This window comes from Watersipora subatra, chromosome 5 (genome assembly GCF_963576615.1).
Source record: "Watersipora subatra chromosome 5, tzWatSuba1.1, whole genome shotgun sequence".
Taxonomy (NCBI): Eukaryota; Metazoa; Bryozoa; class Gymnolaemata; order Cheilostomatida; family Watersiporidae; genus Watersipora; species Watersipora subatra.
Genome location: NC_088712.1, coordinates 31,542,935 through 31,615,023, shown reverse-complemented (window position 1 = coordinate 31,615,023; position 72,089 = coordinate 31,542,935). Strand labels below are relative to the sequence as shown.

Here is a 72,089-nt window from a genome sequence, read left to right as displayed (position 1 = left end):
AATGGTAACAGAACCATCACATGTAGCACTGCACTAAACATGGTAACACTAAGTAAGAAAACAACTAAATATCACTTAATAAATCTCTATGGCCAGAGTGAAATATATTAACAAGCAAACAGTGAGTATCCTACTGCTTATGTGACGGTATCTAACCACTCACCATGATCTCTACTGAATAGAAGAAAGCACTTCTTGAGAAGCGTGGTGTGAGATATCGAACTCATTCAGATCACGTCACAAAAGTGCCTGGAAGAGTAACTGAACCATCACATGTTGCACTGCGCTAAACATGGTAACACTATGTAAGAAAACAACTAAATATCACATTATAAATCTCTATGGCCATAGTGAAACATATTAACAAGCAAGCAGTGACTATCCGACTGAATATGTGAATGTATCTAACCACTCACCAAGACCTCTACTAAATAGAAGAGAGCACTCCTTGATAAGCCTGGTCTGAGGCATCAAAACCCATTCAGATCACGTCACAAATGTACCTGGAATGGTAACAGAACCATCACATGTAGCACTGCACTAAACATGGTAACACTATGTAAGAAAACAACTAAATATCACCTTGTAAACACATATAACCAGAGTGAAACAGATTAACAAGCAAACGGTGAGTATCCTACTGCTTATGTGACGGTATCTAACCACTCACCATGATCTCTACTGAATAAAAGAAAGCACTTCTGAGAAGTGTGGTGTGAGATATAAAAACCCATTCAGATCACGTCACAAGAGTACCTGGAAAGGTAACTGAACCATTACATGTAGCACTGCACTGAACTTGGTAACACTATGTAAGAAAACAACTACATATCACTTTATAAATTCCTATGGCCAGAGTGAAACATATTAACAAGCAAACGGTGATTTTCCTGGAAATTGTGTAAAGGTACGTAACCACCGACTATGATCTCTACTAAATGAAAGAGGGCACTGTTTGATAAGTCTGGCCTGAGGATTCAAAACCCATTCAGATCGCATCACAAAAGTACCTGGAAAGGTAACTGAACCATCACATGTAGCGGTGCACTAAACATGGTAACACTATGTAAGAAAACAACTAAATATCACTTTGTAAATACATATAACCAGAGTGAAACAGATTAACAAGCAAACAGTGATTATCCTACTGCCTATGTGAAGGTATCTAACCACTCACCATGATCTCTGCTAAATAGAAGAGAGCACTCCTTGATAAGCCTGGTCGGAGGCATCAAAACCCATTCAGATCACGTCACAAAAGTACCTGGAAAGGTAACTGAACCATCACATGTAGCACTGCACTAAACTTGGTAACACTATGTAAGAAAACAACTAAATATCACTTCATAATTACATACAGCCAGAGTAAAACATAATAACAAGCAAACCGTCATTATCCAGCTAATGGAGTGAAGGTATCTATCAACTGACCATGGTCTCTACTGAATGGAAGAGGGCACTTGATAATCCAGTGTGAGGCATCAAAACCCACTCATATCATGTTTCGAAAAAACCTGGAAAGGTAACTGAACCATCACATGTAGCGTTGCACTAAACATGGTAACACTATGTAAGAAAACAACTAAATGTCACTTTATAAGTCCCTATGGACAAAGTGAAACAAATTAACAAGCAAACAGTGATTATCCTACTGCTTATGTGAAGGTATCTAACCACTCACCATGATCTCTACTAAATAGAAGATAGCACTCCTTGAGAAGCCTGGCGTGAGATATCAAATCCCATTCAGATCACGGCACAAAAGTACTTGGACAAGTAACTAAACCATCACATGTTGCACTGCACTAAACATGGTAACACTATGTAAGAAAACAACTAAATATCACTTCATAATTACATGCAACCAGAGTAAAACATATTAACACGGAAACAGTGATTATTTTACTGCTTATGTAAATGTATCTAACCACTCACCATGATCTCTACTAAATAGAAGAAAGCACTTCTTGAGAAGCGCGGTGTGACATATCAAAACCCAATCAGATCGCGCCACAAATGTACCTGGAAAAGTAACTGAACCATCACATGTAGCACTGCACCAAACATGGTAACACTATGTAAGAATACAACTAAATATCACTTTGTAAATCCCTATGGCAAGAGTAAAACAGATTAACAAGCAAACAGTGATTATCCTACTGCCTATGTGAAAGTATTTAACCACTCACCAAGACCTCTACTAAATAGAAGAGAGCACTCCTTGATAAGCCTGGTCTGAAGCATCAAAACCCATTCAGATCGCGTCACAAATGTACCTGGAAAAGTAACTGAACCATCACATGTAGCACTGCACTAAACATGGTAACACTATGTAAGAATACAACTAAATATCACTTTATAAATCCCTAAGGCAAGAATAAAACAGATTAACAAGCAAACAGTGTTATCCTACTGCCTATGTGAAGGTATCTAACCACTCACCATGATCTCTACTAAATAGAAGAGAGCACTCCTTGATAAGCCTGGTCTGAGGCATCAAAACCCTTTCAGATCACGTCACAAAAGTACCTGGAAAGGTAACTAAACCATCACATGTAGCACTGCACTAAATTTGGTAACACTATGTAAAAAACAACTAAATATCACTTAATAATTACATACAATCAGAGTAAAACATATTAACAAGCAAACCGTGATTATCCTGAAAATGGAGTGAAGGTATCTAACAACTCACCATGATCTCTACTGAATGGAAGAGGGCACTTGATAATCCAGTGTGAGGCATAAAGATCCACTCATATCACGTCACAAAAGTACCTGGAAAGGTAACTGAACCATCACATGTAGCGGTGCACTAAACATGGTAACACTATGTAAGAAAACAACTGAATATCACTTTATAAATCTCTATGGCCAGAGTGAAATACATTAACAAGCAAACAGTGACTATCCGACTGAATATGTGAATGTATCTAACCACTCACCAAGACCTCTACTAAATAGAAGAGAGTACTCCTTGATAAGCCTGGTCTGAGGCATCAAAACCCATTCAGATCACGTCACAAAAGTACCTGGAAAGGTAACTGAACCATCACATGTAGCACTGCACTAAACTTGGTAACACTGAGTAAGAAAACAACTAAATGTCACTTCGCAAATACATACAACCAGAGTAAAACATATTAACAAGCAAACCGTGATTATCCTGCTAATTGAGTGAAGGTATCTAACAACTCACCATGATCTCTACTGAATGGAAGAGGGCACTTGATAATCCAGTGTGAGGCATAAAGATCCACTCATATCACGTCACAAAAGTACCTGGAAAGGTAACTGAACCATCACATGTAGCGGTGCACTAAACATGGTAACACTATGTAAGAAAACAACTGAATATCACTTTATAAATCTCTATGGCCAGAGTGAAATACATTAACAAGCAAACAGTGACTATCCGACTGAATATGTGAATGTATCTAACCACTCACCAAGACCTCTACTAAATAGAAGAGAGTACTCCTTGATAAGCCTGGTCTGAGGCATCAAAACCCATTCAGATCACGTCACAAAAGTACCTGGAAAGGTAACTGAACCATCACATGTAGCACTGCACTAAACTTGGTAACACTGAGTAAGAAAACAACTAAATGTCACTTCGCAAATACATACAACCAGAGTAAAACATATTAACAAGCAAACCGTGATTATCCTGCTAATTGAGTGAAGGTATCTAACAACTCACCATGATCTCTACTGAATGGAAGAGGGCACTTGATAATCCAGTGTGAGGCATAAAGATCCACTCATATCACGTCACAAAAGTACCTGGAAAGGTAACTGAACCATCACATGTAGCGGTGCACTAAACATGGTAACACTATGTAAGAAAACAACTGAATATCACTTTATAAATCTCTATGGCCAGAGTGAAATACATTAACAAGCAAACAGTGACTATCCGACTGAATATGTGAATGTATCTAACCACTCACCAAGACCTCTACTAAATAGAAGAGAGTACTCCTTGATAAGCCTGGTGTGAGATATCAAAACCCATTCAGATCACGTCACAAATGTCCCTGGAAAAGAAACTAAACCATCACATGTAGCACTGCACTAAACATGGTAACACTAAGTAAGAAAACAACTAAATATAACTTTATAAATCTCTATGGCCAGAGTGAAATATATTAACAAGCAAACAGTGACTATCCGACTGAATATGTGAATGTATCTAACCACTCACCAAGACCTCTACTAAATAGAAGAGAGTACTCCTTGATAAGCCTGGTGTGAGATATCAAAACCCATTCAGATCACGTCACAAATGTCCCTGGAAAAGAAACTAAACCATCACATGTTGCACTGCACTAAACATGGTAACACTATGTAAGAAAACAACTAAATATAACTTTATAAATCTCTATGGCCAGAGTGAAATATATTGACAAGCAAACAGTGCCTATCCGACTGAATATGTGAATGTATCTAACCACTCACAAAAGTACTTGGAAAAGTAACTAAACCATCACATGTTGCACTGCACTAAACATGGTAACACTATGTAAGAAAACAACTAAATATCACTTCATAATTACATGCAACCAGAGTAAAACATATTAACACGGAAACAGTGATTATTTTACTGCTTATGTGAATGTATCTAACCACTCACCATGATCTCTACTAAATAGAAAAAAGCACTTCTTGAGACGCGTAGTGTGACATATCAAAACCCAATCAGATCGCGTCACAAAAGTACCTGGAAAAGTAACTGAACCATCACATGTAGCACTGCACTAAACATGGTAACACTATGTAAGAATACAACTAAATATCACTTTGTAAATCCCTATGGCAAGGGTAAAACAGATTAACAAGCAAACAGTGATTATCCTACTGCCTATGTGAAGGTATTTAACCACTCACCAAGACCTCTACTAAATAAAAGAGAGCACTCCTTGATAAGCCTGGTCTAAAGCATCAAAACCCATTCAGATCGCGTCACAAATGTACCTGGAAAAGTAACTGAACCATCACATGTAGCACTGCACTAAACATGGTAACACTATGTAAGAATACAACTAAATATCATTTTATAAATCCCTATGGCAAGAGTAAAACAGATTAACAAGCAAACAGTGTTATCCTACTGCCTATGTGAAGGTATCTAACCACTCACCATGATCTCTACTAAATAGAAGAGAGCACTCCTTGATAAGCCTGGTCTGAGGCATCAAAACCCATTCAGATCACGTCACAAATGTCCCTGGAATGGTAACAGAACCATCACATGTAGCACTGCACTAAACATGGTAACACTAAGTAAGAAAACAACTAAATATCACTTAATAAATCTCTATGGCCAGAGTGAAATATATTAACAAGCAAACAGTGAGTATCCTACTGCTTATGTGACGGTATCTAACCACTCACCATGATCTCTACTGAATAGAAGAAAGCACTTCTTGAGAAGCGTGGTGTGAGATATCGAACTCATTCAGATCACGTCACAAAAGTGCCTGGAAGAGTAACTGAACCATCACATGTTGCACTGCGCTAAACATGGTAACACTATGTAAGAAAACAACTAAATATCACATTATAAATCTCTATGGCCATAGTGAAACATATTAACAAGCAAACAGTGACTATCCGACTGAATATGTGAATGTATCTAACCACTCACCAAGACCTCTACTAAATAGAAGAGAGCACTCCTTGATAAGCCTGGTCTGAGGCATCAAAACCCATTCAGATCACGTCACAAATGTACCTGGAATGGTAACAGAACCATCACATGTAGCACTGCACTAAACATGGTAACACTATGTAAGAAAACAACTAAATATCACCTTGTAAACACATATAACCAGAGTGAAACAGATTAACAAGCAAACGGTGAGTATCCTACTGCTTATGTGACGGTATCTAACCACTAACCATGATCTCTACTGAATAAAAGAAAGCACTTCTGAGAAGTGTGGTGTGAGATATAAAAACCCATTCAGATCACGTCACAAGAGTACCTGGAAAGGTAACTGAACCATTACATGTAGCACTGCACTGAACTTGGTAACACTATGTAAGAAAACAACTACATATCACTTTATAAATTCCTATGGCCAGAGTGAAACATATTAACAAGCAAACGGTGATTTTCCTGGAAATTGTGTAAAGGTACGTAACCACCGACTATGATCTCTACTAAATGAAAGAGGGCACTGTTTGATAAGTCTGGCCTGAGGATTCAAAACCCATTCAGATCGCATCACAAAAGTACCTGGAAAGGTAACTGAACCATCACATGTAGCGGTGCACTAAACATGGTAACACTATGTAAGAAAACAACTAAATATCACTTTGTAAATACATATAACCAGAGTGAAACAGATTAACAAGCAAACAGTGATTATCCTACTGCCTATGTGAAGGTATCTAACCACTCACCATGATCTCTGCTAAATAGAAGAGAGCACTCCTTGATAAGCCTGGTCGGAGGCATCAAAACCCATTCAGATCACGTCACAAAAGTACCTGGAAAGGTAACTGAACCATCACATGTAGCACTGCACTAAACTTGGTAACACTATGTAAGAAAACAACTAAATATCACTTCATAATTACATACAGCCAGAGTAAAACATAATAACAAGCAAACCGTCATTATCCAGCTAATGGAGTGAAGGTATCTATCAACTCACCATGGTCTCTACTGAATGGAAGAGGGCACTTGATAATCCAGTGTGAGGCATCAAAACCCACTCATATCATGTTTCGAAAAAACCTGGAAAGGTAACTGAACCATCACATGTAGCGTTGCACTAAACATGGTAACACTATGTAAGAAAACAACTAAATGTCACTTTATAAGTCCCTATGGACAAAGTGAAACAAATTAACAAGCAAACAGTGATTATCCTACTGCTTATGTGAAGGTATCTAACCACTCACCATGATCTCTACTAAATAGAAGATAGCACTCCTTGAGAAGCCTGGCGTGAGATATCAAATCCCATTCAGATCACGGCACAAAAGTACTTGGACAAGTAACTAAACCATCACATGTTGCACTGCACTAAACATGGTAACACTATGTAAGAAAACAACTAAATATCACTTCATAATTACATGCAACCAGAGTAAAACATATTAACACGGAAACAGTGATTATTTTACTGCTTATGTAAATGTATCTAACCACTCACCATGATCTCTACTAAATAGAAGAAAGCACTTCTTGAGAAGCGCGGTGTGACATATCAAAACCCAATCAGATCGCGCCACAAATGTACCTGGAAAAGTAACTGAACCATCACATGTAGCACTGCACCAAACATGGTAACACTATGTAAGAATACAACTAAATATCACTTTGTAAATCCCTATGGCAAGAGTAAAACAGATTAACAAGCAAACAGTGATTATCCTACTGCCTATGTGAAAGTATTTAACCACTCACCAAGACCTCTACTAAATAGAAGAGAGCACTCCTTGATAAGCCTGGTCTGAAGCATCAAAACCCATTCAGATCGCGTCACAAATGTACCTGGAAAAGTAACTGAACCATCACATGTAGCACTGCACTAAACATGGTAACACTATGTAAGAATACAACTAAATATCACTTTATAAATCCCTAAGGCAAGAGTAAAACAGATTAACAAGCAAACAGTGTTATCCTACTGCCTATGTGAAGGTATCTAACCACTCACCATGATCTCTACTAAATAGAAGAGAGCACTCCTTGATAAGCCTGGTCTGAGGCATCAAAACCCTTTCAGATCACGTCACAAAAGTACCTGGAAAGGTAACTAAACCATCACATGTAGCACTGCACTAAATTTGGTAACACTATGTAAAAAACAACTAAATATCACTTAATAATTACATACAATCAGAGTAAAACATATTAACAAGCAAACCGTGATTATCCTGAAAATGGAGTGAAGGTATCTAACAACTCACCATGATCTCTACTGAATGGAAGAGGGCACTTGATAATCCAGTGTGAGGCATAAAGAACCACTCATATCACGTCACAAAAGTACCTGGAAAGGTAACTGAACCATCACATGTAGCGGTGCACTAAACATGGTAACACTATGTAAGAAAACAACTGAATATCACTTTATAAATCTCTATGGCCAGAGTGAAATACATTAACAAGCAAACAGTGACTATCCGACTGAATATGTGAATGTATCTAACCACTCACCAAGACCTCTACTAAATAGAAGAGAGTACTCCTTGATAAGCCTGGTCTGAGGCATCAAAACCCATTCAGATCACGTCACAAAAGTACCTGGAAAGGTAACTGAACCATCACATGTAGCACTGCACTAAACTTGGTAACACTGAGTAAGAAAACAACTAAATGTCACTTCGCAAATACATACAACCAGAGTAAAACATATTAACAAGCAAACCGTGATTATCCTGCTAATTGAGTGAAGGTATCTAACAACTCACAATGATCTCTACTGAATGGAAGAGGGCACTTGATAATCCAGTGTGAGGCATCAAAACCCACACATATCACGTCACAAAAAGAACCTGGAAAGGTAACTGGACCATCACATGTTGCACTGCACTAACCATGGTCACACTGAGTAAAAAAACAACTAAATATCACTTCATAAATCTTTATGGCCAGAGTGAAATATATTAACAAGCAAAAAATGACTATCCGACTGAATACGTGAATGTATCTAACCACTCACCAAGACCTCTACTAAATAGAAGAGAGCACTTCTTGATAAGCCTGGTCTGAGGCATCAAAACCCATTCAGATCACGTCACAAAAGTACCTGGAATGGTAACAGAACCATCACATGTAGCACTGCACTAAACATGGTAACACTATGTAAGAAAACAACTAAATATCACTTTATAAATCCCTATGGCCAGATTGAAACAAATTAACAAGCAAACAGTGATTATCCTACTCCTTATGTGAAGGTATCTAACCACGCACCATGATCTCTACTGAATAGAAGAAAGCACTTCTTGAGAAGCGTGGTGTGAAATATCAAAACCCATTCAGATAACGTCACAAAGGTACCTGGCAAAGTAACTGAACCATCACATGTAGCGGTGCACCAAACATGGTAACACTATATAAGAAAACAACTAAATATCACTTTATAAATACTTATAACCGGATTGAAACAAATTAACAAGAAAACAGTGATTATCCTACAGCCTATGTGAAGGTATCTAACCCCTCACCATGATTTCTACTAAATAGAAGAGAGCACTCCTTGGTAAGCCTGGTCTGAGGCATCCAAACCCATTCAGATCACATCACAAAAGTACCTGGAATGGTAACAGAACCATCACATGTAGCACTGCACTAAACATCGTAACACTGTAAGAAAACAACTAAATATCACTTCATAAATACCAATAACCAGAGTGAAACATAATAACAAGCAAACGGTGATTATCCTGCAAACTGTGTGAAGGTATGTAACCACCCACCATGATCTCTACTAAATGGAAGATAGCACTCATTGATAAGCCTGGTGTGAGGCATCAAAACGCATACAGATCACATCGCAAAAGTGTTTGGAAAGGTAACTGAACCATCACATGTAGCACTGCACTAAACTTGGTAGCACTATGTAAGAAAACAACTAAATATCACTTCATAAATACCTATAACCAGAGTGAAACATATTAACAAGCAATCAGTGACTATCCGACTAGATATGTGAATAAATCTAACCACTCACCAAGACCTCTTCTAAATAGAAGAGAGCACTCATTGATAAGCCTGGTCTGAAGCGTCAAAACCCATTCAGATCACTTCACAAAAATACCAGGAATGATAACAGAACCATCACGTGTAGCACTGCACTAAACTTGGTAGCACTATGTAAGGAAACAACTACACATCACTTTATGAATCCCTATGGCCAGAGGTAAACATATTAACAAGCAAACGGTGGTTTTCCTGCAAATTGTGTGAAGGTACGTAACCACCCACTATGATCTCTACTAAATGGAAGAGAGCACTGTTTGATAAGTCTGGCGTGAGGAATCAAAACCCATTCAGATCGCCTCACAAAAGTACCTAAAAAGGTAACTGAACCATCACATGTAGCACTGCACTAAACATGGTAACACTATGTAAGAAAACAACTAAATATCACTTTATAAATCCCTATGGCCAGATTGAAACAAATTAACAAGCAAACAGTGATTATCCTACTGCCTATGTGAAGGTATCTAACCCCTCACCATGATTTCTACTAAATAGAAGAGAGCACTCCTTGGTAAGCCTGGTCTGAGGCATCAAAACCCATTCAGATCCCGTCACAAAAGTACCTGGAATGGTAACAGAACCATCACATGTAGCACTGCGCTAAACAACGTAACACTATGTAAGAAAACTACTAAATATCACTTCATAAATACCAATAACCAGAGTGAAACATAATAACAAGCAAACGGTGATTATCCTGCAAACTGTGTGAATGTATGTAACCACCCACCATGATCTCTACTAAATGGAAGATAGCACTCATTGATAAGCCTGGTGTGAGGCATCAAAACCCATTCAGATCACATCGCAAAAGTGTTTGGAAAGGTAACTGAACCATCACATGTAGCACTGCACTAAACTTGGTAACACTATGTAAGAAAACAACTAAATATCACTTCATAAATACCTATAACCAGAGTGAAACATATTAACAAGCAAACAGTGACTATCCTACTAATTGTGTGAAGGTATATAACCACTCACCATGATCTCTACTATATGGAAGAGAGCACTTTTTGATGAACCTGATGTGAGGCATCAAACACATTCAAACACGTCACAAAACTACGTGGAAAGGTAACTGAACCATCACATGTAGCACTGCAATAAACATGGTAACACTATGTAAGAAAACAACTAAATATCACTTTATAAATCCATATAGCCTGAGTGAAACAAATTACCAAGCAAACAGTGATTATCCTACTCCTTATGTGAAGGTATCTAACCACTCACCATGACCTCTACTGAATATAAGAAAGCACTCATTTAGAAGTGTGGTGTGAGATGTCAAAACCCATTCAGAGCACGTCACAAATGTACCTGGAAAAGTAACTGAAATATCACATGTTGCGCTGCACTAAACATGGTAACACTATGTAAGATAACAACTAAATATCACTTTATAAATCTCTATGGCCAGAGTGAAATATATTAACAAGCAATCAGTGACTATCCGACTAGATATGTGAATAACTTTAACCACTCACCAAGACCTTTTCTAAATAGAAGAGAGCACTCATTGATAAGCCTGGTCTGAGGCATCAAAACCCATTCAGATCACTTCACAAAAGTACCAAGAATGATAACAGAACCATCACATGTAGCACTGCACTAAACTTGGTAGCGCTATGTAAGGAAACAACTACACATCACTTTATGAATCCCTATGGCCAGAGGTAAACCTATTAACAAGCAAACGGTGGTTTTCCTGCAAATTGTGTGAAGGTACGTAACCACCCACTATGATCTCTACTAAATGGAAGAGAGCACTGTTTGATAAGTCTGGCGTGAGGAATCAAAACCCATTCAGATCGCATCACAAAAGTACCTAGAAAGGTAACTGAACCATCAAATGTAGCGGTGCACTAAACATGGTAACACTATGTAAGAAAACAACTGAATATCACTTTGTAAATACAAATAACCAGAGTGAAACAGATTAACAAGCAAACAGTGATTATCCTACTGCCTATGTGAAGGTATCTAACAACTCACCATGATTTCTGCTAAATAGAAGAGAGCACCCTTTGATAAGCTTGGTCTGAGGCATCAAAACCCATTCAGATCCCGTCACAAAAGTACCTGGAAAGGTAACTGAACCATCACATGCAGCACTGCAATAAACTTGGTAACACTATATAAGAAAACAACTAAATATCACTTTATAAATCCCTATGGCCAGAGTGAAACAAATTAACAAACAAACAGTGATTATCCTACTCCTTATGTGAAGGTATCTAACCACTCACCATGACCTCTACTGAATAGAAGAAAGCACTCATTTGGGAGTAGGATGTGAGATATCAAAACCCATTCAGAGCACGTCACAAATGTACCTGGAAAAGTAACTGAACCATCACATGTAGCACTGCACTAAACATGGTAACACTATGTAAGAAAACAACTAAATATCACTTTATAAATCTCTATGGCCAGAGTGAAATATATTAACAAGCAATCAGTGACTATCCGACTAGATATGTGAATAAATTTAACCACTCACCAAAACCTCTTCTAAAAAGAAGAGAGCACTCATTGATAAGCCTGATCTGAGGCAAAAAAACCCATTCAGGTCACTTCACAAAAGTACCAGGAATGATAACAGAACCATCACATGTAGCACTGCATTAAACTTGGAAGCGCTATGTAAGGAAACAACTACACATCACTTTATGAATCCCTATGGCCAGAGGTAAACCTATTAACAAGCAAACGGTGGTTTTCCTGCAAATTGTGTGAAGGTACGTAACCACCCACTATGATCTCTACTAAATGGAAGAGAGCACTGTTTGATAAGTCTGGCGTGAGGAATCAAAACCCATTCAGATCGCATCACAAAAGTACCTAGAAAGGTAACTGAACCATCAAATGTAGCGGTGCACTAAACATGGTAACACTATGTAAGAAAACAACTGAATATCACTTTGTAAATACAAATAACCAGAGTGAAACAGATTAACAAGCAAACAGTGATTATCCTACTGCCTATGTGAAGGTTTCTAACAACTCACCATGATTTCTGCTAAATAGAAGAGAGCACTCTTTGATAAGCTTGGTCTGAGGCATCAAAACCCATTCAGATCCCGTCACAAAAGTACCTGGAAAGGTAACTGAACCATCACATGCAGCACTGCAATAAACTTGATAACACTATATAAGAAAACAACTAAATATCACTTTATAAATCCCTATGGCCAAAGTGAAACAAATTAACAAGCAAACAGTGATTATCCTACTCCTTATGTGACGGTATCTAACCACTCACCATGATCTCTACTGAATAGAAGAGAGCACTTTTTGAGAAGCATGGTGTGAGATATAAAAACCCATTCAGAGCACGTCACAAATGTACCTGGAAAAGTAACTGAAATATCACATGTTGCGCTGCACTAAACATGGTAACACTATGTAAGAAAACAACAAAATATCACTTTATAAATCTCTATGGCCAGAGTGAAATATATTAACAAGCAATCAATGACTATCCGACTAGATATGTGAATAAATTTAACCACTCACCAAAGCCTCTTCTAAATAGAAGAGAGCACTCATTGATAAGCCTGATCTGAGGCAACAAAACCCATTCAGGTCACTTCACAAAAGTACCAGGAATGATAACAGAACCATCACATGTAGCACTGCACTAAACTTGAAAGCGCTATGTAAGGAAACAACTACACATCACTTTATGAATCCCTATGGCCAGAGGTAAACCTATTAACAAGCAAACGGTGGTTTTCCTGCAAATTGTGTCAAGGTACGTAACCACCCACTATGATCTCTACTAAATGGAAGAGAGCACTGTTTGATAAGTCTGGCGTGAGGAATCAAAACCCATTCAGATCGCATCACAAAAGTACCTAGAAAGGTAACTGAACCATCAAATGTAGCGGTGCACTAAACATGGTAACACTATGTAAGAAAACAACTGAATATCACTTTGTAAATACAAATAACCAGAGTGAAACAGATTAACAAGCAAACAGTGATTATCCTACTGCCTATGTGAAGGTATCTAACAACTCACCATGATTTCTGCTAAATAGAAAAGAGCACTCTTTGATAAGCTTGGTCTGAGGCATCAAAACCCATTCAGATCCCGTCACAAAAGTACCTGGAAAGGTAACTGAACCATCACATGCAGCACTGTAATAAACTTGGTAACACTATATAAGAAAACAACTAAATATCACTTCATAATTACATACAACCAGAGTAAAATATATTAACAAGCAAACCGTGATTATCCTGCTAATGGAGTGAAGGTATCTAACAACTCACCATGATCTCTACTGAATGGAAGAGGGCACTTGATAATCCAGTGTGAAGCATCAAACCCACTCATATCACGTCACAAAAGTACCTGGAAAGGTAACTGAACCATCACATGTAGCGGTGCATTAAACATGGTAACACTATGTAAGAAAACAACTAAATATCACTTTATAAATCCGTATGGCCAGAGTGAAACAAATTAACAAGCAAACAGTGATTATCCTACTGCTTATGTGAAGGTATCTAACCACTCACCATGATATCTACTAAATAGAAGATAGCACTCCTTGAGAAGCCTGTTGTGAGATATCAAATCCCATTCAGATCACGTCACAATAGCACCTGGAAAAGTAACTAAACCATCACATGTTGCACTGCACTAAACATGGTAACACTATGTAAGAAAACAACTAAATATAACTTTATAAATCTCTATGGCAAGAGTAAAACAGATTAACAAGCAAACAGTGTTATCCTACTGAAAATGTGAATGTATCTAACCACTCACCAAGACCTCTACTAAATAGAAGAGAGCACTCCTTAATAAGCCTGGTCTGAGGCATAAAAACCCATTCAGATCACGTCACAAAAGTACCTGGAAAGGTAACTGAACCATCACATGTAGCACTGCACTAAACTTGGTAACGCTATGTAAGAAAACAACTACATATCACTTTGTGAATCCATATAACCAGAGTGAAACATATTAACAAGCAAACAGTGATTTTCCTGCAAAATGTGTGAAGGTACGTAACCACCCACTATGATCTCTACTAAATGGAAGAGAGCACTGTTTGATAAGTCTGGCGTGAGGATTAAAAACCCGTGCAGATCGCATCACAAAAGAACCTGGAAAGGTAACTGAACCACCACATGTAGCGGTGCACTAAACATGGTAACACTATGTAAGAAAACAACTAAATATCACTTTATAAATCCCTATGGCCAAAGTGAAACAAATTAACAAGCAAACAGTGATTATCCTACTCCTTATGTGACGGTATCTAACCACTCACCATGATCTCTACTGAATAGAAGAGGGCACTTCTTGAGAAGCATGGTGTGAGATATAAAAACCCATTCAGACCACGTCACAAATGTACCTGGAAAGGTAACTGAACCATCACATGTAGCAGTGCACCAAACATGGTAACACTATGTAAGAAAACAACTAAATATCACTTTGTAAATACATATAACCAGAGTAAAACAGATTAACAAGCAAACAGTGATTATCCTACTGCCTATGTGAAGGTATCTAACCACTCACCATGATCTCTACTAAATAGAACAGAGCACTCCTTGATAAGCCTGGTCTGAGGCATCAAAACCCATTCAGATCACGTCACAAAAGTACCTGGAAAGGCAACTGAACCAACACATGTAGCACTGCACTAAACTTGGTAACACTATGTAAGAAAACAACTAAATATCACTTAATAATTACATACAACCAGAGTAAAACATATTAACAAGCAAACCGTGATTATCCTGCTAATGGAGTGAAGGTATCTAACCACTCACCATGATCTGTACTGAATGGAAAAGGGCACTTGATAATCCAGTGTGAGGCATCAAAACCCACTCATATCATGTCACAAAAGAACCTGGAAAGGTAACTGAACCATCACATGTAGCGGTGCACTAAACATGGTAACACTATGTCAGAAAACAACTAAATATCACTTAATAATTACATACAACCAGAGTAAAACATATTAACAAGCAAACCGTGATTATCCTGCTAATGGAGTGAAGGTATCTAACAACTCACCATGATCTCTACTGAATGGAAGTGGGCACTTGATAATCCAGTGTGAGGCATCAAAACCCACTCATATCACGTCCCAAAAGTACCTGGAAAGGTAACTGACTCATCACATGTAGCGGTGCACTAAACATGGTAACACTAAATAGGAGAACAACTGAATATCACTTTATGAGTCTCTATGGCCAGAATGAAATATATTAACAAGCAAACAGTGACTATCCGACTGAGTATGTGAATGTATCTAACCACTCACCAAGACCTCTACTAAATAGAAGAGAGCACTCCTTGATAAGCCTGGCCTGAGGCATCAAAACTCATTCAGATCACGTCACAAAAGTACCTGGAATGGTAACAGAACCATCGCATGTAGCACTGCGCTAAACATGGTAACACTATGTAAGAAAACAACTAAATATCACTTTATAAATCCCTATGGCCGGAGTGAAACAAATTAACAGGCAAGCAGTGATGATCCTACTCCTTATGTGAAGGTATCTAACCACTCACCATGATCTCTACTGAATAGAAGAAAGCACTTTTTGAAAAACGTGGTGTGAGATATCAAAACCCATTCAGATCACGTCATAAATGTACCTGGAAAAGTAACTGAAATATCATATGTTGCGCTGCACTAAACATGGTAACACTATGTAAGAAAACAACTAAATATCACTTTATGAATCTCTATGGCCAGAGTGAAATATATTAACAAGCAAACAGTGACTATCCGACTGAATATGTGAATGTATCTAACCACTCACCAAGACTTCTACTGAATAGAAGAGAGCATTCCTTGATAAGCCTGGTCTGAGGCATCAAAACCCATTCAGATCACGTCACAAAAGTACCTGGAATAATAACAGAACCATCACATGTAGCACTGCACTAAACTTGGTAGCGCTATGTAAGAAAACAACTACATATCACTTTATAAATCCCTAAGGCCAGAGTGAAACAAATTAACAAGCAAACAGTGATTATCCTACTCCTTATGTGACGGTATCTAACCACTCACCATGATCTCTACTGAATAGAAGAAAGCACGTCTTGAGAAGCGTGGTGTGAGATATCGAACTCATTCAGATCACGTCAAAAAAGTGCCTGGAAGAGTAACTGAACCATCACATGTTGCACTGCACTAAACTTGGTAACACTATGTAAGAAGACAACTACATATCACTTTGTAAATCCCTATGGCCAGAGTGAAACAATTTAACAAGCAAACAGTGATTATCCTACTCCTTATGTGACGGTATCTAACCACTCACCATGATCTCTACTGAATAGAAGAAAGCACGTCTTGAGAAGCGTGGTGTGAGATATCGAACTCATTCAGATCACGTCAAAAAAGTGCCTGGACGAGTAACTGAACCATCACATGTTGCACTGCGCTAAACATGGTAACACTATGTAAGAAAACAACTAAATATCACTTTATAAATCCCTATGGCCAGATTGAAACAAATTAACAAGCAAACAGTGATTATCCTACTGCCTATGTGAAGGTATCTAACCCCTCACCATGATTTCTACTAAATAGAAGAGAGCACTCCTTGGTAAGCCTGGTCTGAGGCATCAAAACCCATTCAGATCCCGTCACAAAAGTACCTGGAATGGTAACAGAACCATCACATGTAGCACTGCGCTAAACAACGTAACACTATGTAAGAAAACTACTAAATATCACTTCATAAATACCAATAACCAGAGTGAAACATAATAACAAGCAAACGGTGATTATCCTGCAAACTGTGTGAATGTATGTAACCACCCACCATGATCTCTACTAAATGGAAGATAGCACTCATTGATAAGCCTGGTGTGAGGCATCAAAACCCATTCAGATCACATCGCAAAAGTGTTTGGAAAGGTAACTGAACCATCACATGTAGCACTGCACTAAACTTGGTAACACTATGTAAGAAAACAACTAAATATCACTTCATAAATACCTATAACCAGAGTGAAACATATTAACAAGCAAACAGTGACTATCCTACTAATTGTGTGAAGGTATATAACCACTCACCATGATCTCTACTATATGGAAGAGAGCACTTTTTGATGAACCTGATGTGAGGCATCAAACACATTCAAACACGTCACAAAACTACGTGGAAAGGTAACTGAACCATCACATGTAGCACTGCAATAAACATGGTAACACTATGTAAGAAAACAACTAAATATCACTTTATAAATCCATATAGCCTGAGTGAAACAAATTACCAAGCAAACAGTGATTATCCTACTCCTTATGTGAAGGTATCTAACCACTCACCATGACCTCTACTGAATATAAGAAAGCACTCATTTAGAAGTGTGGTGTGAGATGTCAAAACCCATTCAGAGCACGTCACAAATGTACCTGGAAAAGTAACTGAAATATCACATGTTGCGCTGCACTAAACATGGTAACACTATGTAAGATAACAACTAAATATCACTTTATAAATCTCTATGGCCAGAGTGAAATATATTAACAAGCAATCAGTGACTATCCGACTAGATATGTGAATAACTTTAACCACTCACCAAGACCTTTTCTAAATAGAAGAGAGCACTCATTGATAAGCCTGGTCTGAGGCATCAAAACCCATTCAGATCACTTCACAAAAGTACCAAGAATGATAACAGAACCATCACATGTAGCACTGCACTAAACTTGGTAGCGCTATGTAAGGAAACAACTACACATCACTTTATGAATCCCTATGGCCAGAGGTAAACCTATTAACAAGCAAACGGTGGTTTTCCTGCAAATTGTGTGAAGGTACGTAACCACCCACTATGATCTCTACTAAATGGAAGAGAGCACTGTTTGATAAGTCTGGCGTGAGGAATCAAAACCCATTCAGATCGCATCACAAAAGTACCTAGAAAGGTAACTGAACCATCAAATGTAGCGGTGCACTAAACATGGTAACACTATGTAAGAAAACAACTGAATATCACTTTGTAAATACAAATAACCCGAGTGAAACAGATTAACAAGCAAACAGTGATTATCCTACTGCCTATGTGAAGGTATCTAACAACTCACCATGATTTCTGCTAAATAGAAGAGAGCACCCTTTGATAAGCTTGGTCTGAGGCATCAAAACCCATTCAGATCCCGTCACAAAAGTACCTGGAAAGGTAACTGAACCATCACATGCAGCACTGCAATAAACTTGGTAACGCTATATAAGAAAACAACTAAATATCACTTTATAAATCCCTATGGCCAGAGTGAAACAAATTAACAAACAAACAGTGATTATCCTACTCCTTATGTGAAGGTATCTAACCACTCACCGTGACCTCTACTGAATAGAAGAAAGCACTCATTTGGGAGTAGGATGTGAGATATCAAAACCCATTCAGAGCACGTCACAAATGTACCTGGAAAAGTAACTGAACCATCACATGTAGCACTGCACTAAACATGGTAACACTATGTAAGAAAACAACTAAATATCACTTTATAAATCTCTATGGCCAGAGTGAAATATATTAACAAGCAATCAGTGACTATCCGACTAGATATGTGAATAAATTTAACCACTCACCAAAACCTCTTCTAAAAAGAAGAGAGCACTCATTGATAAGCCTGATCTGAGGCAAAAAAACCCATTCAGGTCACTTCACAAAAGTACCAGGAATGATAACAGAACCATCACATGTAGCACTGCATTAAACTTGGAAGCGCTATGTAAGGAAACAACTACACATCACTTTATGAATCCCTATGGCCAGAGGTAAACCTATTAACAAGCAAACGGTGGTTTTCCTGCAAATTGTGTGAAGGTACGTAACCACCCACTATGATCTCTACTAAATGGAAGAGAGCACTGTTTGATAAGTCTGGCGTGAGGAATCAAAACCCATTCAGATCGCATCACAAAAGTACCTAGAAAGGTAACTGAACCATCAAATGTAGCGGTGCACTAAACATGGTAACACTATGTAAGAAAACAACTGAATATCACTTTGTAAATACAAATAACCAGAGTGAAACAGATTAACAAGCAAACAGTGATTATCCTACTGCCTATGTGAAGGTTTCTAACAACTCACCATGATTTCTGCTAAATAGAAGAGAGCACTCTTTGATAAGCTTGGTCTGAGGCATCAAAACCCATTCAGATCCCGTCACAAAAGTACCTGGAAAGGTAACTGAACCATCACATGCAGCACTGCAATAAACTTGATAACACTATATAAGAAAACAACTAAATATCACTTTATAAATCCCTATGGCCAAAGTGAAACAAATTAACAAGCAAACAGTGATTATCCTACTCCTTATGTGACGGTATCTAACCACTCACCATGATCTCTACTGAATAGAAGAGAGCACTTTTTGAGAAGCATGGTGTGAGATATAAAAACCCATTCAGAGCACGTCACAAATGTACCTGGAAAAGTAACTGAAATATCACATGTTGCGCTGCACTAAACATGGTAACACTATGTAAGAAAACAACAAAATATCACTTTATAAATCTCTATGGCCAGAGTGAAATATATTAACAAGCAATCAATGACTATCCGACTAGATATGTGAATAAATTTAACCACTCACCAAAGCCTCTTCTAAATAGAAGAGAGCACTCATTGATAAGCCTGATCTGAGGCAACAAAACCCATTCAGGTCACTTCACAAAAGTACCAGGAATGATAACAGAACCATCACATGTAGCACTGCACTAAACTTGAAAGCGCTATGTAAGGAAACAACTACATATCACTTTATGAATCCCTAAGGCCAGAGTGAAACAAATTAACAAGCAAACAGTGATTATCCTACTCCTTATGTGACGGTATCTAACCACTCACCATGATCTCTACTGAATAGAAGAAAGCACGTCTTGAGAAGCGTGGTGTGAGATATCGAACTCATTCAGATCACGTCAAAAAAGTGCCTGGAAGAGTAACTGAACCATCACATGTTGCACTGCACTAAACTTGGTAACACTATGTAAGAAGACAACTACATATCACTTTGTAAATCCCTATGGCCAGAGTGAAACAATTTAACAAGCAAACAGTGATTATCCTACTCCTTATGTGACGGTATCTAACCACTCACCATGATCTCTACTGAATAGAAGAGAGCACTTTTTGAGAAGCATGGTGTGAGATATAAAAACCCATTCAGAGCACGTCACAAATGTACCTGGAAAAGTAACTGAAATATCACATGTTGCGCTGCACTAAACATGGTAACACTATGTAAGAAAACAACAAAATATCACTTTATAAATCTCTATGGCCAGAGTGAAATATATTAACAAGCAATCAATGACTATCCGACTAGATATGTGAATAAATTTAACCACTCACCAAAGCCTCTTCTAAATAGAAGAGAGCACTCATTGATAAGCCTGATCTGAGGCAACAAAACCCATTCAGGTCACTTCACAAAAGTACCAGGAATGATAACAGAACCATCACATGTAGCACTGCACTAAACTTGAAAGCGCTATGTAAGGAAACAACTACACATCACTTTATGAATCCCTATGGCCAGAGGTAAACCTATTAACAAGCAAACGGTGGTTTTCCTGCAAATTGTGTGAAGGTACGTAACCACCCACTATGATCTCTACTAAATGGAAGAGAGCACTGTTTGATAAGTCTGGCGTGAGGAATCAAAACCCATTCAGATCGCATCACAAAAGTACCTAGAAAGGTAACTGAACCATCAAATGTAGCGGTGCACTAAACATGGTAACACTATGTAAGAAAACAACTGAATATCACTTTGTAAATACAAATAACCAGAGTGAAACAGATTAACAAGCAAACAGTGATTATCCTACTGCCTATGTGAAGGTATCTAACAACTCACCATGATTTCTGCTAAATAGAAAAGAGCACTCTTTGATAAGCTTGGTCTGAGGCATCAAAACCCATTCAGATCCCGTCACAAAAGTACCTGGAAAGGTAACTGAACCATCACATGCAGCACTGTAATAAACTTGGTAACACTATATAAGAAAACAACTAAATATCACTTCATAATTACATACAACCAGAGTAAAATATATTAACAAGCAAACCGTGATTATCCTGCTAATGGAGTGAAGGTATCTAACAACTCACCATGATCTCTACTGAATGGAAGAGGGCACTTGATAATCCAGTGTGAAGCATCAAACCCACTCATATCACGTCACAAAAGTACCTGGAAAGGTAACTGAACCATCACATGTAGCGGTGCATTAAACATGGTAACACTATGTAAGAAAACAACTAAATATCACTTTATAAATCCGTATGGCCAGAGTGAAACAAATTAACAAGCAAACAGTGATTATCCTACTGCTTATGTGAAGGTATCTAACCACTCACCATGATATCTACTAAATAGAAGATAGCACTCCTTGAGAAGCCTGTTGTGAGATATCAAATCCCATTCAGATCACGTCACAATAGCACCTGGAAAAGTAACTAAACCATCACATGTTGCACTGCACTAAACATGGTAACACTATGTAAGAAAACAACTAAATATAACTTTATAAATCTCTATGGCCAGAGTGAAATATATTAACAAGCAAACAGTGACTATCCGACTGAAAATGTGAATGTATCTAACCACTCACCAAGACCTCTACTAAATAGAAGAGAGCACTCCTTAATAAGCCTGGTCTGAGGCATAAAAACCCATTCAGATCACGTCACAAAAGTACCTGGAAAGGTAACTGAACCATCACATGTAGCACTGCACTAAACTTGGTAACGCTATGTAAGAAAACAACTACATATCACTTTGTGAATCCATATAACCAGAGTGAAACATATTAACAAGCAAACAGTGATTTTCCTGCAAAATGTGTGAAGGTACGTAACCACCCACTATGATCTCTACTAAATGGAAGAGAGCACTGTTTGATAAGTCTGGCGTGAGGATTAAAAACCCGTGCAGATCGCATCACAAAAGTACCTGGAAAGGTAACTGAACCACCACATGTAGCGGTGCACTAAACATGGTAACACTATGTAAGAAAACAACTAAATATCACTTTATAAATCCCTATGGCCAAAGTGAAACAAATTAACAAGCAAACAGTGATTATCCTACTCCTTATGTGACGGTATCTAACCACTCACCATGATCTCTACTGAATAGAAGAGGGCACTTCTTGAGAAGCATGGTGTGAGATATAAAAACCCATTCAGACCACGTCACAAATGTACCTGGAAAGGTAACTGAACCATCACATGTAGCAGTGCACCAAACATGGTAACACTATGTAAGAAAACAACTAAATATCACTTTGTAAATACATATAACCAGAGTAAAACAGATTAACAAGCAAACAGTGATTATCCTACTGCCTATGTGAAGGTATCTAACCACTCACCATGATCTCTACTAAATAGAACAGAGCACTCCTTGATAAGCCTGGTCTGAGGCATCAAAACCCATTCAGATCACGTCACAAAAGTACCTGGAAAGGCAACTGAACCAACACATGTAGCACTGCACTAAACTTGGTAACACTATGTAAGAAAACAACTAAATATCACTTAATAATTACATACAACCAGAGTAAAACATATTAACAAGCAAACCGTGATTATCCTGCTAATGGAGTGAAGGTATCTAACCACTCACCATGATCTGTACTGAATGGAAAAGGGCACTTGATAATCCAGTGTGAGGCATCAAAACCCACTCATATCATGTCACAAAAGAACCTGGAAAGGTAACTGAACCATCACATGTAGCGGTGCACTAAACATGGTAACACTATGTCAGAAAACAACTAAATATCACTTAATAATTACATACAACCAGAGTAAAACATATTAACAAGCAAACCGTGATTATCCTGCTAATGGAGTGAAGGTATCTAACAACTCACCATGATCTCTACTGAATGGAAGTGGGCACTTGATAATCCAGTGTGAGGCATCAAAACCCACTCATATCACGTCCCAAAAGTACCTGGAAAGGTAACTGACTCATCACATGTAGCGGTGCACTAAACATGGTAACACTAAATAGGAGAACAACTGAATATCACTTTATGAGTCTCTATGGCCAGAATGAAATATATTAACAAGCAAACAGTGACTATCCGACTGAGTATGTGAATGTATCTAACCACTCACCAAGACCTCTACTAAATAGAAGAGAGCACTCCTTGATAAGCCTGGCCTGAGGCATCAAAACTCATTCAGATCACGTCACAAAAGTACCTGGAATGGTAACAGAACCATCGCATGTAGCACTGCGCTAAACATGGTAACACTATGTAAGAAAACAACTAAATATCACTTTATAAATCCCTATGGCCGGAGTGAAACAAATTAACAGGCAAGCAGTGATGATCCTACTCCTTATGTGAAGGTATCTAACCACTCACCATGATCTCTACTGAATAGAAGAAAGCACTTTTTGAAAAACGTGGTGTGAGATATCAAAACCCATTCAGATCACGTCATAAATGTACCTGGAAAAGTAACTGAAATATCATATGTTGCGCTGCACTAAACATGGTAACACTATGTAAGAAAACAACTAAATATCACTTTATGAATCTCTATGGCCAGAGTGAAATATATTAACAAGCAAACAGTGACTATCCGACTGAATATGTGAATGTATCTAACCACTCACCAAGACCTCTACTGAATAGAAGAGAGCATTCCTTGATAAGCCTGGTCTGAGGCATCAAAACCCATTCAGATCACGTCACAAAAGTACCTGGAATGATAACAGAACCATCACATGTAGCACTGCACTAAACTTGGTAGCGCTATGTAAGAAAACAACTACATATCACTTTATAAATCCCTAAGGCCAGAGTGAAACAAATTAACAAGCAAACAGTGATTATCCTACTCCTTATGTGACGGTATCTAACCACTCACCATGATCTCTACTGAATAGAAGAAAGCACGTCTTGAGAAGCGTGGTGTGAGATATCGAACTCATTCAGATCACGTCAAAAAAGTGCCTGGAAGAGTAACTGAACCATCACATGTTGCACTGCACTAAACTTGGTAACACTATGTAAGAAGACAACTACATATCACTTTGTAAATCCCTATGGCCAGAGTGAAACAATTTAACAAGCAAACAGTGATTATCCTACTCCTTATGTGACGGTATCTAACCACTCACCATGATCTCTACTGAATAGAAGAAAGCACGTCTTGAGAAGCGTGGTGTGAGATATCGAACTCATTCAGATCACGTCAAAAAAGTGCCTGGACGAGTAACTGAACCATCACATGTTGCACTGCGCTAAACATGGTAACACTATGTAAGAAAACAACTAAATATCACATTATAAGTCTCTATGGCCAGAGTGAAACATATTAACAAGCAAACAGTGACTATCCGACTGAATATGTGAATGTATCTAACCACTCACCAAGACCTCTACTAAATAGAAGAGAGCACTCCTTGATAAGCCTGGTCTGAGGCATCAAAATTCATTCAGATCACGTCACAAGTGTACCTGGAAAGGTAACTGAACCATTACATGTAGCACTGCACTAAACTTGGTAACACTATGTAAGAAAACAACTACATATCACTTTATAAATTCCTATGGCCAAAGTGAAACATATTAACAAGCAAACGGTGATTTTCCTGGAAATTGTGTGAAGGTACGTAACCACCCACTATGATCTCTACTAAATAGAAGAGAGCACTCCTTGATAAGCCTAGTCTGAGGCATCAAAACCCATTCAGATCGCGTCACAAATGTACCTGGAAAAGTAACTGAACCATCACATGTAGCACTGCACTAAACATGGTAACACTATGTAAGAATACAACTAAATATCACTTTGTAAATCCCTATGGCAAGAGTAAAACAGATTAACAAGCAAACAGTAATTATCCTACTGCTTATGTGAAGGTATCTAACCACTCACCATGATCTCTACTAAATAGAAGAAAGCACTTCTTGAGAAGCGTGGTGTGACATATCAAAACCCAATCAGATCGCGTCACAAATGTACCTGGAAAAGTAACTGAAAAATCACATGTTGCACTGCACTAAACATGGTAACACTAAGTAAGAAAACAACTGAATATCACTTTATAAATCTCTATGGCCAGAGTGAAATACATTAACAAGCAAACAATGACTATCCGACTGAGTATGTGAATGTATCTAACCACTCACCAAGACCTCTACTAAATAGAAGAGAGCACTCCTTGATAAGCCTGGTCTGAGGCATCAAAACCCATTCAGATCACGTCACAAAAGTACCTGGAATGGTAACAGAACCATCACATGTAGCACTGCACTAAACATGGTAACACTAAGTAAAAAAACAACTAACTATCACTTTATAAATCTCTATGGCCAGAGTGATATATATTAACAAGCAAACAGTGCCTATCCGACTGAATATGTGAATGTATTTAACCACTCACCAAGACCTCTACTAAATAGAAGAGAGCACTCTTTGATAAGCCTGGTCTGATGCATCGAAACTCAATCAGATCGCGTCACAAATGTACCTGGAAAAGTAACTGAACCATCACATGTAGCACTGCACTAAACATGGTAACACTATGTAAGAATAGAACTAGATATCACTTTGTAAATCCCTATGGCCAGAGTAAAACAGATTAACAAGCAAACACTGATTATCCTACTGCCTATGTGAAGGTATCTAACCACTCACCATGATCTCTACTAAATAGAAGAGAGCACTCCTTGATAAGCCTGGTCTGAAGCATCAAAACCCATTCAGATCACATCACAAAAGTACCTGGAATGATAACAAAACCATCACATGTAGCACTGCACTAAACTTGGTAGCACTATGTAAGAAAACAACTACAAATCACTTTATAAATCCCTAAAGCCAGAGTGAAACAAATTAACAAGCAAACAGTGATTATCCTACTCCTTATGTGACGGTATCTAACCACTCACCATGATCTCTACTGAATAGAAAAAAGCACTTCTTGAGAAGTGTGGTGTGAGATATAAAAACCCATTCAGATCACGTCACAAATGTACCTGGAAAGGTAACTGAACCATCACATGTAGCGGTGCACTAAACATGGTAACACTAAGTAAGAAAACAACTACATATCACTTTATAAATCCCTATGGACAGAGTGAAACATATTAACAAGCAGACGGTGATTTTCCTGCAAGTTGTGTGAAGGTATCTAACCACTCACCATGATCTCTGCTAAATAGAATAGAGCACTCCTTGATAAGCCTGGTCGGAGGCATCAAAACCCATTCAGATCACGTCACAAAAGTACCTGGAAAGGTAACTGAACCATCACATGTAGCGGTGCACTAAACATGGTAACACTATGTAAGAAAACAACTAAATATCACTTTGTAAATACATATAACCAGAGTGAAACAGATTAACAAGCAAACAGTGATTATCCTACTGCCTATGTGAAGGTATCTAACCACTCACCATGATCTCTGCTAAATAGAATAGAGCACTCCTTGATAAGCCTGGTCGGAGGCATCAAAACCCATTCAGATCACGCCACAAAAGTACCTGGAAAGGTAACTGAACCATCACATGTAGCACTGCACTAAACTTGGTAACACTATGTAAGAAAACAACTAAATATCACTTCATAATTACATACAACCAGAGTAAAACATAATAACAAGCAAACCGTGATTATCCTGCAAATGGAGTGAAGGTATCTAACAACTCACCATGGTCTCTACTGAATGGAAGAGGGCACTTGATAATCCAGTGTGAGGCATCAAAACCCACTCATATCATGTCACAAAAGAACCTGGAAAGGTAACTGAACCATCACATGTAGCGTTGCACTAAACATGGTAACACTATGTAAGAAAACAACTAAATGTCACTTTATAAATCCCTATGGACAAAGTGAAACAAACTAACAAGCAAACAGTGATTATCCTACTGTTTATGTGAAGGTATCTAACCACTCACCATGATCTCTACTAAATAGAACATAGCACTCCTTGAGAAGCCTGGTGTGAGATATCAAATCCCATTCAGATCACGGCACAAAACTACCTGGAAAAGTAACTAAACCATCACATGTTGCACTGCTCTAAACATGGTAACACTGTGTAAGAAAACAACTAAATATCACTTCATAATTACATACAACCAGAGTAAAACATATTAACACGCAAACAGTGATTATTTTACTGCTTATGTGAATGTATCTAACCACTCACCATGATCTTTACTGAATAGAAGAAAGCACTTCTTGAGAAGCGTGGTGTGACATATCAAAACCCAATCAGATCGCGTCACAAATGTACCTGGAAAAGTAACTGAAATATCACGTGTTGCACTGCACTAAACATGGTAACACTAAGTAAAAAAACAACTAAATATCACTTTATAAATCTCTATGGCCAGAGTGAAATATATTAACAAGCAAACAGTGACTATCCGACTGAAAATGTGAATGTATTTAACCACTCACCAAGACCTCTACTAAATTGAACAGAGCACTCCTTGATAAGCCTGGTCTGAGGCATCAAAACACATTCAGATCACGTCACAAAAGTACCTGGAATGATAACAGAACCATCACATGTAGCACTGCACTAAACTTGGTATCACTATGTAAGAAAACAACTACATATCACTTTATAAATCCCTAAGGCCAGAGTGAAACAAATTAACAAGCAAACAGTGATTATCCTACTCCGTATGTGACGGTATCTAACCACTCACCATGATCTCTACTGAATAGAAGAAAGCACTTCTGAGAAGTGTGGTGTGAGATATAAAAACCCATTCAGACCACGTCACAAATGTACCTGGAAAGGTAACTGAACCATCACATGTAGCAGTGCACCAAACATGGTAACACTATGTAAGAAAACAACTAAATATCACTTTGTAAATACATATAACCAGAGTAAAACAGATTAACAAGCAAACAGTGATTATCCTACTGCCTATGTGAAGGTATCTAACCACTCACCATGATCTCTACTAAATAGAACAGAGCACTCCTTGATAAGCCTGGTCTGAGGCATCAAAACCCATTCAGATCACGTCACAAAAGTACCTGGAAAGGCAACTGAACCAACACATGTAGCACTGCACTAAACTTGGTAACACTATGTAAGAAAACAACTAAATATCACTTAATAATTACATACAACCAGAGTAAAACATATTAACAAGCAAACCGTGATTATCCTGCTAATGGAGTGAAGGTATCTAACCACTCACCATGATCTGTACTGAATGGAAAAGGGCACTTGATAATCCAGTGTGAGGCATCAAAACCCACTCATATCATGTCACAAAAGAACCTGGAAAGGTAACTGAACCATCACATGTAGCGGTGCACTAAACATGGTAACACTATGTCAGAAAACAACTAAATATCACTTAATAATTACATACAACCAGAGTAAAACATATTAACAAGCAAACCGTGATTATCCTGCTAATGGAGTGAAGGTATCTAACAACTCACCATGATCTCTACTGAATGGAAGTGGGCACTTGATAATCCAGTGTGAGGCATCAAAACCCACTCATATCACGTCCCAAAAGTACCTGGAAAGGTAACTGACTCATCACATGTAGCGGTGCACTAAACATGGTAACACTAAATAGGAGAACAACTGAATATCACTTTATGAGTCTCTATGGCCAGAATGAAATATATTAACAAGCAAACAGTGACTATCCGACTGAGTATGTGAATGTATCTAACCACTCACCAAGACCTCTACTAAATAGAAGAGAGCACTCCTTGATAAGCCTGGCCTGAGGCATCAAAACTCATTCAGATCACGTCACAAAAGTACCTGGAATGGTAACAGAACCATCGCATGTAGCACTGCGCTAAACATGGTAACACTATGTAAGAAAACAACTAAATATCACTTTATAAATCCCTATGGCCGGAGTGAAACAAATTAACAGGCAAGCAGTGATGATCCTACTCCTTATGTGAAGGTATCTAACCACTCACCATGATCTCTACTGAATAGAAGAAAGCACTTTTTGAAAAACGTGGTGTGAGATATCAAAACCCATTCAGATCACGTCATAAATGTACCTGGAAAAGTAACTGAAATATCATATGTTGCGCTGCACTAAACATGGTAACACTATGTAAGAAAACAACTAAATATCACTTTATGAATCTCTATGGCCAGAGTGAAATATATTAACAAGCAAACAGTGACTATCCGACTGAATATGTGAATGTATCTAACCACTCACCAAGACCTCTACTGAATAGAAGAGAGCATTCCTTGATAAGCCTGGTCTGAGGCATCAAAACCCATTCAGATCACGTCACAAAAGTACCTGGAATAATAACAGAACCATCACATGTAGCACTGCACTAAACTTGGTAGCGCTATGTAAGAAAACAACTACATATCACTTTATAAATCCCTAAGGCCAGAGTGAAACAAATTAACAAGCAAACAGTGATTATCCTACTCCTTATGTGACGGTATCTAACCACTCACCATGATCTCTACTGAATAGAAGAAAGCACGTCTTGAGAAGCGTGGTGTGAGATATCGAACTCATTCAGATCACGTCAAAAAAGTGCCTGGAAGAGTAACTGAACCATCACATGTTGCACTGCACTAAACTTGGTAACACTATGTAAGAAGACAACTACATATCACTTTGTAAATCCCTATGGCCAGAGTGAAACAATTTAACAAGCAAACAGTGATTATCCTACTCCTTATGTGACGGTATCTAACCACTCACCATGATCTCTACTGAATAGAAGAAAGCACGTCTTGAGAAGCGTGGTGTGAGATATCGAACTCATTCAGATCACGTCAAAAAAGTGCCTGGACGAGTAACTGAACCATCACATGTTGCACTGCGCTAAACATGGTAACACTATGTAAGAAAACAACTAAATATCACATTATAAGTCTCTATGGCCAGAGTGAAACATATTAACAAGCAAACAGTGACTATCCGACTGAATATGTGAATGTATCTAACCACTCACCAAGACCTCTACTAAATAGAAGAGAGCACTCCTTGATAAGCCTGGTCTGAGGCATCAAAATTCATTCAGATCACGTCACAAGTGTACCTGGAAAGGTAACTGAACCATTACATGTAGCACTGCACTAAACTTGGTAACACTATGTAAGAAAACAACTACATATCACTTTATAAATTCCTATGGCCAAAGTGAAACATATTAACAAGCAAACGGTGATTTTCCTGGAAATTGTGTGAAGGTACGTAACCACCCACTATGATCTCTACTAAATAGAAGAGAGCACTCCTTGATAAGCCTAGTCTGAGGCATCAAAACCCATTCAGATCGCGTCACAAATGTACCTGGAAAAGTAACTGAACCATCACATGTAGCACTGCACTAAACATGGTAACACTATGTAAGAATAGAACTAGATATCACTTTGTAAATCCCTATGGCCAGAGTAAAACAGATTAACAAGCAAACACTGATTATCCTACTGCCTATGTGAAGGTATCTAACCACTCACCATGATCTCTACTAAATAGAAGAGAGCACTCCTTGATAAGCCTGGTCTGAAGCATCAAAACCCATTCAGATCACATCACAAAAGTACCTGGAATGATAACAAAACCATCACATGTAGCACTGCACTAAACTTGGTAGCACTATGTAAGAAAACAACTACAAATCACTTTATAAATCCCTAAAGCCAGAGTGAAACAAATTAACAAGCAAACAGTGATTATCCTACTCCTTATGTGACGGTATCTAACCACTCACCATGATCTCTACTGAATAGAAAAAAGCACTTCTTGAGAAGTGTGGTGTGAGATATAAAAACCCATTCAGATCACGTCACAAATGTACCTGGAAAGGTAACTGAACCATCACATGTAGCGGTGCACTAAACATGGTAACACTAAGTAAGAAAACAACTACATATCACTTTATAAATCCCTATGGACAGAGTGAAACATATTAACAAGCAGACGGTGATTTTCCTGCAAGTTGTGTGAAGGTATCTAACCACTCACCATGATCTCTGCTAAATAGAATAGAGCACTCCTTGATAAGCCTGGTCGGAGGCATCAAAACCCATTCAGATCACGTCACAAAAGTACCTGGAAAGGTAACTGAACCATCACATGTAGCGGTGCACTAAACATGGTAACACTATGTAAGAAAACAACTAAATATCACTTTGTAAATACATATAACCAGAGTGAAACAGATTAACAAGCAAACAGTGATTATCCTACTGCCTATGTGAAGGTATCTAACCACTCACCATGATCTCTGCTAAATAGAATAGAGCACTCCTTGATAAGCCTGGTCGGAGGCATCAAAACCCATTCAGATCACGCCACAAAAGTACCTGGAAAGGTAACTGAACCATCACATGTAGCACTGCACTAAACTTGGTAACACTATGTAAGAAAACAACTAAATATCACTTCATAATTACATACAACCAGAGTAAAACATAATAACAAGCAAACCGTGATTATCCTGCAAATGGAGTGAAGGTATCTAACAACTCACCATGGTCTCTACTGAATGGAAGAGGGCACTTGATAATCCAGTGTGAGGCATCAAAACCCACTCATATCATGTCACAAAAGAACCTGGAAAGGTAACTGAACCATCACATGTAGCGTTGCACTAAACATGGTAACACTATGTAAGAAAACAACTAAATGTCACTTTATAAATCCCTATGGACAAAGTGAAACAAACTAACAAGCAAACAGTGATTATCCTACTGTTTATGTGAAGGTATCTAACCACTCACCATGATCTCTACTAAATAGAACATAGCACTCCTTGAGAAGCCTGGTGTGAGATATCAAATCCCATTCAGATCACGGCACAAAACTACCTGGAAAAGTAACTAAACCATCACATGTTGCACTGCTCTAAACATGGTAACACTGTGTAAGAAAACAACTAAATATCACTTCATAATTACATACAACCAGAGTAAAACATATTAACACGCAAACAGTGATTATTTTACTGCTTATGTGAATGTATCTAACCACTCACCATGATCTTTACTGAATAGAAGAAAGCACTTCTTGAGAAGCGTGGTGTGACATATCAAAACCCAATCAGATCGCGTCACAAATGTACCTGGAAAAGTAACTGAAATATCACGTGTTGCACTGCACTAAACATGGTCACACTAAGTAAAAAAACAACTAAATATCACTTTATAAATCTCTATGGCCAGAGTGAAATATATTAACAAGCAAACAGTGACTATCCGACTGAAAATGTGAATGTATTTAACCACTCACCAAGACCTCTACTAAATTGAACAGAGCACTCCTTGATAAGCCTGGTCTGAGGCATCAAAACACATTCAGATCACGTCACAAAAGTACCTGGAATGATAACAGAACCATCACATGTAGCACTGCACTAAACTTGGTATCACTATGTAAGAAAACAACTACATATCACTTTATAAATCCCTAAGGCCAGAGTGAAACAAATTAACAAGCAAACAGTGATTATCCTACTCCGTATGTGACGGTATCTAACCACTCACCATGATCTCTACTGAATAGAAGAAAGCACTTCTGAGAAGTGTGGTGTGAGATATAAAAACCCATTCAGATCACGTCGCAAGTGTACCTGGAAAGGTAACTGAACCATTACATGTAGCACTGCACTAAACTTGGTAACACTATGTAAGAAAACAACTACATATCACTTTATAAATTCCTATGGCCAGAGTGAAACATATTAACAAGCAAACGGTGATTTTCCTGGAACTTGTGTGAAGGTACGTAACCACCCACTATGATCTCTACTAAATGGAAGAGAGCACTGTTTGATAAGTCTGGCCTGAGGATTCAAAACCCATTCAGATCGCATCACAAAAGTACCTGGAAAGGTAACTGAACCATCACATGTAGCGGTGCACTAAACATGGTAACACTATGTAAGAAAACAACTAAATATCACTTTATAAATCCCTATGGCCAGAGTGAAACATATTAACAAGCAAACTGTGATTATCCTACTCCTTATGTGAAGGTATCTAACCACTCACCATGACCTCTACTGAATAGAAGAAAGCACTCATTTAGAAGCGTGGTGTGAGATATCAAAACCCTTTCAGATCACGTCACAAATGTACCTGGAAAAGTAACTGAAATATCACATGTTGCGCTGCACTAAACATGGTAACACTATGTAAGAAAACAACTAAATATCACTTTATAAATCTCTATGGCCAGAGTGAAATATATTAACAAGCAATCAGTGACTATCCGAGTAGATATGTGAATAAATCTAACCACTCACCAAGACCTCTTCTAAATAGAAGAGAGCACTCATTGATAAGCCTGGTCTGAGGCATCAAAGCCCATTCAGATCCCGTCACAAAAGTACCTGGAAAGGTAACTGAACCATCACATGTAGCTCTGCACTAAACTTGGTAACACTATGTAAGAAAACAACTAAATATCACTTTATAAATACATATAACCGGAGTAAAACATATTAACAAGCAAACAGTGATTATCCTGCTAATGGAGTGAAGGTATCTAACAACTCACCATGATTTCTACTGAATGGAAGAGAGCACTTGATAAGCCCGGTTTGAGGCATCAAAACCCATTCAGATCACAAAATAGCTAGCAGAAATTAAGAAGTAAAACTCTCAACAATAATTTAATTATAACAATAAATTAATTCAAACTACTTAAAAACATATCTAGGGTGAGCTTTGATTGAGATTTCTATAACTCACTTCATCTCTGAACCTGCACGTAGCTAAGTCTACATTTTCATTAATGTCTCTAAGGCTACATAAACATAGCACTATTTATATAAGTTACTCTTTTAGTAGCAACGTATCACTTAGATATTTTCATATGTTAATATGATGCGCTAGTTTTAATGCTACTACTGTTATCAAGTTTGTTGAGCAGATATACTAATCTATTAAACTTTAATCTTACCTTATAAGAATATCTGTTGGTTTACACATAAGTACCAAAGATAGGAACAGATTATTTTCCTATGTCAAAGTTTGCTAAGAACTTTATTGCTGCACATACATCTATAAACACTCACAATATACCAAGCCATTAATTGCATATTCACTTTAGGGCCATTATGTGCAGATCCGCTGACAAAACAATAGCATAAACTTGCAGTGAAATCTACAAGTGAAATATGCTATGAAAGCCAGATGACCAGTTGATTATGTTAACAGTAATACACCATTCTCATTCAATACGTGAATATGTAATAAATGAACTTAATACTATGGACTCATACAGCTCTTTGAACAAGATCTACAAAAGTATCATCCTTTGTGAATGATTAGCTGGAGATCTTATGAGACAGTCAGGGTTGACATCAACTGCTAACAAACTTCTTACAGAGAATTTCACTCTATTCAAATTTGCCTACACATCTAGCTGGCATGAGTTGGTACCACCAGAATAACCGTGTGAACAAATGTGAACGAGCCACACCTTAACATGTGACATGATGAAGTTGTAGACAGAACTAGTGTTTATGCTAGATAATGTATGTCAGAGTCAAAATTCAATAGCCTATCCACATATCTCTGCTTACTAAAAGCAAACTCAACCAAGACCCCTTGTGTTGCATAGTTAGTTTGGATATTCATGCCAGGATCAAGGCATCTCTAGTGGACACAGAGAAACCTAAAAAGATGAAGCAGCATGAGGATAGATAAGTGAGCTGGGAGTATATATTGTCACATACATTAGATAACACACTGAATACCGTACATGAACAATATGTACAAACCAGGACCATCGTCACATACAATATTACTGTATTCTAAAGTACCACTCTTTAGAAAGGATGCCAGATTGACCGACTCCTCATTTCCTCATTAGTACAGATATTTCAGAGATAATATAGATTAAATTGTTATTTTGGAGTCTCGTCTACAAATGAAAAGGCTTTGTTAATAATACTGAGTAACAACAGACTAATTCATAGCATAACTCTGTAGTCATAGCAAAGCACGAATGTAGCCCTTTTGTTTTTAAATAATAAAGTTACAATTGTCTATTAAATATCACGATGAACAATTTTTCAAGTGAAACATTTAGGTAGCACCATGTTGATACAAAGGATCTCAATTGGGTAGCACCATGTTGAAACAAAGAATCTCAATTAGGTAGCACCATGTTGATACAAAGGATCTCAATTAGGTAGCACCATGTTAATACAAAGAATCTCAATTAGGTAGCACCATGTTGATACAAAGGATCTCAATTAGGTAGCACCATGTTAATACAAAGGATCTCACATAGAAACCCCAAATTGCAGGTTAATAGAAACTTGCATCAGTTCTCCAGTAACTGGTCAAAATGTACAAACATATTGGATAAAGTCTCAAACACCCACTACATTCACGGCCAGTGATTTGATAATATAAAAGAGAATTGTATGCTATTGTTTAGGACAACTGACCATTATAAGAATTAACTAAGTTAGCAATTAAGCTACTTGCTTGGTGTTTGCATAGCACACCATTTATATATAATCAGTAGAATATAAAAACCTCATCAATTAAACATAACTACATGTATATTCTAAACAGCCGATGAGAAGCTAGTAATTTACCGTAGGTCTGACATTGTGGGCCAGCCTTGTACAAATTAAGTACAATTAGCTTCGCTCAGTTAGCTAAGTGAACAAGTGTGTTCACTAGGTTACACCTAAACAAAGCATCGGATGCAAAGGTTTTAACATTATTGAAAAGTAGACCACAGGGAGCTAGTAATAATGTGCTATAAATATTGTTATATTTTCATGCTGTAACACGTTCAGGAATAAAGAAACACAGGCTAAATAGACTACTAGAAGTTATAGCTACTGGAAACTATGGCTTGGACGGCTATTAGGCTACGGTTTAGAAGTCTAGGAGACACGTGACCCCCATCGATATATAGTGACTGGAGACAAAGCTGACGGCCTCTTGTGATCTTGAGTTCACAGTGACTGCTTAATTGCTCCCCCGAACAATATAACATGTCGTCGTAGGCAGACTTGTTCGGGGAGAATTGTGATCGGTAATACTTTATTATATAGTGGTGTAGTGGGGAATAACTAGTGATATCGGCGATCGATAGTGGTGATACAGTGGTTAGTGATTTTCCGTGGTGTATTTTCTGTGATAAGTGGGTGATACTATACAAGGTGAGTGGTAATTACACCGTGTTATAGAGGTTCCGCAGGGTGTTCGGAGGTAAGTTTAAGCTATTTTGAGTATGGCTAAAAATTTGAATTTTAAAGATTTTCCGAAACTAGTAATTAGTAGCGACGATGTTAGTGGATCATGGAAAAATTGGTTAAATGGTTTGATTTAAGCGTTGAAATGATCACACTGAGAATAGGTAAAGAACAAGTTACAATGGATAGTGAGAAAGAAACTGCTGATGTATTTAGAGATAGAATGAAATTAGTATCTTTGTTGAATGCCATAGGTAAGGCAGGTAGAGCAGCTTTGACATCTTTAGGTTTTGATCAAAAGATTGCAACTTCTACATACGAGGGAGCCATGGAACTTTTGAAAACTGTTTATGAATCTTAAGAAACTGTTTATGTTACAACGATGATATTGGTAACCGCTAGTCAGGCTATAGGAGAAAATAAAAATGATTATTTATTACGAATTGAAGATTTAAGAAGAAAAATGACTTTTGGAACTGAACATGATGCTTTGAGACAAGAATTTGCTTTAGCTATTGCAGTATATGAGATGAGAGAATCTTCTCTTCGATGTCAGCTGATGCAACAAAATGACTCGAATTGGACTAAGTTTTCAAGTATATTGAGAGCTGAAAAAATAGCTAGAGATTCAGAAAGAGCTATGGAAACTTGAAGCAGGCAATTTAAATGTGAAGTTGAAAGTATATGCAGTAGAAAACAAATCAGAAGGCAAGGATAATCAATTTGAATTTGACTCTGATTCGGAGATTGAAAAAGAAGTGAATAGAGTATCTTCTAGAGATAAATATAAATCTAGAGGGTATGGTAAGGATAGGAAATCAAGCAAATACAATAAAGACTATAGTAAAGATAGAAGCTCTAGAGACTATAGTAGTTCATCTAGGGACTCTGTTAGAAAAATACCACTTTAATGGCATAAGAGAAGTAGAGACAGGTATTCCCCGAAGAGATATGATGATAGATCTGGCAAAAGTTCTAGACGGTATCCATCTCTAGGGGCAGATAAATGCTATGGTTGTTGAGTGAGAGAACATGAAATCAGATTTTTTCCCGAGGTAAAGTGATTTTTTGTGCTACCAAAAGGCACACAATTAAGGACTGCAAGGTACGTAAGAGTCAAAGGAGAGATAGGTACAAAAGTAGTGAAAGTAGTGAAGGTAGAGAAGAAAAAGTCCTACTCCCAGAGTAAGGTCTTTTGAGTCTAGTAATAGCAGCTGACTAGACGAGAAATTTGTCAGAAATTCATCTGTAAATGGTAAAGATATGGATTTTACTTTTGACACAGGAGCCGATGAGTCTACTCTGACTGAAAAAGCTAGTAGAATACTTGGCTTGAATTTAAAAGAACCCGAGCAAATTTTGAAAGGAGCTGATGGAAATAGATTGGATGTTTTAGGAGTAGCTGATGTAGCTATTAAAAGTACTTACAGAGCTATTGATACTTCTGTTTACATACTTGAAGGTTCTAGAAGAAATCTTTTAGGTATGCCCAAGATCAAGAGGTTGAATTTGTTAGCAGTTATTAATGCTTTTTGTGCTAACAAATTTGACCTCTTGAAGGAATTTCCTAAGACTTTCGAGGGACTAGGAACAATGCCTGGTATTTTCAGTATTGACTTAAATAGGAATGCTGAACCTGTCAGATTGTATGCACCTAGGCCTATTGCAGCAGGCTTGCGTGAAAAAGCTATAGGAGAAATTGTTAAAATGTTTGAAAGTAAGGTTATAAAACCTATAGAAAAAGCAACTGATTGATGTTCTGGTCTTACCATTGCTCTAAAACAAGGTGGTAAGATTAGAATGTGTGTAAATTTGACCAATTTGAATAAATGTGTTAGGAGGGAAGTATATCCTTTACCTAGGATATCAGATATGTTGAGTAAATTGGCAAAAGGAGTTATGTTTTCCAAACTAGATGCTAACTCTGGATTTTGGCAAGTTAGACTTGATAAGAAATGCAAGGAATTGGCGATTTTTGTAACCCCATGGGGTAGATTTTGCTTTAAGAGTATGCCTTTTGGAATGTCTTCATCCCCTGAATTTTTTCAGAAAGAAATGGAAAATATATTGAAAGGTTTAGATGGAATTGTACGTTTGATGGATGACATTTTAGTTTACAAAAAACTGTAACCAAACATTGGCAGCAGTTACATAAAGTTTTAAATAGAATTGAGAAGTCTGGAATGACTTTGAGAAAAGAAAAATGCGAATTTGGATGTACCGAGGTAAAGTTTTTAAGACATTTGGTTAGCAGTTCTGGTATTAAACCAGACCCAAGTAAAATAAAAGCTATAGTTGAAGTGAAGCCTCCAAGGAGCAAGGAAGGCCAGGAGATTTACTGGAATGGTTAATTATTTGATGAAGTTTAATAAAAGGTTAGCTGGTTAATGTACTGCTATTTATGGAGTAGCGGGTAGTAAATCGAAATGGTGTTGGGGTCCTGACCAACAAGAAGCTTTATAAACTGTTAAAAAAGAAATTTCTAATAGTCCAGTATTATGTACTTTTGAAATAAATGCTAAACATAGAGTTTCTGCCGATGCTAGTAGAAATGCACTAGGCACAGTTTTGTTACAGTATAACGAAGAAGATGCGTGGCAACCTGTAGAATATGCTTTTAGGAAACTGACTGAAACTGACAGTAGATATGCCATAGTTGAAAAGGAAGCTTTAGCTACGGTATGGGCATGTGAGAAGTTTGATTAATATTTAGTTGGTAGAAAATTTGAAATAGAAACTGACCACAAGCCTTTAATTGCAATTTTAGGTGAAAAGGATTTGTCTAAGCTACCTGTAAGAGGACAACGTTTTAAGTTAAGACTGATGAAATATGATTATGACATTTTTCACACTCCTGGAAAAGATATGTTTATTGCTGATTTGCTTAGCCGTCCGAACAGTGGGGCTGTTTGTGATGAGGTAAGTAAAACTGTTTGTAATAAGCTAGAAGCTTATGTCAACTCGATAGTTTGCTCTTCTGAATATGGGGATGTTAAAGAAGAGAAACTAAGAGAAGAGGTTAGTAAAGATTCAGACGCTCTCAAGTGTATAGAGTATTTTTAATCTGGTTGGCAATCTGAATTGGATGATTTTCATAAAGAACTGATAGGTTTATATGGATCGAGAGAGATTAAGTAGTTATAATAATATATTGTTATATGACTCTAGGCTGTATATTCCTAAGTCATTAAGACTAAAGTATTTAGAAATTTGTCATGAAAGTCATCAGGGCATAATGAAACGTCGTAGACGAGCTCAGTGCCATTTTTGGTTGTCTGGTTATAGTAAGGAAATTGCAGATTATATAAATAGATGTAATGTTTGCATTATGCATAGTAAAGTCAAACACCAGCCTATGGTGATAGGTTCGGATATACTTATGTTTGATAACGAATATTATCTGATAGCTATAGACTATTATTCAAAGTGGATAGAATGTCTGCATATAGAATCTCAAACTGCTAGAGAGATAATTCGAGTACTCAAGTATCTGTTTTCTCGATTTGGTATACCCAACGTTATCAGGTTTGATAATGGAACTTGTCATGCTAGTAAACAATTTAAAAACTTTTGAGAGAAAATGAGTTTCATTCTAACTACTAGTAGCCCACGGTATCCTTGTTCTAATGGTTTAGCAAAAAGTGCCGTAAAATTGTTAAAGGATTATGGGAGAAAAGTCGAGATAAAGATGTGGCTTTGTCTGCATATAGGACTACACATTTGGCTTCAGGATATACGCCAAGTGATCTGATTTTTAGTCAAGCTATTAGATCAAACTTGAGCTTCCCATTAGAAAGTGATGAAGACTATGAACTGTTTGAAGAAAATGAAGTTAGCCGCAAAAACAAAATTAGGAAACATTGGGATAAAAAGTATAGTTTCTAAGTTAGACCAGTTAAAAGCTGGTCAAATGGTTTATGCAAAAGCCTCTACTGATGTAGGTACAAAAGGTATAGTTTTGAGAAAGGATAAATCTCCTGAAAGTTACTGGGTCAATGTAGGCATGAGTGAAAAACGCAAAAATAGAAAACATTTGTTTTTGTTGAAATCTGATGACGAAAATACATCGTCTGACTCTTCTGATGATATTGTCTTCCCTTGGGTAGCTACTCCTAAAAAAATGACAACTCTGAAGTAGTAGAAAATGCCAACGGTTTATCTGAAAGTCAGGAGAACATGATCCCTGATTTAGAGCTTCTTGAACAAGGGCAGGAAACACCTGGTGTGGCTGAGCACGTGGAGGAAACTCCCGACATCGGTGAACACGAGGAGGAGACTTCTGTTGTTGAGAATAGACTTGTTCTAGAAAATAGTAATGTTTGCCTAGAAGAAATTCTAGAAATGGAATTGTGCCTCTTAGTAGAAGACCTGCCGTCACTATCTCAGGTCGAGTTAGTAAACCACCTAAGAAATACGATATGGAATATTATAAATGTTTTTGTTATAGTTTCAGATTAATATCTGACAAATCTTACTTCTCACTGGACTATCACATATGAATAGTGCTGGCGATTTGCCGGGAGGTGGTGGTGCCGAGAGCAGCCGTGTAAGTAGAGGCAGGGGTGGGGTGTGAAGGTGACGAAGCATTCGGAGGGTAACACGGTGTTTAGTAAGCAGAAGGTGAGCGAGTCGGGTAAGAATGAGGGCGAAGGTAAGAAAGAAGTGTACAGTAAGCCAGGTAACATTAAGTGTGTTGTCTGCAAAAGCATTAAAGACAATTAGGCTGCTCAGTGTCCTGGATTCATTTGTTATAAATGTAAAGTTCAAGGACATTATGCTGTAGGTTTTAAAAAGACATTGTGTAGATTTCGTGGGAAGTTAGACCATGGACTTGAAGGTTGTAATTTTTGTGGGTCTTCCTATAGAGATATTGCAGCGGGTATTAAGCGTAGGGTGGAGGAGGGTAACAATAGGGGACCGGACTCTAAGTTGAAGAAGCCTAGTTCGAGTTTACCCTTTTTTGCTAAGATGGATAGTTTTGCAGAACAGATGGAGACAGAGTATGTTTCGACTGAGACTACCATCAGGCAGAGGAAAGCTATGATGTTGCATAGGAGGAGGCAAGTAGAGGAGCAGTACAAGCACGCATTGTCTGCTATAAAGAAAGACATAAGAGAGTTGGAGGAGGAGATTAAGAGTGAGGAGTATAGAGAGGCTCTGTTGCACTTGTCTGCTGTAAAGCAAAAGAGGGCTCAGAGGAGGGGTGCAAGGGACGCGAGTTCTGTAACGATTACCGGAAAGGAGAGTAAGGTTGAGGAATCCAAAAAGGAGATCCAATCTGAAACCTCCGTTGTGAGAGTAGTCCCTAGCAGAGATGCTAGTTTTGAGAAGAGTAAGGTTGAGGAACCCAAAAAGGAGGTCCAACCTGAAAGCTCCGGAAAGAGTGGCAATGACGACCAGCTCGCTGGTTCCGAGCTAGAAGTTCAGAGTGGCAACAACGACCAGTTCGTTGGTTCTGAGTCAAAAGTTTAGAGTGGAAATGACGACCAGCTTGCTGGTTCCGAGCCAAAAGTTTCAGATAACCCGGTGGTAATGGAGGCGAAACCTGAGAAGGCCAATTGGTATGGGGATATTGTCAGTATGAAGGTGATTTGGGTAAATGAAGATGAGATAGATTGAGACGGACTGGGTTGCGAGTAAAACTGTTAAATTTGCGATAACTGATGACTGAAGGAAAGACGAGTAATTAAACAGAATATTGGGTGAGTAGAAAGATTTTTATCTCATCTTCGATACGGTAACTATGATTTGAAGCTTTTGTGACTAACTAACCTGCTTGGCTTGATAACCCCGCGTCATTGAATTTAACTATCTTCTTGAGAGATTATTTGTTCTGCTGATTGTGGTTGCACTTGGGTGAATTTGAGTGTATTGGAATCAAAGTTTGTATTTTGGATTAGGCAATGTAGTCTTGAGAAAAAAAGAGCATGTTATATATTCATACCGTAACATGTTCAGCAATAAAGAGCCACAGCTAAATCAGGGGTTCCCAACCAAGAGGGAATTGCCCCCTGGGGGGAATTTTGAACATACAGGGTGGAACAAAGAGGTGTTTGACTTTTTAGAGTTTTGTTGGTACCCTTTAGTGTAAGCTCGAGTGCCTTCCTCTAACAATTTCCACTTTCCACCATAAGTAAGACTAATCAACTGCTGTAATGTTTTTGAATAATAATTGTAAAATTTTATAACGTAAATTCTGGTCAACTTGTTTATTATCAGCTAGTTGCCAATCCATAAATGTAATGATATAACCACAAGTGCAAACCAGTCTGCAATCAAGTCCAAAGCCTTATCGCTGCCGATTCTTATTCAAATGGACAACCACAAGCTGCTCTAATTGTTTACCTTGGTAAGATTCACCACTCTTCAGCATCCTCCTACCTTTAAAAATAGCTGTTTTTAGTTTTGCCCCACAAAGTAAAAGAAATAAATGAAATCACTGCTGCTCTTATGTTGTCACTATTTGCTATACGATTATTTCCCTCCAATTTTATATAAATTTCAAGCAACCGTTGTCTCATTCATTTCATATTATACTCTCAGAAAGTGTAGACTTCTTAATAACTAAAAAGAAATAAAACTGATTGTATACCTAACTCTCTCCTGGAAAGGAGTGAAAAAGGTATGTCTATCTATACGTATTCCTCTATTTTTTAGATTAATGTTGTTTATCTATGTCTTTAGTTTCTGCAATTCTTGTCAACATTTAACATTATGTTTTATTAGCTAAATGTCATATGTTAATCAAGTTTTAAAAACCTAATTTCACGGTGTTAAGATGTAAATATACCACAACAAATGCATCTATACATCTGTTCGGAACTTCATTCCTAATTTTGGGAGGGCAGTTACAACTGCCATGCTGACATGTTCAGCTACATCCAGGCATGAATGCTTTGCTTATACAGTGTACCCTCGAGATATGATTACCCTGATATACGATTCTTTCACCTTACGAAGTCGAATATTGTGATATCTTTACCTCGCTATACGAGTTTTATTTCACCATACGATTTTGAAAGAAGTTTTGCCCGTGTTAAAATTTGGCGGTCGGTGTGCTCATAACGCATGGCGAAATAAAAAAGACACCAAAATATAGTTTGCAGAATACATTTTCAGAACGTTTAGAAGAGACACGATGATCGACTTCTCTCACGGCATCATTCCGCGTGGAAAGTTTCGTGTGAAATTCACAAGAGGGCAAATATTCATTTGCAGCGTTATAATATATTTTACTATAAACTATGATATATGAACTATAAACTATAAATATGATCGTAGCCAATCAGCATTTGCAATTATTATCAAAACAAGAACTCCATTAAAGCAAGCACAGGAAGGAGCTTACGACTGAAGATTCAAAAGAGTTAGAAGGCCATGCACTCGACCAGCATTCCAAATGAGCAAACATTTAGCAAGGACGAGGAAGTAGAAGATACAGCAAACCCCACATCGGCAGAAATATTTCAAGTGATTAATTTAGTTATATGGACTGGTATATTAAAACAATGCATGTATAATATTTTATCTCTTGTGTGACAGGTTTTTCATATTTTATTCATTTTATTTGTTTCCTTCTGATTTTATGTTTTATTTCCTTGTTTAACCATGTCTTTGCAGGTAGGCTTGTTATCTCCTACGTGAATACAATTCATCATATGTATGTAACTCATATATCTAACTACTCAAGATAGTTGACGCATCCACTTTACTTTCTGAAACTTGTTAAAGCCCTGTCATCTACGGTATAAATACGTACAAACTTTGTACGTATGGCTACATTGATTCTTGTGCACATTTCATACAAAAAAATACTGTAGCACTCTCTCTGGATCCTTCTACAAGAGTTAGCTAGTTAGCAGTTTTTTTTTAAACTAGGAGAAAAATTGGACAGGACTAGACAACTTCTTTAGACTGCTAAAAATTCCATTTCATTAAATATTAAATTAATCTTCAAGTGTACAGCAACATAATTAGCATTGATACGTTTTTCCCTCATTTCCGCTTCATTTGCTATATGTGCCAGCTAGAGTCAAGTTACTCCAAAGGTATGTATGTCCTGCATAGTAAATAAAATCTCGGTAACCATTAAATGGTTAACCATTTAATGGTTATCGACAAAACCATTTAATGGTTTTGTCGGTAACCATTAAATGGTCAGGCGTGTAAAAGGCCGCTTTCGATAACTGCATCGCTCGGCCTTTCTTATTAATTTTGGTTAAAAAAAATGTCTCAACCAGACATGCTAAATTTTATAATGAAAGTGAAGACAGAAACTTATGAATGATAAAACTTTGTGATAAACAGTTGAAATTCAGTAAAATAGTTCAAAATACATACTAAAACTCAGTTTAAAGTGTAAGTTTTGCAAGCCAAACTTATTCGAAGTGAATTCAATGCTTATGTTATGTGTACATTTTGAAAGTAAGAACTTCTTACTGTACAATCTGCATTTGGTAAACAGATTATACGTAATTTTGCGTTTTACAGTATTGCAGATTATAATCACTAGGTGCTCTTAATATAATGTAGCTACTGTATGTAACTATAGTTACTAAAGTTAACATACCATTTTGTTACTAAATTTCAATATGTACCGCATTTTTATAAAAATTTGGACGATTTTTACCTTCTTTTTTTTCTTTGTATAATTACAATGGTTTCTATACCCGGACATATAATTTTTTCACCATACGATGCCAATCTTGGAACGGATTAACATCGTATCTCGAGGGTGCACTGTAGTACGATAAGGCAACCAGGGGAATTCCCCTATGGTTGGGAACTCCTGTAGTATGATGTTTAGTAGTGCTGCATTTTTATTGGCTGCTTGTACCAAGTAATAGTGGATGTTAATAACAGTAATTACTCTACAGTCAACAGGGAAGCTGCAGTACAGTACATTCTGATTTTCATCAGGTCAGTACCATAAGTCCTCATGCTCAAGCCGTGGGCTTATGCTCACAAACAGATGACTCATGACGGAAAAATAATTCTCAAATAAGCTGTCAGTGGTATCTAGCCGCCCTTACCAACAAGCCCCATATGCTCACAGAACACGCGGCTAACGACTGAAGTTTTGTCATCATTGACTCCTTCGGGAGCGAGTGTTGAGACAGGTTTCGCTATACTTGTGTCCTTTTGAATAAGAAAACAGGCTACATCAGTGCATGTGAAAAGAATTTTCGTTCACTTCCATGTTCAAATTAAAATTCCTGAACCCTTGCATCAAGAACTCACTTGCCATGTCTCAGCTAGATCATTATTGCACTGTTAGAGGGCTTCATCTTTATGAAAAGATGCCGGTCAAGAATGAAAAGGTGTTAATAATCTATGACTGTGGTGAGCTAAACATACCTCATCATCTTCATAGATAAAAATTTCGTTTGGAATTTAAATTTACTTTTAAAAAATACCGAAAAAACACCCAAGAATTTGAGTGTCATGAATTCAAACTAAACAAAATCTTCATTGATAATTCACTGATAATTCATCTCGACTTAGGCGATAAATTCTTCTTTAGTGTAAAGTATTCCTTAAACATGTTCTTGAAAATAAACAAGTAGGTTGCCAAGACCCCATACATAAAAGTTTATTATGAATGCGCTTCTATGGTTATAGTGCGGCAACTGAGCAGAGACCGAATTTATCGAGAAGCCGCCCTGAGCTCCACATAAGTTTTAAAATAATGGCCTTAGCCACGCCTTTCTATGACCTTGAACCAGAAGCCATGCCCAACGACAAGCCGCGCGACTTGAGCACGAGAACTTACGGTATATATTATATAATTTGCATTTGTGTATTTGGGATGTAATACAGTGTGTAATATTGTTCTTACTACAGATTTCATGTTAAAATGCGGCTTAAATATTGAACTAATAATATCTTTCATTACAGAATGAGTACTAGCAAGAAACAAAAATATGATGCAAGCTACATGCAATATTTATTTCAATGTCTAGTTAGCAAGGGTGAAGAAAAGCCAAATGTATGTGATGCATAAAAGTATTGGGCAATGATTCAATACGACCTAACAAATTGAAGCATCATCTCTCCTCAGCAAAGGAACAAAACTTCTTTGAGCGACATGGAAAACCGCTCAAGCAGATGAGGCTAGACACAATTGGGGCTTTTCATGAATGAAACTCCAAACTACTGGAAGCCTCCGTACAAGGTAGCATATGAAATCGCTAATCAGAAAAAACCCCATACCATTGGAGAAGATTTATTAAAGCCATGTACACTGATGACGGCGAAACCTATATTGGGAAAGGAGGCTGAGAAGAAGCTGGCTGCAGTGTCATTGTCTAATAACACAGTGCAGAGAAGAAATTGCAGCATGGTCAATGACATTAAAGATCAGGTTGTCCAGCAGATAATGTTATCTCCATTTGGGCTCTTTGCTATTCAGTTGGATGAGTCAACTGATGTAGCTTCATGCTCACAGTTAATGATGTATGCCCGCTATGTACACAATGAAGAAATAAAAAAGGAATTTCTGTTTCGTGTACCTCTGGAAACCACAACCAAAGCTAAAGACATTTTTAATGTTGTCTCCAACTTTTTTGATGAAGTAGATCTAAAATGGGAAAATGTTATTAGCTGTTGTACAGATGGGGCACCAGCTATGCTAGGCACAAAATCAGGCTTTCAAGCTCTTGTAAAAAAGTTTCACTTAATGTAGAGAGCACTCACTGTATGCTGCACCGGCAGGCATTGGCAGTTAGAACCCTTCCTTCATCTCTTTCCATTGTCTTACAGGAGGTAATCGAATTAATTAACTACATGAAGAGCAATGCACTGCACACAAGGCTATTTAAGGTACTTTGCAAACGCATGGATGTTGAGCACCAAACACTTTTGTATCACACACATGTTCGTTGGTTATCACGAGGTAATGTCACAGCTCGAGTTTACAGCCTCCGAAATGAACTGATATTGTTTACCGGGCAACAGGGAAAAGAGAGTTTCCATAAGAATCTCACAGACAACAACTGGATTATTCAGATTGCATATCTAGTAGATATTTTTGAGCAGTTTAATTAACTAAATTTGAAGATGCAGGGTCCTAATACTGACATGATCATATTTATCAACCAGCTGAATGCTTTTCAAGCAAAGCTGATGAGCTAGAAGAGGAAAGTCTGCTGTGGAAACTTTGCAATGTTTAAAGCTTAGACAACTTGCTGGACAGTGGCAACTTGGATCTTCCTCCTGAAATCCAGGACGAGATTGCAGAACAACTAGAACACCTTCACACAGAGTCCAAAAGATATTTCCCTAAAATACCTAGCGAAGACTTGGATCTGACCATCCATTTCAGTGTGAAGTCAACATGGTACCAGATGACTGTCAGAAAAAGTTTCTAGAGTTAAAACTTGAGTCGGCTGCAAAACTTTCATTTGGAATAACGTCCATTGCTGACTTTTAGCCAACAATGACCGCATGTTATCCCAAGGTAGTGAAAATTGAACTCCACAAACTGCTGCCATTTGTGACTACATAACTGTGCGAGTCAGGCTTCTCAACATTACACGTACTTCCCATTCAGCCTAAAACTTGTGATCAATTGATCGTACAAAATGATCAGCGCTGTGCTCTGTCCAAAACAAAGCCTCACGTTTAAGTACTGTGCGCGAATGAGCGGCAACAGAATTCTCAATAATTACATAGTTACATGTTGTATAAAAATATTTTGTTATGTGTTTGCAAATGTACAATAAAGTCTCATTATAATTTGTATTAGTCTTTGTTTTTAGCCATGAAGTATGTGTGGAGGAATTCAAATTTCTGAACATGTCTGAGGGGGAACATAGTAAAAAAGGTTGGGAACCCCTGGGCTAAATAGACTACTAGAAGTTATAGCTACTAGAAGCTACGGCTTAGTCGGCTATTAGGCTGCGGCTTAAACGCCTAGGAGACACGTGACCCCCATGGATATATAGTGACTGGAGACAAAGCTGACAAAGGCCTCTTGTGATCTTGAGTCAACGGTGAGTGCTTAATCGCTCCCCCGAGCAATATAACAATATACCTTACAAAAATATACCAAAAATAACACCGCATGAACGATAAGCAAACAATGACAACGATGGTCCAGCACTGCAAGCAAATGTGATGAAAAGGTACAGCAACAATTTCAAAATCTCACAATATCTTAGTAAATCCACCATTGAATTTCCCTCTGACAATTTCTATATTTGACAGTACCCTAACAAGACAATCTACTTCTAAACTACTTGGCTTCATCATCAACGACGCTTTATCATGGCTAGACCACATCTCATTCATTTCAAATAAAATATCATCTAACCTACGCTTATTTTATAACATTCGTCATCTTATGAACTTTGATACTGCCAGACTATATCACTATAATTTTATCCATTCCTATCTTATATATGGCCTGCATGTGTTTTACCCTACAACACCTGTAAAATATACCAACACACTATTTATTTTACAAAAAAAGCTTTACGACTTATATGCAAAGACCTAAACATACCCCATAAAAACCAGCACTTACCATCTACCAACTTAATAACAAGCACTACCGGTGTTCTTCCCTTACCTAAGCTATCACATTACTTCACCTGCCTCGCTGCTCATTAAATACTCCACGATAACTGCCCTAAATATCTCAGCTATAGCTTTCAAACCGTAAACCATAGTCACAAAACCAGAAACAGATTCAAATTACCTAGTGCCATAAGCCACAACAAACTCAACAGCAACCTGCTAAATTCATTTAATAATCTCTGCACTCATTTAAGAACTCTTCCTCTGCAATCTTTTAAAACAAAACTCAAACTACATCTACTTTCCTCTGACCAATAATACCATTCACCATAATAAAGTCAGTAGTTGATTGACTTCAAGATGTTTATTTAATTGGTAAACTAATTACAGTCGAAACACTAATGTCAGCACGTGCTAGCAAAAACCGTCCGTGCTCCAAAGCCAAGTGACCACCTCACTTCCGGTCAAGTTAAAAACTAAAAAACAAAAACACACAACTCCAATATTGGTAACACAACTAAGTATAACTATTTTGTTCAGTCCATTACATCTCCCTTTTCTCTTTGTGATCTATTCTTCTCTCCAGCTCGTCACCATCTAAAATCATAATCCTTATGCCAGATTGGTTTCTTATGAACTCGCATTGGTTTAGCCTCATGTGACTCGCCTGCAGGCATGGCAGGTACAGTTGGAGCCGCTTGCTCAATATTACAGTTCATGGCTGAAGTATCTTCTGGTTCAATATTTGTGAGTAAGTCATTGGGATTGTCACTAGAGTTTGAAGGTGTATCAGTGATACTGTCTCTCACTCCTAACCCTATGATAGATCTAGTAGGTTTGTCTTTCACCTGTGACTCACGCAGATCTTTGCGATTACGTCTTAACTTAAATGCCCCAGCATCAATCTCATAAGACCTTTCACCCAGGATTTTGGCAATCACCCCTGGTCTCCACCTCCCTTGAGCAGCCTTGTAATAGACCTGTTGGCCTGGTTTGAGCACTGTCTTCAGTGGGCCGGCATGCGAGTCATGGTAATGTTTGTTGGAACTTTTTATAGCACCTAACTTTTCTCTTATGTGTTCCAAAGAATAACCAGTAACTTGATATCGGTCCCTACATACCGGGAGACTGTCTCTTATATATCTGCCCTGCAAAAGCTCAGCCGGGGAGGGTAGACTACTGGCTATAGGGGTATTTCGTAGAGTGGTCAAGCCGGTTAGCCAGCTTGATCCATCTTCTATACATTTCTTCATCATACCTTTCACTGTCCCAATGGCCCGCTCCACCTGACCATTCCCCGAAGGGTGGAGTGGTGAACTTGTATTATGTACTATACCAAGCAATGAACAGAACCGCTTGAACTCTTGCGAAGAAAACTGAGGACCATTGTCCGACACTATTGACTCAGGCTGGCCAAAATCAGAGAACACTTCACGTAAACACTCAATCACCACAGCACTACCAGTACCAGAGCCTAGCTGTTTCACCACAGGCCATTTTGTAAGATAATCGACCATCATGAGATACGATTTCCCTCCTATTGCAAACAAGTCAACTCCTAATGTCTGAAATGGATAAGCAGGAATAGCAAACGGAATCAATGGTTCCTTTCTTTCATTTCTCTCAACAGACATGCATGGTTCACAAGAACGACATTTCTCTTCCAGCCGATGACGAAGGCCAGGCCAAAAAACTGAATTTGAGGCACGTTGGAGAGTCTTAGTCACCCCTTGGTGGGCACAATGTAATGTATCAACAACTTCACTTTGTAAGGACACTGGTACAACTAGTCGTCTACCATAAAATACTACATCATTCACAATACTTAGGCTATGTCGTAAGTTGAAATATCGGAGAGCTCTCGATGCACATGATTTCTTATGACTAGGCCATCCCTCCTGAATATATCTCATGACTACCTGAAGCTCTTCATCAGCTAATGTAGCTTTCTGATATTTGGTCATGACATCAGCGCTACGGATGACTACTGAACAAACTGACAACAGAGGATCTGACCCCAGGTCATCCTCTTGGCTCATTTTTGCTGGACAGGATCGTGAGAGGGTATCTGCTAACACCATCTCTGAACCTGGACAGTATTTGAGTGCAATTGGATACGGCAGCAACTCAAGTCTCATAGCTGCAAGTCGAGGAGACAGTTCATTAATCGGTTTGTTCATCAAGCCTAGAAGTGGAAGATGGTCTGTCTCCACCTCAATAGTTTTTTGCCCAAGACAATAATATTTGAAGCGCTTGCAAGCAAAGAGAGATGCTAACAACTCCTTCTCTATTTGACTATAGCGGCTCTGACAATCTGTCAGCGCTTTGGCTGCGAATTCTATAGGGCGGCCGTCTTGAAGAATGACAGCTCCGAGACTACTCTTAGAGCTGTCCGCTGAAAGATAGACAGGTTTTTCAGGATCATATAGCTTAAGAGTTGGGGCTTCTACTATCAGGTTACGAATGGTTTCAAAAGCCTCCGATTGAGCAGGTCCCCAATAGAATTGAACATTTTTCTTCATTACTTCTCGCAGAGGTAGTGTGTGGTCGGCGAGGTTGGGAATAAATTTAGCTAGATATGTCACAAATCCCAGGAACCGCTGAACTGCCTTCTTGTCCTGAGGTTGAACCATATGCTGTATGGCTTCTACTTTTGAGTGGCACGGGGCAATGCCTTTACCCGAAAGCTCATGTCCTAGGTAACCAACTGATTGTTTCGCAAACACCACTTTGGCTAGATTTAGAGTAAGACCAACCTGTTTGAAACGATCCAACACTTTCCTAAGACGAATATCATGTTCTTCACGAGTGGCAGCATGAATTAAAACATCATCAATGTACACCTCAACACCTTGAAGATCTTCAACTGCATCAGCCATCCTCTGATGAAAAATCTCAGGGGCATTACATATGCCCATTGGTAATCGTTTATAACGAAACTTACCATACGGTGTGAGGAAGCTAGTAAGCATGCTTGACGTCTCTGTCAAGGGAATTTGGTGGAAAGATTGATTTGCATCGAGGGTGGTGAAATACTTAGAGCCAGACACTTTGGAAAATATCTCAGTAGTGGTAGGTATTGCACACTGAGCACGAATAAGATTTTGGTTCAAATTGTGGGGGTCTAGGCACAAGCGGACATCACCGTTGGGTTTGTTAACTATTACTAGAGGAGACATCCACTGTGAGGGGTTTGTGTCTCTTACTATCACACCAAGCTTAACCAACTTATCCAGCTCCCGCTTCAGGGGTTTCCTCAATTTATGCGGTACTAACCTGGATGGTACAGTTTTTGGCTCAGCAGTAGATTTGAGCTCTAACTCTACTGGCTTTCCAAACCTACCAAGTCCTGAAAAAACTATATCATACTCAGCTATAAGTTGCGACAGCTCTGCTGGCATCTCAAGACTATTTGATGTAACCTGATTTACTTTGCTGCCTTTTACTCTGATCAATTGTAACTCATCAATTGCAGGGGCCCCAATCAGAGTTTCATTATCATCGTCTGTTACATAAAATTTTACCACGCTTTCTTTCCCACTTGGATCTACCACGGGTAGCTTTACCCTTCCTATGACAGATATATGGCTCCCACCATACCCTGTCAGTTTAGCCTTAGTACGAGTCACACGAGTACATCCAATGCTAAGGAAAGTAGGCTTAGACATAGTACTAACAGCTGCAGCTGTATCTATTCTTGCATTAATAGTTTTACCTTGTATAGTAATTGGAATGACATACCTATCATTTAGACAAGTGGTGTTGCTGACTGCCTGAACATGGAAATAATCATCATCTCCAGAATTTGAGGCCTGGTCATGTTCAAGAGAAATGCTACACTGGTTATAGCCTCTATCCGATTTAGCATGACCTGATTCACATACTCTTTCAAAATGACCCATCCTGCGGCAGTTTTTACAACGCTTACCATAGGCAGGGCAACGACCACGCACATGACTGCTCCCACAATATCGACAACTATCAATCATTTGACCAGACTTTCGACCACTTGTCCTAGTTTCTACTGCTTTTGATTGATGCTGATACTTAGCTGGTGGTGATGTCTTTGGCCTAGTGCTGCGTACTGCCATCACCATGTGGTCGTCCTGCTCCGCTTTCTGATTGGCTAATATTATCTCCTTTGTTCTTAGTTGCTGCTGTATCTGTTGGAGTGTGATATTTGCATTCAGTTGCAATTCACGACTCAGGTCTTTGTCTCTCATGCCTGCTAAAATGCGAGTCCGTATCATATCATCTCTGTGATTTTGGTCCCAGCCAGTGCATTTTGCTGCCATTTCATGCAGGCTACGAATAAACTGATCATTTGACTCCTCTGGAGCTTGCATACGAGAGCCAAATAGCACTGCATAATGCAGATGATTATCTCTAGGATTGAAATATGTATCAAAAGCTTCCACAGTTCGATCAAATAGGGTTTCATCGGCATCCTCAGCAGGTATATTGTTGTCTTCATCTGCTTCCTGTGGAGGTCGAACTTGTAGGTGTGGAATGATAGACTCAGCCTCCTCACCCATACAATATATTAGCATGTCAACTTGTTGCTGTGCAGGCTTTTCTGATAAACCTGAAGCACTACGATATCGTAAGAACCTGCGCTTGTACTCAGGCCAGGCCTTTTGTGTATTTGAAAAATCTAGTCCCTTCGGTATTTCAAGTCCACCTGGCATCTTGTAGTCTGGAAGTAATTTGTCTGGAGATTGTTTGAATGCAAATCTCAACACTTCAATCGATCACTGTGCACCGGCAGCTTTCAATAGTAGCGATAGGAACCAAATTAACTACAGGATTGTCCAATAGTATATTATACAATCTAATGTCATTGACATTAGATCCTGCCTACGACGCCATAATAAAGTCAGTAGTTGATTGACTTCAAGATGTTTATTTAATTGGTAAACTAATTACAGTCGAAACACTAATGTCAGCACGTGCTAGCAAAAACCGTCCGTGCTCCAAAGCCAAGTGACCACCTCACTTCCGGTCAAGTTAAAAACTAAAAAACAAAAACACACAACTCCAATATTGGTAACACAACTAAGTATAACTATTTTGTTCAGTCCATTACACACCATATAGCCTTACCTATTTTAACCATTTCATATTACACTTTGTTTTCATGACTAGAAAACTTGTCATATATTTGTATACTATTTTCACTGAGCTATTATTTGTCCACTTTTTGTTTAAACTATACTCATATCAATCTTCAAGCTTGTGTTCTACATATTTTATGCATTCAGTTCTAATATTATTATATTAGTTAGACTATTCACTAGTTTTTAGTTAGACTATAGTTTCTTTGCAGTCCTTTTTATTTTTTTTTGTTGTACACCACTTTTTAGTTAGTTTACTTGCCGTGGTACCTTGTGGAAAACATATTGTAAAATATGACTATTGATTACCACAATAAAGATTGCTCATATGTAACAAGGCGAGGTATGTCAAATGACACGTACGCCATTGACACGCGAGCAACAAAACAAGATATAATGACTTAATACAAAGTTGTAGGGCTACTTGACCTTTGTTTTACTTACACTATGGAAAAGTTTATTGCACAGTGGAAACCGTTCATAATACTAGCTGTGAATCGCTTGCTAATAGCCTGGCCACGGTTATTATAAGCGATTTGTTTTTGTATAAACGTACAACAATGGACACGTTATGACGGCCGAGTTCCTTAACATTTACGTTACGCTAATTATTTTTTGACACATAAGCTCGCAAGTGCAATCACATACACGCTCTATGTCATTAACTAATTAAGTAGGCGGAGCTTAGTAACGAAGCTGTTTGAATCCAGTCTGTCATCGTAATAACGGGAGGCTGTGTAATGCGAGGGATTGTTTGTATGTCACAGATGACATTTGCTTCAGGTGTGCTATTTTTTCAGTTGTTTGGTAAGCCTTACTGGCGACAAGGGCTACATGAATTAACCTAAAAGACTTGATTTACAATATTGATCTGACTTTTTCTACAGATAAGGAAAATTAAATTTGCTTTCGTTATTCTCATTGATCTTTTACTTGAAAATTTAGTCATACTAACGACTAACAAACAATAAGTTCAATAGTAATTTCAATGATCATTTTGTTCGTTTAAAATTTGATCACACGGCTATAATCAAAAATAGTGAATTTTCAATAGCTTTTTATGCATTATATCATTTCGAAAAACCAGAAGATTTCAAGAGATCAGATGGTTAATTTGTATAAAAGGTGTTGAGAAAGTCGGTGTCGACCAGCCACTTGTGAGTTTGTTCGGCGTCCGAGTTGTCTTACAAGGGATAAGTAAGAGCTTTCATGCACAACCTCAATCGCTGCAAGCAACACCACCGGTTGCTCAGTATGGCTCCGCATTCTTCATATTTTACAGTAAGGATGAAAAGGTAGATAGCAATCAAATACATCTGGATAATATCAAACATAATACTGAAATGGGTGTACATTAGTAAGTACCCAAATAGTTACACAAGCAAATGCAAACATGTACATGGTGTATATTCGAACCCCGCTGTGCAGAGGTCTATCATTGTTACCACAGTGTGGTCTTTTAGGTGACTTAAAAAGTACCTTTCTTTGTAGTTGTCAATTTCGCTACTCTTTGCTTCATTGTTCACAGGTTTTTCATTCTCTCTTTTATCTCTACCAGCATTTTGGGTTGCCATTGTTTTTTTATAGAAAGTCTTGTTTTCTGTCATTTGATTTTTTATGCAAGCTGATTTTTGTATTATTAATTGAAACATTTCTAGTCATTGGGATAGTTTTAAGTCTTGTAGTTTGTTTAAATTCATTGCTTTGCTCAGTTTGCTTACAGAATAAAATTATGTGCGCAAATGTTTGTAACGGAAATTTTAGTTCCTGTAAAAGATACCGTAGATTGTGATATCAGTTAATGTAAATACATAAGCTGATAAAACTGTATCATCTATTAAACCATAACTGTCACGAACAACTTTTATTGTATTTACTAGGTAAATCAGACACGCTGATTCCGATTTTGTACTCAAAATAAAGATTAGTCCACTAACCTTCAAAGTCATTTAGGCTTTTTTAAAGCGTTTCAATATCCGTTTCGAAAACAACACAATCGGCATTACAAGCTCCGCCCATAAATATGTGACGAAACCTAGCTTTTTCAGAAACGGAAGTTAGGAAAGTTTAGTCCGATTTAAAATAATAGAGATGGGTGTCTTAAAACCCATTATTGTCTAAATCCAGCCTGTAAAATAATTTCAGTTTTTTATGAAAGGGATATAAACTATTTAAAATTGCTCGCAGCTTGTTACATGACGTTTAAATGGGCTGGACGCCGAGAAAAAGGAGCTCAAAAAGCGCGGTTTTATCACGAGCTAGCGTTGTTATCGCGCTTTTCAAATACGCAATGCTGAATAGCTTATCTATCTTTCAGAAAAAACTGATATTATTTTTAAAGCTGGATTTAGATATTAATAGATTTTAAAACACCCATCTCTATTATTCTAAATCGGTCTAAACATCTTTACGTAACTTCTGTTCCTAAAAAGCTAGGTTACGTCAAGTATTTATGGGCGGAGCTTGTTATGCCGATCGTGTTGTTTTCGAGACCGATATTAAAACGCTATAAAAAATCCTTTATTACTCTGAAAGTTAGTGGCCTAATCTTTATTTTGATTACAAAATCGGAATCAGCATGTCTGATTTACCTAGTAAATACGATAAAAGTTGTTCGTGGCAGTTATGGTTTAAGTTGATAAGAAAAGCTGTGATAAGAGCTTTTCAGAAAGATGAAACTTCTTAGCTTGATTGCACTAATATGAATTCTGCCTTGAGACAAATTGAAATGATTTAAGTGTATGTAACAAGTTAATTGTTAAGAATTTGTTCTGAATTTTTTACAGAATCATATTTTATTATTAGTTTATGCTATGATTTCCTGTCATAGATAAAAGTATGCTTGTTTGTGCCTTTATAACGGGAAGATTCAGGTTAAACTATAATCATTGTTTAACCATTTCCCATAGATGTTGGTGAAATAATTGCTGTCACTGTTTAAACATCCGCTTTGGGTTGCTATTGGATGTCAGGTGAAACAAACAAACAGACAATTAGGGGTATAAAGAAGTATACAATTTGATAGTAACATGTAAAATATTTTAGGGTGCAGACTGTTTAGTTGTAAGGATTTGTCTTTATTAATAATTTTAAAGTATGACCTAGTACATGAAAACACTGAAACTACAAACTTAATATTTGAGTGTCTGATCACAACCTTCTATATTTTAACATGAAAACATTAACTGCCAGAAGAAAATAGTAGTAATAGTAATAAAGACAAGCATTTAATACTAATTACAAAAGAACCAGCATTTCTAAGCTATGAAAAAGTTTGGGCGCCTTTTAATTGGAAGCAGTAGTTTGTGCTGTGAGAAATGGGCTAATCACTACTGAGAATTGAGATGTTGTGTAAAATTGAAGTGTGGTGGTAAAACAAGAACTTCTTAGTAGATAATATCTGGTGAAATGCAACTCTATAGGTTTATTGCCTATTTTAAGCCCATTAAGGAGGCTGCTATAAAAATATTACCATGTACATGTTTATTTTATACAATGAATAATCTATCATATTCAAGTGCGGATTAGCTGCTCTGATAAAACACACTCACAACAGCTAATATGGTAACAAGACACAACACTCACTTATCATGGCCTGTTTAAAAGTACAGTGATGACACAAACTGTTACTGCATTAATAATCAGAGATAACATTACAGATTAGTGGTTGAGTAATATTGTTGTGTAACTTTAAACATGTACTGGTTTTTATCAACTTTTTTAAATTGTAAAAATAGACAGAGCTTTGGGAAATTTTGACTAGAAATAGTTGCAATATTATATAATCATATTAAAACGTTTATTTTTAAACTTGACTATCTTTGAGCATGAAGGCAGAGCAAGTGTTTATAAGATGGAAGCAATTCTCAAGCATTAAAACTGACACATCTTCTAAGCTTATTGTTTAAAACTTGTGTTTTGAACAAACAATTTGAGAATAGCTAATTCTACGAACCCTACGACTTTGATGAATTCGAGTTTTCTAATGGACCCGTTTGTGTAAAAGAACATTTTGCTAGCTCACAAGCTGGTTAGTATAATTTTATAACCTCCACTTAAAAGTTAATGCTGGGCGTATAAATACGAAGCAACCTTTTTCGAACTTTGTGGAATATGTTTTCACCTCACATTATGATTATCTGCCATTTTTGGCAATCAAAGCCTTCAGTTTGACGTCTAGATGATAGAAAATGTGTAAAAATATATTGCAATCATACATTGCTCATCCTCGGTATTGACATCACATATAATATGTCTGTGCTTTACCAAACAAGTGACCTTGTGTCACAGCATAGAGCTTCCATCATAATTATTTTGTGTTTTCCAAACTGTTTTGATTTTTCAAGTTCAAAATCTTTGGTGAACAAGGACATATCATTATTATAATTGGAGAAATTACAATCATTTTAAAATGCTGTCATTTAACATTCAAGGTTTTGTTGAAGGTCGTTTCATAATCACGAAGCACTTTTGCTGTGTAGAATTAACCAATCGAAAAGGAAGTTTAAAGCAATAAAACAACGAGTTAGCTGTATTTTTGATGCTCTCCATCTGGCTAGTTCATTGTTACAGCAAAGCTGAGTCCATTATCACATGAAACATCTGGTTTCAGTTTAAAGAACACATCTTCTAAACCTTTTACCACCATAAGCCAATGAGTTATATGGCAATGCCTGTCTTTCCTATTTGCACAGACGTTTTCTATAAGTATCAAACAGAATAAAGAATATCAAGCTAAAATCAGATAATTATAACTTTAGTGTCAATAAAGTTAATGAATATTTGAGATAAGATAACAATTTCCTTTCCCACATCGAATCAAATTTGTAAAATAATATCCATTAAAATCTTTGTCTATATGTCAGTGTGTAGTTATTTAAAAAAAGGGATGATAAAAAAAATTTTTTTAAAAAGCCAGGTGATGTACAAATAGTATCTCTTTGGGATTTTTTGTGACAGAACTGATACTAGAGGAAATGCACTTTTTTTAGCATTCAATTATTTTCACATTAGGTACTCATATAGTCATATGTTTAATTAATTATGGATTATTAATCGAATAATTAAACGACAAATTTTAATAATTTGCCAAGTATGTTTTTAAACCCTATGATTTACTTCTACTGAAAATTCACAAACTGTCTTGAGAATTACTGTTAATAATAGATGTAAGTTAGTTGCTTTTTAATTTATATATATTCCTAACCAAGGTTGAGTTTGGTTGTTAAAATTGTCTTCTATTGCTTTATACACAATCAATATTATTCATAATGTTTATGATATGTATTTCCAACAAAATAGTTGGTCCAACCTCATCTGTAACATGTGAATACCAGATTTGTGTTTGTCCAAAACTTGGACAAGTTAAGACAAAATAAGTCTAAAGAACGAGATTTTAGTCATTTTGCTAAGCCAATCATAAGCTAGTACTGAACACTAAGTGTCAGTACCTATCTACAACTGTCTACAAAGCTTCAGTTCTTTAGTCCTAGTTTATAGTATTAATATACTTACCTTGATAAATTATAGTACAGAGTATTTGCTCATGGAACAACTTACTTTTGTGGCTTCACACGTCCTCTGGTATTGAATGATCTGTACCACATTATTGTGGTAAGTTCAATTCCTTCTAGAACAGCCTGGCAGGTTACCATATTAAATTGTTTTTATTGAGATAGTCAGTAAATATATTTCAATTTCCAAAAATGAATGAACATACATTAAAAGAAATATAATCATCTCAGACCATAAGCCTTATGAATAGGCATAATTGTATATATTTGTATCAATTGACCAAATCATTCACAGATTAATATAAGTTGTACAATCATTCTACTGAGAGTTATTATTTTACTTTTTTAGTAATAATAATGTTGCACGCTGTAATAATATTAATTGCTCGTCTGAGATGAACGTGCTTGCGGTAGAAGCTAAACTGGCTTTGAAAATGTCCAAGCAATTCCTGCAAAACATTTCGGACATTTTTGTGGTTGGTAAAACCAATTTATGCTGATTAACTGTACAGTATATCGGAATACATTAAAAGGTTTACACCTTTAAATAAACTTTAAAGGTTGACTCGCAACAAAGTTCACATTACAGTTATTTGGTATCAAAAGATTCACCATGTCTTACTCTGCTGTGTTGTAGGTGCAAAATATGGGGAAATCTGATTACAAGCTCTTATAAGCTCAAAAACGAACAGTTAATCGCCGTCATCACAAAACGCTGTAAGTTGGAATTAGTTTATTTCTCTGACGTATTCAAACAATTTGATTATTGTTTTGACATGTGATGTTATCACGTTAATTGAACGGCTAATAAAAAGTTCAATATAAAACGTTTTGTAACACTAGTTTATGACAAACACTTCGGGGGTTCTACCGAAAAGCCCGTGTCAAATCTAGATGCTCGCTACTTTGCAGTTCTGTTTCGGATTGGTCTAATCGTCTAGTCGTAATCTGATCATGTGACCCATACTTCCTGCCAAGCAGCGCAAATAATTTTATGCAGCATTTTTCGACTATCACAGGTAATCAACAGGCTCGTCATGTTTATCAGAGGATGATATGCACTCCTAGGAGCTAAGGTTAAAAGATTAAGCAAATTTTTACGTTAGGTTTTGAAATATCGATGCTCAAAATGACAGCATTACAATGATTATGTAATTGACGCGTAATGACAATATGCATGGTTCTATTGAATGCTTGAAGTATATTTGTGAAAGTTTTTTGACGAATAAGGTTGCATGAAAGTGTAACCGAGAGCCATCTCGTTCAACTACGTCCCATTTGAGCCGTTTTGCAAAGGGATTTTAATCCACAGCGTTTTTGTAATGGCCGCAATTAACCGTTTGTTTTTGAGCTCTCAAGAGCTTGTAATCACATTTCCACATATTTTGCATCTATAACACAGCAGAGTAAGACATAGTGAATCTTTTGATACCAAATAACTGTAATGGAAATTTTGTTGCTAGTCAACCTTTAAAGACCGTGCTGTTCAAAAGCTTTGAACTTTGGATGCACCTTAATGAAATATTAGGTTTTAACAAATATGTAAGTATGTCCTAGTGAAAAAAAATTAATTTGAGAACAAAAAAGTGAAGTAGATTCTGTCAGCTTTACGTGCAAGGTCATACAGTGAGAACTCTACTTGTTTACCTATAGTTTCATTTCCTGTTTATGATCAGTTGCTATCTATATTCAACATGTCCATGTATTTGTATATATATCATATCTGTATCTACACTTGTGTAAAACTTTCTATTGTTTTAACGAATTTATTGTGTGCTTACCAAGTAGTTTTATATGCCTCCAAGTTTCTCTTTATATCACAACAAACACTCTATTGTTAGCTTTAGTAAACTAAGTGAAGTCTCTGTTACAATTTGGTGATAGATTTATCTGAAATATTTCAAAACCTTCAAATGTCGTATGTAAAATTGTGTATGTGATACATAGTTTGTACACTTTTGCTAATATGTGCATGCTTATATGAAATGACACATAGTTGTCACGGTAGCGCATAGTAGTAACACGTACCACAGTTTCAATATGGTAGTCATTGTGAAATCAGGTTTCGCCAGCCAAATCTAGATTCAGCTAAACTCCACATATGAAAAGCCAGCAGTCCTTACACAGGGCTAACAAAGGTGACACGAAGCCATGTCTCAATGTTATGTAATGCGTGTACATCTTACTCTGGTTATTGTCACTGCTCTTATTATAAAAATACTTTTATAATAGTTTATAGTAATAAACTGCTCCAAACTGACATAGACCCACATCATCTCTTGTAAGTTTAACTTTATTAATAATAATATTTATATCTTTAGTTAGTTGTAACTAGTTTAGGCCTTTGTATCATTATAAGCACTGGGTATACATGCTATCACTCTATTTGTATTTACTTTGTAGATCAGAACAGGAGAAGGTAGTGTTTGATATCACAGGTTGTCTCCATCTTTCTATAACCAAAATGATGCACTTTATAGCTGGCTGTATAGGATGTATGTACTGTATGTCATTACTATACTTGAGTAGATACTGATAGTATTGGATAAGGTTACATCTTTGACAGTCAACTTTGTTTGTAGATATACCCATAGATCCTCTCTATAAATCTTGACAACTCTGAACATTCAGTTGTCCAGTCGTTCGTTCGATACGCCAGGCCTGTCTGAGGAATGATGGCTCTGACCAATAGATGTTGTCATGACAGACGAGCCAAGTGATGCGGGCTAGTGATCTTTAACCAGTTTCTTAGGTGCCGATATTAGTCCGAACAACTAGGGTTGCCTATAGTAACATAATCTGCTGCCTCCAATTTTAAAACATGCAGAAGCTAAAAGGGTATTAGAACTCTGAGGTGAACTTTAGTGTTCCCTTTAAGTGCAACTCTTTGATATGCTGGCCGTTGATCACATCACTGTCTTAGTTAGTCCCATGCTATCTCATGCATAAGGGCCATTCCATGGGGACTGGTCCAATGTGTGTGCTGACCTGTCACAGATATGGTTAAAACTAATTCTATGTTAAAGAGCATGTCAAACTTGGTGGGAATCTAAATTTCTTAGCCTCTCAACATTTAGTGGCGCTGCCGGCATCACCTCAAAGTTTGCCATTCAGGAGGGGCAACTCCGAGTCGGATTTGTTAGGTTTTTTGATAACAAATATCTCGAAAACTATATCTTCTAAAAATCTGAATTTTTAGTTGTCTTCTTCCACATGTGATCTATCATTTTCATTTAAAAACTTTTCTGTCGGAAGCTGTCATTTAGGGTCAGAGGTCGCTAAAGTTGGTCAGCGGGCCTTATTTTTATCAAGTTTTGTAGATTTAAGCTATTTTAGCGTCACGTAAAACTCAAATCTTTTTTCATTTTCTGGCAATGTAACTCTTGATATATGCTTATTAATGTATTTTTTACATAAAAATAATTTATATTTGTCAGATTTCATCCTCGTGCAAACATGATATTACTATGGTCATAGCTGGTCACATAGTATCACAGTCATAACTGGTCACAAGCCATCATTTGACCATGATAGCTTGTGACCACATATGACCATGATACCACGTGACCAACTAAGGAGTTCTACCATGTGACCAGCTATGACTGTTTTACCTTACATCATGCTATGTGGCCGAATGCTCCTGCATCATTGCTGGTCACTTCGATCATATGGTATCACAATCATAGCTGATCACATGGTATCATGTTCATAACTAGTCACATGATATCACAGTCAAAGCTGATCACACGGTGTCATAGCCATTGCGGGTCAGAATCAACAAAGTAATATCTAGCCCATTAACTTTGTTTGATTTAGGAATAGCTGATTGCCTGGCAACTCACTCTCTGAATACCGTTAAGGTTAGTCATCGTCTCACTGGTGTTTCATTCATTGTTCCGCCTCACTCCTAGCTGTTAACTCAAAGCACCAAACTCTCTTCACAAGCTTGTCTCAGTAATTCTAACATTACAAGCCATCATTTTATGTTTTAATAATTCAACCATAAAGTACCACATTTGTATAATATGGTATATTAGACATGTTCATGTAGTATATAAACTCAGTATATTATTTGATTAATAGTTGATGTTTATCTCACTGTCAACTTATAAGAAATTTCTCTCTATAAACTCTAAATCTGTAGAGGAATAGTTGAGTACTAGTTAAAATGTTGCTGTTAAGCTTGTGTTATCTATAGAGAATGTCTCTTAGATTTGAGAGTTACCTCTATTGCAGCTGGATCCATAGTGCCAACCACATGTTTTTATCGGAGGTTCATTGATTGCTGTGATCCTGTTCAATCAACTCCGGGACATTGGGTTGTCTTCAAAGATGGATTGTCAATCTCAACTCCATTCTATCCGGTATTATTAGTAAGTACAAATATCTTATGATTTAGTACAAGGTCTTAAATGAAGCTATAACTCATACTTTCTGAAACTAACTTTAACATAGAGCAATGCACACAAGTTAGTTTTAATCTAATTGAAGGTCGTGAACCTAGCGCCAGAGATGCAACTAGCTTTACTTTAACGTAAGTTACTCAGGCTAACAATAATCTAATGCAAGTTTTTGCTTTGATATATGTATTCTATTGTTACATCCTCGATCAAGATCAAATTTAATGTCAGTATTGTAAGATTATATGGTACCTGATTTATTATAAGCCGCAATGGTACGTGATAAATTGTAAAGTTATATGGTATCTGATCTATTGTACGATTATATGGTACCCGATCTATTGTAAGGTTCTATGGTAGCTGATTTATTGTACGTTTATATGGTATTTGATCTATTGTAAGGTTCTATGGTACCTAATTTACTATAAGGTTCTTTGGTACCTGGTCCATTATAAGGTTTTATAGTACCTGATCTATTGCAAGGTTCTATGTTATCAGATCTATTGTAAGGTTCTATGGTACCTGAACTATTCTTAAGCCTGGTTCCCATATACGTCGCAAAGCACCGGCGGTAATATCGCGCAGCAAAACACTTGCGGTGCTCGGCGCAGTTTAATGTTCACATAAAAGCCACATCGTTAATAATATTGTAAACATAATGGCGTAAACAAATAAAATGTTCGCTCGCCATGCCGTTCTTATAATGGTGACCTTTACCCGTACAGTGCATTTCGGGAAGGTTTTGTCTGCGGTCGTTTGCGAAATTTGAACAGCGCTAAACTATTGCGATGCCGCCGGCGACTACCGGCGATCCTCGGCGATCCTCGGCGCATACGTTCCCATTTCATCGCTAATAGCCTGCGGTGTGTCGCCGGTGCTTTGCGACGTATATGGGAACCCGGCTTTAGGTGCTATGATTGCTGATCTTTGTAACATTCTATGCTGTTTGATCTATTGTAAGGTTCTATGGTATTCTGGTATGGTATGGTGGTTCTAGTTTCACGTTAGTTAGCTAATTTTCCTGTGTTTCGCTCTCACGACCAGCTGGCTGTTTAACCGAAACCTATCTAAGGGCATTTGCCTTTGTCGCCCTTTCAATATGTTGCGATTAGGACAAACACAGGTGTCATCACAAAGGGTTAATGCACGACCACTAACCAGCTTGTCCGAATGTCTATTTTTTATAGTTGTGATAGATATCACCGGCTTTTTCACATTGCATCGTTTCAGTTACGCTGTCGCCGGCCAATTGTTTGTCTTTAATTCAATACCTGAGCAGTCTCTTCATCAGCGGTCGTGAAGATCGCTGTGTTGTGTAGAAACTATCGTTGGCCTTTAGCAAACTAAATGCCCTGAACATAAACTTTCTGTTTGATAATTGTGGATGTATTTCTGTCATTTTACTGAGCTAGCTCAATCACGCATACAAATTTCGCCTATTTTTCAATACTTGTCCATTTAATATCAATTGCTATCATTCAGTTTTTTTTGCATTATTATTTATTTTACTGGCAAAAACTCGGTCGACGCACAGTACTTTTAATTCACATGATTTTGCACTGAAAATTGCGCACAACAAAAACACAGTACAAAAGTGTAACCAGAGCAGTTAAAAAATATAGCGCGATGCTGTTCTCATAAAACACCTTCGACGTACTGGGCAACTGATTCAGGTGCTCGTATATCAAACATGGCTCGTATGGTAGTGCTAAAACTTGCTTGAAAGCTGACTCGTATCTCAAGTTTCTCGTAAGTTGGGGCACTCGTAAGTTGAAGTATATTGTAAGGTTTTCAAGCTAGTTCTAACCGAGTACTATGTGAGAAACTTTGGAATACACTGAGAAAATATTATTGATCAGAAGGTTAGAAATATATTAGTGTAGATATTGGAAAATCTCTCTCAAGTAGAGAAGACTGATTGTGCCTAACAGGAAGTTTCAAAGAACAGACTAGTGCATTGTGGGTGTTAGTGTGTCTTGAGTGTAGTTCTGTTAGTTCTAGTCACTTTATTAAAGCTCCTCTCCTCTGGTCACAGCTTAGTAGACAGTAAGCTGTGACCAGAGCTCTATCACTGGTGGTTAGTAATACAAAAATTTGTTATATTTTCTTCAGGTAGTCAACTGATGAGCTGTTTTTCTCTGTAATTTGTTGAACCAAAGAACTGTCATGTTGTACCTTACCCTGTCTCCTTTAGTGTTAGCTGAGGAGGATTGTCAAGAGTACCTCAACTTCCAGACCAAGTTCTATACCTTCACCATCTACAGTCGTATTCAACCTATAGATTGTGACAGATTTGAATGCCTTTCACATCAGGAAGCGTATAAATTCATGAATTGCAAAATAGTGAGACAGCTGGAGGTACGTTCCAAGATTTGTTCCATTTTTTCTGACTGCAGTTAATTCTTATTTGGCGTGTAAACATAACATATTGATCAGTATTTATGGAAAACCATTAAAATAGTTCATTAACAGTTTGGACTCTAGTGAACTGGTCCCATTCACCAGAGCAGGGTACCAGCTATAGTGAGTGGAATCCCAACAGAGAATCCCACTCACTGCGAGATCTTCTGTTGGGATCCCTCAGCTTACTGTAGGATCCCAAAAGCTTTTTGACAGTTCCCACTCATAGTTATTTTTTAACATTTGAAAGTAGGTATATCACAAACATTTATTGATGGTAACGTCTGCATAAAACCTAAGATGAACGAAACATATCTATGCGTCTGTATATTTTTGTTTTACCGCTATCTCCTTTACCCCATGGTTTACAAACTGACTATATTGGTGGTTATTAATATGTGTGCAAGGTCAAGGACAATTGTAACATTGCGCGCCCAAGTCATTAGAATATAACGGCTGTAATTATTGTACAGTGATATGGTTGTAACATAAATGACACCTCCTAAATACATTAGTATGCACACGTGCTAAATAGATATCCCCCATATGAAGAGAATTTCAAAGAATGTTTAAGATAGACTTGCAACAAAATTCATTTTACAGTTATTTGGTATCAAAATATTCACCATGTCTTACTCTGCTGTGTTGTAGGTGCAAAATATGGGGAAATGTGGTTACAAGATCTTAAAAGCTCAAGATCTTTTTTAAAGAAATTTTAATCTGCAGCAGTTTTGTGATGGCGGCGATTATTTGTTCGTTTTTGAGCTTTTTAGAGCTTGTAATCACATTTCCACATATTTGGCACCTGCAACACAGCAGAGTAAGACATAGCTAATTTTCCGATACCAAATTACTGTAATGTGAATTTTGTTGCAAGTCAACCTTTAACATTAAAGCTCATAAATTACATAATTTTTTATGGTATATTTCAATACATTAGAGTCTTGGCTTTCAAATTAGCTATTGTTTGCCATAGTGAGACAGACATTGGTTGGTGTTTATAGGATTTCCCTAAATCTCTACCGCGAAAGAGTTTACTGGCATAGTCTCGAAAATTGTGATGTCGCAATTCTCATATTCGTTGTTGTGTGCTCTTATTGTTTATTTATCAACTACGATAATGGCGATAATGACGCTAGTGGCAGGCCAAGGTAGGATAACTCCAGAGAACGAATGAAGATGACAAATCAGTCAGTGTCATTAGTTCTCCACGTACATAATATTTCTATGATAAGTACCTCAGACTCAAAGCACCATACTATAATTTCCCGATGATATTATGCGCTAGCTCTTTATTTTTAATGTAATGTTGAGGGTGCCGACTGAGACTAATTAATTTCAAGCATGCGTGATTTCGCGAAAATGCGGTTGACATTTAGTCTAAGGGCCACGCAGGTCATAATTTAATCGATGTGATTTCATTACCTCTATCAACAACAGTACATTTATTGAAGCATAATTAATTAACCCAGAACATGTGTTTGTATTGGTTGGGCGTTAGCACGATCGCGGGCATTGTTGATTATCTAGAATCTTAGTTTATTATTAGCGCTCTCCGGATTTAACAGCATCGATTGTCACAGAAAAACGCAGCCTCAATGGCGGCAAAAGGGATTGACGACCTAAGGCTAAATGAGAATTAGGGCGTCACATTTTGAGTACCTGAACCAAGTGTTTTTTTTTGCAGGACGTACTTTTGACACCCCGTTTTTTATAGTTCTATCATTCTTTGTGTATTGAATATAGGCTCATTCGAAAGCCAAGACTCTGATGCATTAAAATACATAATAAAAATATTATGTAATTTACGTGCTTTAAAATAGATACAAAGAATGTAACTAATAACAAGCCCTTTGTCTTTAAAAAGAGAATCTTTACTACCAGAGTAGTTGTTTGTTCTGTTATCTACACACCATCTATACAATGTAGATGTTGGTGGCCAGAATGGTAATAATTAAAGAGTGAGTCATTTTGGTGACTTTCACAACTTGTTTTGTTTATATTAGGTTAAGATAACACGAGAAGGTAAACACAGCTCCTGATGATAGCGATATCAATGTAACAAGAACAAAGTCAATATGGTGGTCATTTTCGAAGCTGGTTAAACCAGCCATATCAAGATTCACCTAAACTCTACTTATGAAAATTCAGCAGTCCTTACACAGGGCTAACAAAGGTTGCATGACGTCATGCCTCAATGTTATATAACGTGTGTACATCTTACTCTGGTTATTGTCACTGCTCTTATTTTAAAAATACTTTTATAATAGTTTATAGCAATAAAGTGCTCCAGGCTGACATAGACTCACATCATCTCTTGTAAGTTTAACTTTATTAATAACAATATTTAGATCTATAGTTAGTTGTAACTAGTTCAGGCCTTTGTATCATTATAAGCACTGGACATACATACTATCACTCTATTTGTATTTACTTTGTAGATCAGAAGAGGTGAGGTTTCTATAACCATCATGGTGTACTTTATAGCTAGCTGTTTAGGAGGTATGTACTGTATATCACTTTTTTAAAACTTGAGTAGATTATAGCTTTTAATCAGGTCGTATCTTCTGACAGCCAACTTTGATAGCAGTTATAGTCATAGACCTTCTGTTTCTGCTCTTAAAATAACTACAGACTAAAAAGGATATTTGATCTCCTCGCTGTATGGACTCACTTTCAATCTAACTCTTTGATGTCCTGACTGTCGAGCACATTGCAGTCATAGCGGGTCACTTGGTATAACAGTCACAGCTGGTCACATCGTATCACATTCATAGCTGCTCACAGGATATAATTTTTATAGCTGGTAACATGGTATAACTCCCCTACCTAGTCACACGGTATCATGATCACAGCTGGTCACAAGCTATCATGGTTATAGCTAGTCGAATGCTCTGGTAGTCATTGCTGGTCACATGGTATAACGGGCATACCTGGCCATATGGTATCACGGCTTAGCTGGTCACGTGGTATCAAAATCATAACGGGTCACATGGTATCATGATCATAGCTGGGTATCATCATCAACCCCTCCCCTTAGCATTCAACTAGATGTGAATATCCAACCGTGCCATAGTTACTATGGTAAAACTAACTGACTTGTTGTGAACAACTGTGACACTGTGAACAACTTTGGTGGTCCCAAGTAATTCAGTAAAGCCTGGTTCCTATATACGTCGCAAAGCACCCCATCAGTACCGCAAGCTATTAGCGATGAAATGGGAATTTACGCGCCGGGTACGGCCGGTAGTTGCCGGCGGCATCGCAATAGTTTTGCACTGCTCAAATTTCGCCAAAGACCGCAGACAAAACTTTCCCGAAATGCACTGTACGGGTACAGGTCACCATTATAGAAACGGCATTGGAGTATTTTATTTGGACATAACGCAATTATGTTTACGATATTATTAACGATGTGGCTTTATGTGAACAGATGCGAGCGAGCGGCGCAAGCGATTTGCTGGGCGTGTTACTGCCGGAGTCTTGCAATCGATATGGGAACCAGGCTTATGGAAGAACTTGTTAAATCTGGCAAATTGCCATCTTATTGGCATACTGCAGACTAGTGACCTTTTGTAAAACAAAATCTTTTCTAGATATGTCCACATGGTAGTCTTACAACAGCTTCTGTGATTGGATGGATTAATCTTGTAGTCAGACCTATATACCCTAGGACATTTATGTATTCACCACATCTAACCTTCGTGTTTTCGCGGAGTCATCCTCCCGCGAAAATTTAATGTGCGAAACTAAACTATCATAACGAATGAGCGAAAACGCGAAATTAAATAGCTTTGTTCATTGATAGTCGAAGAAACAAATGGCAGCAAGCAATCAAATTGCATTATCGACCTCGCCCACGCCATTCTACCTGCAGTTCACAATTACCCGCAATTATTCACAGTTCCCAAATTGAAATGTTTTTCTTATCGATGAACCAGGCCCGTATTCCCTGGGGCGGCTGGCCGGCTGAGCCATTCCAACTTTTTAGGAACTTTCTGCGGCTAAGTACAGTCAAACTCGGATAACTCGCCCTCAAATAAAATGTAACATTTCATCTCAAACACAAGGTTAACTCGAACGGATTTGTTTGGTCCATTCCCACGCAATGATAAATTGCTTCAGATAACTCGACCTCAACCCCGTTTATTCGAAAAGTTATTTGCCCAACGGCTATGGAAACTGTTTTTATCGCTGTAGAATATCACTTCATTCGAAGCCATACAGACAAACATCACCTTTCAATAGTTCTTAGGCATCATTATTATCCTCATCAGTGGCAAAATATTCTTGTTCGCGATCTTTATAAAGGTTTGCAAAATATCAATTTTATCAAACATCCGTTTGGCCATGTTCCATCGAAAGCGTGGAAATCTCCGTATGAACTTAAAATAAAATCGGCAAAATCGATCTTTGTTAAAACGCTCAAAAGAAAAAGATGTCTTTTTTCCGAGCGTTTCAACTGCGGTCAAGTTTTGCCTATTTCAATTTAAAGACGTCTCGTCAATTACATCACCTAAAACAAAACAAATCTCAAAAAGATAGAAAAATGTTGATATTTTCCGATAATTTTTTTTTAAAACCTAACACAAGAGGCCCGGCTGAGGCCCTACTTAAGAAAAATCTGTTGGTGGCTTACACCGCCCCCTCCACACCCCCAGGTGTTCATAACCAGTTGCCTAACATTAACCACCCCAACTTGCAACTAGTGAATACAGGCCTGCAGTGAACTGAACTTGTGGAATCTAATTGTTTGTTCCACTGCTTTTATTTTCACATCACTATATTTTCGCACTCTCCAGCGCTGCGAAGTTAAGTTGCAGTAATACTTTACTCTGTATGCTACTCACGAAACTAAATATTAGCGAATTATAGGGTAACTATGTCCTAGGGTAACTAATATTTAACCCATAATCTTTGTGGGATGTTGTAGCATGGCTACCCACCCTCTCGGCAGACAGGTTCTTTCATACATAGATCTACTTTTGATCAACTTGTATTTTGCTATCGTATTCTTCAAATGATACAGAGTATTTATCTTCCCTTGTAGGTAGAACAAATACCGATTTTTTTGAAACTAATGCATCTCTTCAACTTGCCCTTTAGCTGTGGACAGATGATATTCGAGAAAGATGGCTGCCGTGGTTTAAACTAAGGGATACTGCCAACTCTACTGTGTTGCTCTCCTGGCTTGGCAT

General features: G+C 37.5%; 1 protein-coding gene across 1 annotated transcript; it reads left to right on the top strand.

Moving 5' to 3' along the window:
• Nucleotides 1-47,080: 47,080 nt before the first annotated feature.
• On the top strand, nt 47,081-47,629 carry LOC137397284 (protein FAM200C-like). Its single transcript, XM_068083572.1, has one exon. The coding sequence runs from the start codon at nt 47,081-47,083 to the stop codon at nt 47,627-47,629; it is 549 nt and encodes a 182-aa protein (XP_067939673.1).
• The last annotated feature ends 24,460 nt before the right edge of the window (nt 47,630-72,089 follow it).

What these genes read in the sequence shown, in the direction of transcription:
- LOC137397284 (XM_068083572.1), top strand. Translation starts at nt 47,081, where the DNA reads ATGAATGAAACTCCAAACTACTGGAAGCCTCCGTACAAGGTAGCATAT.